The 72,089-nt window shown below is 43.9% G+C and overlaps 1 protein-coding gene across 1 annotated transcript; it reads right to left on the reverse strand.

Annotated features, from left to right (window-relative positions):
• Positions 1 to 9,851: 9,851 nt before the first annotated feature.
• Positions 9,852 to 51,243, reverse strand: BLMH (bleomycin hydrolase). Its single transcript, XM_075263772.1, has 12 exons — positions 51,072 to 51,243; positions 46,479 to 46,676; positions 38,997 to 39,106; positions 33,858 to 33,999; positions 31,911 to 31,999; positions 30,207 to 30,299; positions 23,589 to 23,744; positions 20,916 to 21,074; positions 20,548 to 20,615; positions 19,754 to 19,871; positions 17,265 to 17,334; positions 9,852 to 11,323 (listed from the first exon to the last, which is right to left on the reverse strand). The coding sequence occupies exons 1-12, from the start codon at positions 51,079 to 51,081 to the stop codon at positions 11,175 to 11,177; spliced, it is 1,362 nt and encodes a 453-aa protein (XP_075119873.1). The 5' UTR covers positions 51,082 to 51,243; the 3' UTR covers positions 9,852 to 11,174.
• Positions 51,244 to 72,089: the final 20,846 nt, after the last annotated feature.

Below are 72,089 nucleotides of genomic sequence, written 5' to 3' on the forward strand. Positions count from 1 at the left end.
TGTGTGGATGAGCCTCATTCACTTTGCTGGCACTGTAAAATGCAACATTTTTTTTTGCTGGGGCCTCAGTCTCAAGGCATGCTTTTTCTTAATTTTTTTTTCCCATAAAAAGTGCTGTGGCCAGATATGACAAGTTATTCAATACAATATTATGAATAGACTGATTTTTTTGTTTCTTTAGGCTGAAGCCCCATACAGCGTAAACGCAGAGGCAAAAACCATTGCGTTTTACAGCAAAGTCGAAACCATCCACACATTGCAAAGATTTACAAAACTGTTGCGTTTTTCAAAATCGCAGAATATCAATTATATCTGGCGGCTTCCCTATAGCTAAAATGCATTTTGCAGACGTTTTTTCCTGCAGGGCTTTTCGGCTGCAGCCCTCTACATGGAGCCTTATGCCCGGCTCACACTAGCGTTTGGATTCCGTCCAGAAGTAGTCAGCATGAGGACTCCCTCGGACAAAATACAATCACAACTGCAAGCACTGAACATATACCTCCCAACCGTCCCGATTTCCACGGGACAGTCACGATTTGGATGACATACCCCGCGGTCCCGGTTGGAGGGAGGTATGTCCCGATTTCAACTCAGATCTGCGTCAAGAGGACGCAGATCTGAGTTGAACACATTTGCGGCTGAAGCAAGGAGCTGACACATATGCGGCTGAAGCGAGGAGCTGACCTGTGTCAGCTCCTCGCTTCGCTGCTGCCGCCGGTCTCGCGAGGAGCTGACGCAGGTCAGCTCCTCGCTTCAGCCACATATGTGTCAGCGAGAGAGGCGCGCAGAGAGTGGCGAGGGAGCGGAGGAGAAGGTAAGTGGAATGTGGAGGTGGAACGTGAAACTGGGGGCAGATGAAGGAGAGGACGGCATGACACTGGGGACAGAGATGGAGAGGGCGGCATGACACTGGGGGCAGAGATGGAGAGGGCGGCATGACACTGGGGGCAGATGAAGGAGGGGACGGCATGACACTGGGGGCAGAGATGGAGAGGACGGCATGACACTGGGGGCAGAGATGGAGGGGACATGAATCTGGGGGCAGAGATGTGGGGACATGAATCTGGGGGCAGAGATGGAGAGGACATGAATCTGGGGGCAGAGATGTGGGGACATGAATCTGGGGGCAGAGATGGAGGGGACATGAATCTGGGGGCAGATGAAGGGTGTATATGAAACTGGGGGAGAGATAGAGGGGGCACATATAATTTACGGGTGACTGTAGGAGGATTATACTGTGTGCGGGCACATGAAAAATTAACGAGTGGGCGGAGTCAACACAAAAGTGGGCATGGCTAATTTTTCCACGGCGCGCTACACGCGCCGCACTTTTTGTCCCTCTTTCAGTTCTTCAAAAGTTGGGAGGTATAGGAACACAAGGAACCCATGGACTATAATGGGGTCCGTTTGCTTGCTGCGCACTGCCCGCACAGTGATTTGTGCGGGCAGTGCGTGGCAAGCACACGGACCCCATTATAGTCTATGGGGTCTGTGTGCTTAACTGCACAGTGCTTGCAGTTGCGTTTGCATTCTGTTCAGGGGGGTCCTCATGCAGACTCCTTCCAGATGGAAGCCAATCGCTAATGTGAACCGACCCAGAGCATCTTTTGTACGTGTGTTACTAAGAAAAAAACACCAAACAAGAACCCAAATGCTGGCGACACTAGAGCTATTTATGAAATTTTTTTTCCCACATCCACTACTATTACGTATTATTCCAGTAATATAATACATCGGCACTGCTATGATACTGATATTATTTCTTACAGCAGTGATCTTTGGTTGGATGATTTGACAATATGGGACGGCCATGGAGCACATACGGCATATCATAAGGCCTTTATAGAGAAACAGAACTGCCCCTATAACACCAATTTGGTATTTGCTAAGATTACATATGAGATTTACAGTCATCTATATCTTCAAGCTGAAGTATCGTATGATGCTCATGCAAAATATGTCTCCTTCTCCTTTAATTCTTCAGAAGGAAGGCAATGAGATTTCTTGAGATAATCTGTATTTCCACTTGACATAAAGAGAGCAGTGTGCACAGTCTGTCTCACCTGTGATCTAACAACGACTGACACCCAAATCTAATCATTCCGCTTGGATGTTGGGAAATCCCATGGATGTTAGGAAACTACCTAGAGCATAGCCAATCCGTCGAATTATATACTGAAAGTAACAAGACAGACACATGAGGATACAAGGAGACGCTCTCCTGTCCTGCATTATATTTGTGTCTGTCTGATATGATTTTTGAGGCCACTATGAATCTTCCCTGAACAGGGCCAGTAATCTGAGTATATTAGGCTTGTGCTTTGTAAAGTTGCAGCATGCATAGTTATATTGCCATTGTGCAGTGTGTGCAACATGTAAATCTGTACTCATGGCCACCTGTACAAGCTCATTACAAGAGGGCGCCATCTGGTGGTAAAGATTGGAAGCAGACTGTTTCAGAAAGATGAACAGTTTTTACTACACATACTTAGGGTTTATTGACAAATCGACATTTCATGCTTACCATATGTCCCGCTCTGCCTCTGTGTTTTGCTTCTTAACAAACTTTACCCCGATAACCATCCGCTCTTATAACCGATAAAAGGCTGTAACTGGGATAAGAGCGGGTGGTATCCCGTGCATTAAGGAAGAAATGGAGAGATGTGTGGTCTAAGGTACTGGGGGATATGTGGGATGCAGGTTGTACTGTGTGTGAGGGGAGAGATGGGAGATGCAGGGTGTACTGTGTGTGAGGGGGAAATGTGGGGTTCAGAGTGTACTGTGGAGCACAGGGTGTACTGTGGGGGGATGTGGGGTGCAAGATTGACTGTGGGGGAGAGATGTGGAGTGCACGGTGTACTGTGGGGGTAGAGGTGTTGGGTGCCTGTGTGTACTGTGGGAGGGTGAAATGTGGGGTGCATGGGTGTACTGTGGGGGGAGAGATGTGGGGTGCATGGGTGTACTGTGGAGGGAGAGATGTGGGGTGCATGGGTGTACTGTGGGGGGAGAGATGTGGGGTGCATGGAGTACTGTGGGGGGAGAGATGTGGGGTGCATGGGAGTACTGTGTGTTGGGGAGATGTGGGATGCATGGGTGTACTGTGGGGGGAGAGATGTGGGGTGCATGGGTGTACTGTGGGGGGGATGTGGGGTGCAAGATTGACTGTGGGGGAGAGATGTGGGGTGCACGGTGTACTGTGGGGGTAGAGGTGTTGGGTGCCTGTGTGTACTGTGGGAGGGTGAAATGTGGGGTGCATGGGTGTACTGTGGGGGGAGAGATGTGGGGTGCATGGGAGTACTGTGGGGGGAGAGATGTGGGGTGCATGGGTGTACTGTGGAGGGAGAGATGTGGGGTGCATGGGTGTACTGTGGGGGGAGAGATGTGGGGTGCATGGGTGTACTGTGTGGGGAGAGATGTGGGGTGCATGGGTGTACTGTGGGGGGAGAGATGTGGGGTGCATGGGTGTACTGTGGGGGGAGAGATGTGGGGTGCATGGGAGTACTGTGGGGGGAGAGATGTGGAGTGAATGGGAGTACTGTGTGTTGGGGAGATGTGGGATGCATGGGAGTACTGTGGGGGGAGAGATGTGCGGTGCATGTGTGTACTGTGGGGGTAGAGATGTGGGGTGCATGGGAGTACTGTGGGGGGAGAGATGTGGGGTACATGGGTGTACTGTGGGGGGAGAGATGTGGGGTGCATGGGAGTACTGTGGGGGGAGAGATGTGGGGTGCATGGGTGTACTGTGGGGGGAGAGATGTGGGGTGCATGGGTGTACTGTGGGGGGAGAGGTGTGGGGTGCATGGGAGTACTGTGAAGGGAGAGATGTGGGGTGCATGGGTGTACTGTGGAGGGAGAGATGTGGAGTGCATGGGTGTACTGCGGGGGGAGAGATGTGGAGTGCATGGGTGTACTGTGGAGGGAGAGATGTGGGGTGCATGGATGTACTGTGGGGGGAGAGATGTGGGGTGCATGGGAGTACTGTGTGTTGGGGAGATGTGGGATGCATGGGTGTACTGTGGTGTGCTGTGAGGGGAGAGATGTGGCGTGCAAGGTGTACCCAATGAGAAATGGGTTTGAAAGGGCGGAGTCAATTTAGAAGTGGGTGGAGATAACCCCGCTCACATTTTGTCCCTCTTTCTGTCCTTTAAAAGTTGGGAGCTATGCGTACGGCATCCACATTTTTATGGATCTATTTATTTCAATGTATTCATAAGTCCATTCTTTTTTCCCAGGTCATGGGCAATGTTCTCTGGGAAGAGCTATACAGATTAATTCTTTATATGTGTAATAAACACACAGAAATGTCACAGCACAGGTAAAATATATTTAGGGATATTTCTACTCAGAGATAATACAGAAAGTGATGCCATGGTTAAGGCCCCTTGTAGACGACTGAGGGGCTGCCACTGGCTATGAATGAACGGCAAGGACAGAACACAGATGTCCTCCATATGCTGCCCGTGCACCGGCTGTGCTTCAGTAGTCCCTTTCACAGGCCACAAAACTGGACAGGAATACTGGCCCGCACGGGGCACTGTGGAACACACGGTTGTTTGTATAGCCCGACAGAAGTGAATGGGTCAGTGTGCTATCTGGGAAAAACTTGGATAGCACACTGATCTAGCACACAGTCATCTGCAAGGGGGCTAAGGGATACAGCATCCTGAGATGTGACAGCACAATGGCCCTAACCAAGGTAAGGTAACAGGACATCTAGTTATATTGATGTCATAGTGCAGGTATTACCAAACACTGACATCACAGCACAGTAATAATGACCACAATGTATGAGAAAACTAAAACCAGTGATGTCACAAAAAAGTGAACAAACATAAGAATGTCAAAATACATAATATTAAACCTTGTGATGTCACAAAATACAAAATAAACAGTCCTGAAGTCATAGTGTAGGGTTGTAGTATAGGGTTCTTGGGTCCCTTCTTTTGGAATCTCTGGTCCTCTTAGTAAAGGGGTATACTAACCTTATGGTTAAGCCCCCACATTCGAGCCTCAGCCAAAAAGCACTGTGGGAAAAACCGCATTGGAAGCGCCATGCAGTTTTTCCCACAGCACTTTTCTCAGAAAGTCCGCAGTTTTCCTCTGAGGACTTTCTGCTTCCATTATACCTATAGGGAAAGTGTGAGCGTTTCTGTATGAATAAATGACATGCTGCCATTTCCAAAAATGCAACGGTTTTAGAAACTGCACCATTTCTGCTGCGGGTATTTTTATGCAATGTGTGTATGGGATTTACTAGAATTTAGCGAATCCCATCCACTTTGCAAGGACTTTAAAATGCTGTGACCAAACCATGACGTTTACGACATGTGGGGCCCGATCTATAATGGTATATGTATTGGATCCAAGTATGTCCATTCAAAGTACCAACATTTCCCATTGAGAGCAATGGAGAGGTGGCCGTGCTTTCACGTATATGAGAGTTATGATAAGGGTTGCGCAAGCAGCAGATGTGTTTACTATGAATTATAATCTCTCCTTGTCCTGTTACCAATTACTCACAATTATACTTCTACTCCACAAGTTACATTCAGCAGCAAGGAGTAAGATGTCCGTGTGTTTTCTATTAGGAGAAAAGTAAAAGACCCCCTTGGTAATTTGCAGAATATTTTAGGAGCTCAGTATATATGTAAACTGGAGGACAAGTCTCTGCAAACCAGAAAGTGCATTTAATAAGACACAAATGTTCATTCCCAGGGGTTCTGCTCTCTGACTGTCCCAGTACTGAACCGTATGCAGATGTAAGGCATAGGATTCTGACAAATGCTCCTCTGCTGTTATGGCTGTCTGCAGTAATACTTGTAACACAAACCATGTAACAGACAATCACAGTCATCACCGTAATAATTCAACAGACAATGAGGCCCATGAACAAATGATGCAAAAATTTAGTTATGAAGAATTGGTGCCATATGCAGAGAAGCAGTTTGTGACTTTTTTATTTTGTCATTGTATTTTGGTCACTTTACATAATATGCATAATATCATCTGTAGATGATGGCCTTCTTTAATATAACCAGGACAGCCAGACTCCTTGTGGTTGTAACCCGCACAAGACTGGTGGTTTAGTATAGTCATAGTCACAGCTCAGAGTGTGTTCACACTACCATTATTACAGTCCATTGCTGTCATTGTCATAGGATGAGAGCAACGGACATTAGCAGTAATGGATTAAGCATCCTTTCCCATTCACTATAATGTAAAAACATCAGGGACTCATCCATTGTGTTTGTTTACGTTTGTAATGAAAGGAGAAGTTCTGTATGCGTCAGTCTACATTGGAGACTCTGTCACAGTGTGTGCCTGAAAATCAGCGGAGCAACAAGCCCTGCACCGAGAACTTCTTCCTCCTCTGGTTTAAGTTTAAAGGGATCCTATCATTAAAACTCACTTTTTTGTCCCTAACACGTAGGAATAGCCTTAAGAAAGGCTATTCTTCTCTTACCTTTAGATGTCTTTTCCGCGCCGCCGCTCCCTAGAAATCCCGTTTTCGTCGGTATGCAGATGAGTTCTCTCGCAGCACTGGGAGCGGGCCCAGCACTCAAACAGCACTGGAGGCGTTCCCAATGCTGCGAGAGAACTCTCCAGTGCCGCCTCCATCTTCTTCAGGAACGTCCTCTTCACGCGTCTTCTTCTCGCAGTGGTTTCAATCTTCTAGGCCTTGGGCAGCTGACTGTGCATGCTCACCAGCCGCATGAAAATGGCCGCTTACAATACTGTGTAAGCGACCATTTTCTTGTGGCTGGTGGGCACGCGCAGTTGGCTTTACCCTAGGCCCGAGGCCTAGAAGTTTGAAGCCACTACCGGAAGAAGATGCGAAGAGTGGCCGTTCCTGAAGAAGATGGAGGCGGCACTGGTGAGTTCTCTCGCAGCATTGGGGACGCCCCCCAGTGCTGTTTGAGCGCGGGGGCCCACCCCCAGTGCTGCGAGAGAACTCAATTGCATACTGACGAAAACCGGGATTTCTATGGAACGGCGGCGCGGAGAAGACATCTAAAGGTAGGAGAAGAATAGCCTTTCTTAAGGCTATTCCTTCGTGTTAGGGACAAAAAATTGAGTTTTAATGATAGGATCCCTTTAAAAGGATGGTCAGCTGACAGACTCCATTATAGTCAATGGGGTTTGTCGGACTTCGTGTACTAGCGGTCTGCCTCTCCTTTGTTCAGGACTCCTGACGGACCCGAACAACAGAGGCGATGCTTGTGTTAACCTAGTATAATCTGCTGAACATGCCATACACTTTAATTTCTGGCAGACTCATAGCCAAAAATTTCCATCTTGGCTGATTTTTGCCATCACGAATGGTTGTTCGCTGCAACTTTTTGATAACTATCAACTGAAATTATCAAAATTGTGTAAGGCCAGACTGCTCTGGTTCATAAACAGGGGTCACGAATTAAAGGGACAACCACTCCGATATACATATGTCCTAGCAACCCAAAGATATAGCTAGCCATAAAGTCATCCCTTTTAAATCCTTACACGTTTAAGAGAAAACAATGGTTCTTGGGCAACCATAAAGTCATCATAGAGAGAGGACATCAAGTACTATAAAGACTATCAGAGGACACGTTATATGACCACAAGTTCTCATTTGAACTGAGGTCACTTTCAGATCTGCAAACTTTATTATAGAATATTAAAAGTGTAGATTGTGAATCCTGCTGCATGTTCTCATGTACAATATATCGGTAAGGGTGCATTCACACTGAGTAAACGCTAGCTTATTCTGAACGTAAAACATGTTCAGAATAAGCGGCGTCTAAAGCAGCTCCATTCATTTCTATGGGAGCGGGGATACGAGCGCTCCCCATAGAAATGAATGGGCTGCTTCTTTCACTCCGTGCAGTCCCATTGAAGTACACGCCGGCACTCCCCATTCACTTCAATGGGACTGCACGGAGTGAAAGAAGCAGCCCATTCATTTCTATGGGGAGCGCTCGTATCCCCGCTCCCATAGAAATGAATGGAGCTGCTTTAGACGCCGCTTATTCTGAACGTGTTTTACGTTCAGAATAAGCTAGCGTTTACTCAGTGTGAATGCACCCTAAGACTTTTCTTCCTACAGAGTTGCAAATTATTTGAGATTTTAGTTTCCTAATAGTATCCGGTCATATCTGTCCTACAGATCCACTAGTTAAGCGCAGACTTGCCTGTAATTACAGGAACATATGCTCCCCTGCTTATGTAACAACATTATGGTGGTGTCTGATATCTCGCAGCAGATGTTCCGTCTCAGATTGCATGGTCTGGCCTTAGAGAGTGAGGCCCCATTAGAAGATGATGGACAGTACTACATGTTACTAAGTGGTCACTAAATGTAACATCAGGAATTCAGCAATATGAATAATAACTATACTCAATGAACCTCATGAATGGCCATGTATATTTATATACGGTCTTACATCATTTCCTGATAGATTTAGAATAATGTTCTATGGTAAGGTCTTCGTAAGGGCAACTGCAGGTAGCCAGAATTGTATCATGTACTTACAGGGAGATCCACTGAGATAAGGATTCTGGTTTGATTTACTTCAAGGGGTCTTCCAGGCTTAATTTTCTTTTATGGCCTATCCTAAGGATAATCCACAAATATCTTATCGGCTGGGGGCCAACACCTGGCCCCTGGTCCGATCATCTGCACAGAGCCACTTCTACAGCTCAGCTCCCATTGAAGTCGGTGGAAGGAGAACTGCAGAGAAGGCATCGGACTGATATATACAGTGGATGGAAATTATTGCTTTTGGCCCCATATTATTTAGAGAATGGGCACTAGAGATGAGCGAACACTGTTCCGCTCCGAACAGCACGCTCCCAGAGAAATGAATGGATGTAGCCGACACGCGGGGGGCTAAGCGACCGGCCGCCGGCAAAGTGTACATGCCAGCTGCTTCCATTCATTTCTATGGGAGGGTGCTGTTCGGAACGGCTGATCCGAACAGTGTTCGCTCATCTCTAATGGGCACCAGAAGCGGCTCCATATAGCTGATTGGTCCAGGCAAGTCTTTTAAGCTAAGGCTTCATGTAGCAGGCTGCAGCAAAAAAGCACGGCGGAAATGCTGCCATGTTTTTGGAGATCGCTGCAGTTCCACTGCAGGTATTTTTCTGCAATATGTGGATGGGATTTGAGGAGTTTACGCCACAAGTGGCCCCAGCCTTATAGAGGACCTTTCATGTCCTTGGGCACATGTGGTTTTATATACCGCTAGTAAGCCCACAGTGTGTTGAATTCAGCATACTGTCGGCTTTCCCGTTATGTGCCCCGGATGAAGAACTATCGGTGCTGTTACCAAGAGCTCTTCACTGTCAGAAGGGCGATTCTGATAGTCTAAATGAGAACACCCCTCCTGACAATATCTTGTGTCAGACCTTTTGGGGTCTGTACCCCTTTGCCTTATAGGTTTTGTAGACGGCACTGCTCTAGACTTCTTTTTGGCATAAGATAATTGATAAATGTTAGATCACTAGCGATCTGACTGCTAGACCCTCCTCCGATCTCTAGAATGATCGATATGGATGCATGTTGAACCACTCCTCCATCTGAACTACTTGCAGCAGCCGTGTGGCGGTGATTTTAGTGATTGATAGGGATGCAAGCAGTAAACCCCATTGATCTGAGACTTACTACCTATAGAATGGTAAAGGTTACAAGGTGAGATGAATTTCGCATCTAAAATCCATCAAAACTATCTATCGTTTTCATATAACCGACCAATTATCAGATCGGATATCGATAGCTTTGATTTACGTGTTAGGACTAACATAAGAACTAAATCATAAAAATGTACTAAACAACACAATAGCTGGTCTGGGTTTCATGTTTTTATTAAAAAAAAAAACACCATCTAAAATCAGAGAAAAAGATAAAAAGAGAAAATAAGAATAAAATCTAAAAACTCAACAATTGCTTTCTGTCTGGCTGAACATCAATGATGCCTAAACTTCATCCATATTAGTAACCCAGAACGTACACTTAAATGGACATATTAACTCACAAGTGGCAGCGACCATTACAATACCGCATAATCAACCATAATGTATAAAAGTACATTCTTCCAAATAAAAAGGACAAGGTCATCTCAGGTTACGTTGTCATTTCGGCCCTCGGTAATATTTTCATGAAATACATTAAAAGGGCTGTAAGATCACATGGTATCCTACTTTAACTATTATAGGTGGACAAGTATAGTCCCCTCGTTTAAGTGTTCTATTCCCCTGCAGCGCCTCTGCAGGCTAAGTAAAACATTACAAAGTTCTCAATGAGCTGTATGTGTAATGCATGGATGTTTTGGGGCCTCCAGAGTGAGAGACACTCTTTATAGCTGATTTCTGGCTAATAAATAAGGGCCCTGACAACAAGATGACCCCTTTAAACTGTTGGCTTGTTTTTGTTTTTTTTCAGACTAGTTGCTAAACTCAATGAAACTGTCTCAGCCTTGCACTAAACTTGTGAAGGTTATTTACGGTAATCTGATATAAAGAAGGAGGATTGGATGTGGCACTTTGAAGTTTTATAATAAAAAGCTGCACTAAAACACCAAAAAATGTTCACACAAGACACCATTGTGACTAGAGATGGACAGGACCCGGCAAGTTATCGCTAAAACACAACACCCACATCCACTCAACTTGAAGCTGTCAGATGTTTGCTTCCCATGGTCAACGCTATATTTGTGATCAATTCCTCCATATTACTACACATTCGTCTCAACTATAACCTGGATCTCTGGTTACCAGCTACAAGTCTATGAGCAGCAGGCCAGACCGCCACCTGGTATATAATACTTCTACAACAGGAAAGTAAAAAAGATTCATTTTCAGCACTTCTGCAGTGCGCAGAGTTTGTCACCGAGATATATAGAAGGTATTGATCATAACATAATAATCTGTAGTATCTGCTACAGGAAAGAAAAGAAAACCGAAAAAAAACTATATCGATATCAGTGAATGAGCTAGACATAGAGACGTTCTTCCTGAGCGGTGGGTTTGAGGTACAGAAGACCCCTAGATTTTGATGCCTTTTCTCTTCTTGTTCTTGGTTAAACATGCAATGTTTGGTTGAATGTATTGTTCCAGTGCTAAACCGAGGACATTTTTGTCTTGATGGTGAAGGGCAGGGGGTGAGGACAATGGGAATAAATGAAATTTGTTCTTTTCTATGCCAAAGCACCCATAGGGTCCCAGGCTGGTAGGACTACTGGGTCCTGCTTCAGCACCTCCAAAACTTCTTCAGGTACATGTTTCTTGTCCACAACAACTTCATAGACGTACTCGGAGAACCATTCATCAGTCATGATGAGGTAACCTAAGAAAGGGCAAGACACGTATGGTAATTATTTTATGCTATGCACAGGACGTATGTTATAAACACTGTCATTTGACTCAAATATTACGCTATATATACACCCTAGACCCTGTATTCACATCTCAGGAATATACTGAAATTCTATAACACAGGGATAAGACCAATAAACAACGAAAAGCAATAAACGGAGAGCCCAGCTGGGGTACTGGGGCCTTGATCTTGGAACTTCCATTATGGTCCTTATTCAAACACATGGGATTCTGGAGATCTAAACACTCTTGAGCTTCTAGGCCGGGCAGACTCAAAGCAACTTAACATTAAGTTTTTTTCAGCTACAAAAATAAAATCTTCAAGTTATTCCACAATCAGAGGGGATATGTTCCTCTGATAGGCAGAATGCCGGCCATTGTGCTACGCTGCTTTTGTATACACTTCCTCTCAAATCCCACCCAAATTCCAGCACAATTTCACTACGATGAAATCAAAATGTCTGGAATGTGAAAACTTTCCAGGGACTGTTTCAGCATAACCAAGATTACATCTGATTTGTTGACATTTCTTGTAAGTGACCACATGCACCAGTCGTCTTTTACAATGCAGCCGATGGCCCGTCCCCAGAATGCCCTGCTTTTCAGAAAGTGGTGTGGGCTGCGAAAAAATGGCATTTTGTGACCTTTTTTTTTTGCAACTGGCTTTTAAATAATGTACAAACCCAACATTTGCAACTTTTTACCCCAGAAAACTGTTGTAGAAAATATAATTCTTCCCCTATATCTTTATTTTACACTTTCTTAAATTGGTCCTCAGCAGCGCAGATACAGAAGGAGTCAGTCAGATGCTACATTAGCCAACAGATATCTTGTCTGCCCAAGCATTCATGCATTCGCTGCAGGAAGAAAGCTGCTGAAATCTCCCTCTCTCTTCCGGATTGGAAATTCGATTGCCCGTTTCTTACCTTCTCCAATGTCTGCTGTTGCGGGAGGGTCAGGAGGACCCAATACGAAATACCAAAATTGGAGAGATCAGACGACGTACAGATGTAGCAGAGTTAAAGAGGACCTTTCATATACTCTAGCACTGGTTGATCACAGAAGACAAACAATTAAAAGTCATTGCAAAGTTTTTTTGTTTTTTTTTTGCAATGACTTTTCATTGGTTTTGTTGTCTTCTGTGGTAAGAGATGATACTGCAGCAGTTTAACCAATTGCAGAAGTTTGGGTTAATTCTGCTACATTTGTACATCCAATGTGTATGACCAGCTTTACGTGGCAGGCAATAGCTATCAGACAAGCCATGCAGAGACAATAGGACACTTAAGAGTCCTTTAAAAAATCCTTCTAGAATTGGCACCTGCTCAGGAGCTGAGTGGGCACCATAGCCGCTGGGTCTCCACTGTTTTATAGAGCAGAGACACAGTAGCAATGCCTGAAAACCAACCTGACTGCAGCATTAACCCTTCATATGCCTTGGCCAATAACAGCAACACAAAGGCACCACCGCACTGCTGAACATCGCTGTCATCTGCGCAATATCCAAGGACGGAAATCCATTTCCAGGACAGCTAGGAGCCTATTGAAGGCTCATCTTTACCATACTTCTATTACAAGTCTTCATTAGTACTGTAGTATATTGTATGTATGATCAGACCCCCTTGGTTACAAGTCCCTTAAGGAATGTAAAATTAAAAGTAAAATAAAGAAATTAAATAATAAAACTTACACAAAAACATAAAAAAGTTGTGCGTGTCAAAATTTGGCAACTAAGAGAAATTATTTTTGTAACGGTATTAACATAATAAAATCTATATAAATTTGGCATCACGCTAAATGTACCAACCCACAGAACAGACGTAACATGTCAATTTGGCTGCACAGTGAACGCCGTGTAACCAAACCTATAAATGGCAGGGTTTTTTTTCCCTTTTTTCTTCCTTTTTTTATCCACCCCATTAATTTATCAATCTTTCCAGTATATTATATATAATATTTAAGGATTCCTTTACAAAGTCCAATTTGTGCCTTAAAAAATAAGCCCTATGAATGCAAAAATAAAAAGCCATGGCTTGTTCACAAAAAAAAGAAGCAAAAATAGGGAAGGGGTGGGAAAGGGTTAAAAAGTGCGGAACTCGGTATACGTCGAATGTAAAGTATAATATTACTATACAAGTATACACAGAACATTGTGTATATAATAAGCGTGCATATTGTAACTATTACAGAGCGTTCTTTGTAGTGTAGGACGGCTTCAGAGTATCACCATCGGGCTATTTTGAGGCGGGATTTCCTCTAATGCTCTTATCTTGTGTTTGTGCAAGGGTGCTGCTTGCAAAATATGGTCACCCAACTAATCCAAACTTCCGCATGTTGATAGCCTTCTATTTCCAGGTGGAGATGTCTAGAAAGCATTACGTTTTTCCTTAGTTCCCAGTCCTATTTAGGAGGAAGTCTGTTCCCTTCTCCATTGTTACTGTGTTAGCAATACATTTCAGCCTTGATTAATAAGGTTAGTATCGGCAGAAAACGACGACTGATAAATGGAGGAAAAAACTACTGCGAGATCAGCCTTGGAATAGACATCTGCAAAAAGGGAACTGGTAGAGGTCATATACTAAGCGACCTAAAGGACAAGCGGTTATTACAAAGCAGAGGCCATGTAAGACAAAATGTATGACGAAGCTAGCTGGAACGGGAAGGTTTCCTTAAGGCTAAGGCCCCACAGGGCGGAAACACCTTGCTAAAGTGCTGCGGGAACAACTGCGGCGTGAACGCATTGCGGTTCTTCCCGCAGCGTTTTGAACAGAAAGTTCACAGAGTTTTCCTCCGCAGACTTTCTGTTACAATTATATCTATGGGAAAGCCGCCGGCGTTTCCATAGATATAATTGACATGCTGCGATTTCCAAAACCACAACGGTTTTGGAAATCACAGCGTGTCCGCACTGCGATTTTTTCCACAAAGTGGGCATGGGATTCGCATGAATCCCATCCAATTTGCAAGTACTGCGGCGTTTCCGGCCTGTGGGGCCCCACATTCTGGAAAAGTCAGTAGAGGATTGAGCAGAAGCATAAGTTCTTCTTTTATATTTATTATTATTTCTGTAGCCACTGCTGGGTTTGGCTCAAAAAAAAAAATGCTGCAAAATCTGCAACAGAAAGAGCTGCATTTCTAGAACATGGGCCCTCAGCCTCAAACTGATTTTGGAGTGATCTGAGTAGCAAGGGAGAGAAGAGGCAGGGAGCTCAATAACCAAGGTCCTACCTTCTTCATTCAATTCCAAACACATCTACAGCACTGTGCATACATTTTTGGTGAGCCTGCCAGAACACCAGTTTTTTTGACTTTGGGACCTGTCAACCTATACCCACTGACAAAAAATAACACATTTGTTGGAATAGACTGACGCTTTATGTGTGTGAGGTCAATGATGATATATGTACGAGACTACAATATATAGGTGGGTAATAATATGGAAGCTGCTCGTGCTTGTCAGCAGATCAATCTATCTACAATACTGTAGATCTGTCTGGGCAGCTTGTAGAAATGACCATTCCGCTTCTCTGTCCAGTCATACATCCACTCTGTCAACTGGGCGGAAGGTCTGAGTGCATGTCTAGCAGGCAACGATCTTTCAACAACAGGTACACTACCCAAAAGTAGCCTTTGAAAGCCTGGGGACTGGGGAAGTAGTTTAACAAAATAAGAATTTTACAGCAATCTAACATTGCTATCTGGGTGAATTATATTTTTTGTAAATAAGAGTATGTGTCAGAGGAGGGTCTTGGGTGGTGACTACAGGTGAAAGCAGATGCTCAGGCGCAGACAGGGACATTGAACTGCTCATTTGCATATATATTAAGAACTGATTTTCTCAGACACTAAGAGTCGACTTTGACACTTATTGGTCCTACAACCGCATATGAGGAGTATAGAAGCGATTTAGTGGTGGATGTCTCCCTTTAAATCTTCTACTCAACTTTTCTTAAAGGTGCTATCCAAAAACAAGTCTTTGCTCATACTGATATTTATGGTGCCTGCAGAGAGTTCTTACACAAGCATGTTACACCAGAACACAGTCATCAAAATCACACTGTGTTTAATGCAGCGTGAGGGTTACAGAGAAGCTTTTCTCGTCATACTGCTTAAATATTACTTAGCAGAAGCCATATCTTAGTGTCCAAGATATTGCAAGTGCTGGCAGTGCTACAAAGTATCGTTCAGCTGCACATACGAGTATCCAGTAATAAACTCCAGAATCTCTTCCTTTAATCTCTATGGCTCTTTGCTGCAGCCTGTGCTGCGTCCCTGGACCCCGCTCTACTAATTAATAAAGTTTTAAGCGATTGTAAGGATTTGAGGATTTAGCTCTGATAAGAACATATCCAGCTCTATGTATAAATGTGCAGGCGGGTTCAGTTTCCTCTCCCCAGACACAAGCCGTGTATCCGCGATCTGCTATTCGTTACATAACTATCAGGACACTGTATCCTTGGTTTATAAAAATGCAGCTATCTAGCCAAATGTCCGGGGACCAGAAATGTCAAAGCAGTCAGGTTACATACATACAAACGTTTACATAAGGGACTGGAGGAAAACAGACATATGTTATAGCACACACTTATACTAAATGAACTAGAAGACTATTATTAATTTTTAATTTTTTTTAAGGAGGAAGTTCATTCATTTTATGTGCAGACCTGAAATCATCTTCATTTTTTCCTAGCTGCCAGGACCAAAGAGTTCATAAATCTTTTCTATTTTTATTTTTTTGTTATGGCAGCATTAAGATAGCAGTTTCACTGGCCAGGCATGGACCCTATGCATATGACCAAGTGTATATCCGTTCCCATTAAGTTCCCATGAAATGAAGCAGGATAGAACCTGCTCTATTTTCAATGGAATGGACCCTCCAATGCCCTGTGTGCATGGAGCCTTGGGGTATGTTCACATAACTGAATCTGCAGCTGACTTAGGGTAAGTTCAGACGGGGTTCTTTGGTCCGGAACCTGAGGCGGAGGCTGCCTCAGGTTCCGGACCAAAAACCGGGTAGCCGCGACTGAAAGCCACTGCACTGCATCGGCATCCAGTACTGCACTCCGCTCCGGATTAGGCCCAATGAATGGGCTTAGTCCGGAGGAGGGAGTGTCTTCAGGCCGAATTGTGAGGCGAATTGTCCTGAAGAATGAGCATCTTGTTCCGACTCCCGAAAAAACCCCCTCAGTGGCTCTCATTGATTTCAATAGGAGCCGTCTTTTTGGTCAGGATTTTGAGGTGGATACGGAGCCAAAATCCTGACCAAAAAACACAGTCTGAACTTACCCTTACAGGAATATTCTGTCTGAAATTCAGTTGCAAATTCCGGCCATAATCTGCCTCCCACTGTTTTCAATGGAAAGCAGCCACAGGCGCTTCGATTTTTCAGGAAGCTTGCTCAATCTTGCTGCAGAATCCGCATTGCAAGGCTCAGTCTGATTAGACCCAAAGCCAATGATGAAAACTGAAGTTGTGCTTCAATGTTCCTCTGCAGGATGCACAGGGTCAGAATCTGAAGAGGACTCTAAAGTGTAAGACTGTCTCAAATTCCTGTTCACTATCTGCCATGTGAACGGCCTATTAATAAGCTGATGCAATAGCGTGACAGTCACCAAATTTGTTAAGAGACAATGAAGTTGGCACATCTTAGGATGTCTGTGTGCCAGAACCTGAAACCTACATCATGTAGGTTAATAAGTTTTCAACCTACATTCCTTATAGAAATGCATTTATGTATCTATTGATCATTCTTTTACTTGCCGTTTTATTTTTACCCACCAAATTTTTATGGACCGCTGCTTTAGGTCTGTGTCTACACAGTGCTTGAGGTCTCATAACATACATCACAATGTTCTTCAATCACACGGCTAACCGTCACCATTATGATGTCTTTGAAGTAAAGCCAAACTTACCTTTATTACCACGATCATCTCCCCAGGAGTTTTCCACTCGCCATTTCTCACATTCTCCTTCTTGACCATCCTAGAAAAGTAGATAATGTTGTAAGTTAAGGGGATGATGTGAGATATTGTCAGAATTGCGTACCTGTCTATCTACTATATACACTGGAAATTAGTATTTAGGAGGAGGGTGGAAATCAAAGACTTAGGCCTTATTCACACATCATTCTTTGTAAGCCATGGCCAGGTGAGTCACAAAAACACAATACAGGTGCAAAACTTTTTACTACACTTTACCTCTGTGTAGCCTCCACATCTGGTTTTGACTTACAAGCAGTGTGTGAATAAGCCCTGGGCTTGTGACCGCTGCTGTGGCCAGTGCCACAGTTATGTGTCCATGTTGGGACACAATTGCTGGAATAAGAAGCAGAGGCAGGCAGAACTAGAAGTGAGTGGTAGAGTATCTTCATTTATTATTTTATGCCATTCTAAATCCTTTCCCTAATAATTTACTTGGGCTCTATATCTAATATCTGTCTGGCCCAGTCTTTCTAAAACTGGACATTAAAAAGTCCCACAAGCCTGACTTTCAGGGAAACCAATAACGTACTCCATTATAGTCAGATCCCTCAGGATTGGTTGCGGTCCATCATTAGATGGATCCATTTTATTGTTTAATCCTGTATGAAGTTACGTAGATGTGAACGTGCCCATAGCTAGACAACACCTTTAATGGTTTACATACTGACCATATAGAAGTAAATCCATAAGGTAAAACCAGTCAAGCCTTGTCACCAGCAGCTTCCAAAGAGACTGTTTGTAGACAAGACCCTGGGACCACTTAGTCGCCGTCACACAGGAGCGGCAGCTTATCCAGTGTCTTTGATGCTATTAGGTGAAGTACCGGACTTTAGAAGGCAGTCACAAGATAATCTCCTCCCAGCAGCAAGAACAAAGTTTTAATGTAGCTCAAATGTAACAGCGGATTTCACTTTTCTCAATCCCTTACCGTCCCTATTCTGGTGGCACACATTCCCAGCATGTTTTTCTTTTCTTTGGCCTTATGCTATTTTATTAGCTAATCCAGATAAGAACCGGAGAGGAGGAGGAGGAGGAGGAGGACTGCATTCTGTAACCATCGGGGTGGGAAGAATAACAAGCCAGGAGGTCAGCGGAGAAAATTTGCTTTTAATGAATGTCCTCCCAGGGCTTTTTCTCAGCAGACAACACTCATTAGGTCACTGTCTTCACATAGCATAAGAGGTCTAATTTTCTCCTCTGTCATAACATACACTACAGAGCAACTCAGGAGTGGGGGGAAGTGTACAGAGGGGGACATGTCCGAAAATCAGGGCTGATTAAAGCTTCTCAAGTAAACATAAGAAAGTTAGAAAGAGAAACTAAATGATACACAAGAAAACGGATTAAACAGGGTTGTTCTTGGCTTTTGTATCCAAAATTCTAGTGCGATATAAAACTTTGTATGTTACTACTACTATGCTGCTACTTAAAGACAATGATAAATGCATTGTCTGACATTATTAAATAAATAATACATAAATTAAAAAATTCCACAACTACCAGATTCTGCTGGTCGCTACGTCCTGCTTCCATCTCAACACAATGGCTGCAGAAGTGACCCGACCCACCGCAACCAGTAATTCGGAGAGAGTGGACCAGAAAGAAGACATTATGGTGATGACAGTCTGAGACTTAAAAGGGTTATGCCACAAAACATATTCATCCTCCATCCATATATTTCCCCCCGCTGTGAATGCAGCTGTGGAAAAAGTGGTGGATGCAGATCCCGCCCCCCCCCACTTACTTTAAAGGGGGGCGCCGGAGATAGTCAAGTGCTGTACTTCAACTGTGTTTGACATCCTCAGGAATGGTGGGGGATCTCATCAGTCAGACCCCCACTGATTTATAGTCTATCCTATGTTAGTAGCATAACCCCTTCAAAAAGAAAATATTGGCCAGATAATCCCTTTAATCCACTCAAAGATTGCAGTATAAGAGGGAACATGGTGACCCGATCATACAATATTACACAGTGTACAGGGTCAGAAACAGGCTGATGACAATGAAGCTGACCCTTTGACGGTTGACAAAAAACAGCTGCAGCGTTCCACATGAACAGGACTAAACCAGTCCCTACATTTATCTTCTTTTTAGAGAATTGCTATAGTATGCCCAGCTGAGCATGTAGTGATGTATGTTATGTAGGAATATCTGTCCTGCTATGTAGACACCTATATATGTAATAATGCTACAGTGATCTGATTAAAGCAAAGTTCACACCTACGCCTGGGAAGTCTGATCCGCTTAGCACGCAGATACCCGCGAAAACCTTTGGGACACCATAGACTATAACAGGGTCTGCCAGGTTTCCGCCCTCAGAATGCAGACTTTTCTCTAAGTATATTTTAAGCGGATTAAGGGATGGAAACCCCAAATGGAAACCGGGCTCAGGTGTGAACCTGGCCTTAGTGATGAATCACCTTCTCAGTGACTGCAGTCAGAGCCATGGCGTGTGTCATCATCGAGTCCCCAAAAATAAGTCTCTCTGCCTTGTTCAGGTTCTTCACAGAAACACCAAACACCAACTCATGGTCAAATCTGAAATAAAGGAACAAAGATAACTGAAATATGAGAGCTATGAAAAACACAAAATGTCAAATAAAATGTCTTTAAGATTACAAAGGGTTCACACGGGGCAATTCTGTTGAATTTTTTAGAGTTGTGTTGCTTTTTTCTATCAAGCATCTTGATAGTTTTTTCTTCTATTTCAGCAGTGCTAGCATTTTAGGCTGAGTTCACACGTAGTAAAGTAGAGCGTGATCTGGCACGTATACGGTGTGTCAAGTTCGCGCGCTCAAAAAGATCCCATTGATTTCAATGGGAGTTACGAGCGTATACGCCGCGTAATTTTGCACGTTCTTAAGATGCTTTGATTGAAAAAGCAACAAAACTCTGCCTGGAGGTCTGATGGGTCAATCCCGTTTGGCAAATGCCAGGAGAATGTGTTATATCTTAAAAAAAGCTCTCTCTCCATAAATCAGAATTCTTCATTCCTCCCTATTGTTAATACTCCTAGGACCTGTTAATACTCCTAGCACCTGTATCCAGGGAGAAGGAGGACGGTCAGCCTCACACACAGATTAAGTTACAGCTAACACAGAAGTCTATGGAGAGGGGAAGGGGAGGAGGAGATGAAGGAGAGAAGAGAACTACTTTTTCTTAGGTCAACATTTATCAATCCCACATATTATTTAGGATGATTTATCAAACTTACATGTTCATGTCGTTGATTCCTAATTTTCCTTGGAAGTGTTTTCCGACATCACATCCAAACCACACTGCCTGTTTTAAAATAAGAGAATACTAGGATGAAATAAAAGGCACATCCAGTTCCACATAGTAAATTTAGCAAAGCTCAATAAATACCAAACTGAAGTGACAAATGACCTATCTGGAGACCAAGAATATGACAAGACAGCAAAAAAAAAAAAGGTAAAGGAATACACATCATGGCTGATTGTCAAGGTAAGCTATCAATTTGTCAATTTTAAGGGGTCAACCCCAACAGGATGCAGGTACTTGGTGGAACGCAGCAATCCCTTCAGTTTCCCCATAGTAATACATCATAACTCCTGTACCCACCTCACCATCCTTTATGGAGGCTGCTGCCAGCTTTTTCAGCACATCAATAGACTGGTTATTGTACAGTGTTCTCTTGCCTTCTACCATATTTCCAAGAAACTGCACAGTATACAGCTTTCCAAAAGGGTTTTGTGGTCGAGGATCATTCACAAGACAGATCTGCAGTGACAAAGAAACAGAGAAAGTCCAGATATAAAAAATGGCACAAACTGACCAGAAAGAACAAAACAATGCTCAAAGGAACAGAACACTGATGTTATTTTAATATAATACACTGTCTACCAATAATTATTTGGACAACTGCGGCATTGAGCGGCAATTACAGCCTCAGCCCTCTGGGGCATGCTTTCCATAAGTCCTTGTATGACGGCTAGTGGTATTTTATTCCATTTGGCTTGGAGAAGACAGGCAAGTTCTTGCACTGATTTTGGTCGGCTGCTGCACCCCTTAGTTCGGCAATTCAACTTGTCCCAGAGATGCTCGATAGGGTTCAAGTCTGGGCAGGCCAGTCCAGTCGGTTAATCTGATTGTCACTGTACCAAGCCATGGTAGACCTCGCTACATGACAGCTTGTCATCCTGGAATTACCATTGGTCCGACCCATAGAACCGCCATAATGTAGGAAGCACAATGTTATCTAAAATAGTGCAATAGGTGTCGGTGTTGAGTTTACCAGTTATTGTAAAAATTTGCAACTTTTTACCCATTTAAATGACACACATTGCAGAGCGGGGCTTCACAGTCAAGCAAATTTAATATCTGCATTAGAAAAAAAAAAAAAGGTTTCTGGCACACAGACCACCCAAGAGGCACCAAAATTATTCACACATTAATAAAATTTTGCCAAGACTACAGGGCAGTCTTCATAAACCTGCCCCAACTGCATAAAGCTAGAAGTAGACAGGTCCATCCATTGTGTAGTAGCCATGCTTTAGCACTTCCACTTGGCTCGCATTAAAGCAAAGGGAGCAGAGCTGCAATAACACAACACGGCCACTACACAGTGTACGCAGATGTCTGCTACCAGCTCTGTACACAATTCAGGAACCGTGGATGCCCACTTATGCCATATTGATATCCTATCCAAAGGGAAAAACCATCAATATCTAGAACCCGTTTAAGTTTTATCAAAGGCAATTCGGGTGCAGACACCAGATCACTATGAACAAAACCATGCATATGTTATGTATGCATGTATTATGGAGACTTACACTAGAAATATAAAGGGTATACGGCTTTTCAAAACTGGTACCCAGCTGTAGTTCTCACTTGCCATAGTGGCCATTTTGAGTACTGTAGTCCTATAGATGTGAATGCGACGACCACTGCAGTACTTGCACTGCAGCTTGTGCCACCATGGTAAAAACTGCTGATTTTCAGGGGTCCTGGCTATCGGACCCCCACTGCTCTAAATATGGATAGGACATCAATTATATAAAGATGGGTAACACCTCACACTTAACAGTTCTGGATCACTTAGTAAAAAAAACACTTGCCTGTTAGCACTCAATAGATTATGTTCCAGACAAGTGGCTTGAAAATGAAAAGTGTCTCGCATACTTCGTGACAAAGCAGAATCCCAATATGAGGGCCTGAGTGATGGCTCTGAGAGATATGCTGGAGAACAAACAACATAATGGGAAGGGGATGGGTGGGAGGGCTGCTTTCATAATCTCTGAGCCAGGAAGAACTGATAAAAACAAAGTGAATGCTGGATGTATTCAAGTCAGGATGCTGCATTCTCCGCTGGCTCCAATACATGCAAGAAACACAGCATCAGCTTTTATAAACACCCACAAATAATAGAACATAATACCGCCATTTTACAATTATTTAGACTGCTACACAAGTCACCTACTTAATATGTGCTGGGGTTTTATTGTGGGTTTCTGATTAAAGTTAATGGAACACTAAACAACTATCTATCTATCTATCTATCTATCTGTCTGTCTGTCTGTCTGTCTGTCTGTCTGTCTGTCTGTCTGTCTATCTATCTATCTATCTATCTGTCTGTCTGTCTGTCTGTCTGTCTGTCTGTCTGTCTATCTACACTATGTGATCAAAAGTATCCAGACACCCCCAAAAACATACGTTAGGTGCATTGTGCTGCCACCTACTCCATATCAGCGACATCAGTAGACATTAGACATCGTGAGAGAGCAGAATGGGGCGCTCCGCAGAACTCATGGACTATGAACGTGGTCAGGTGATTGGGCGCCGCACATCACGCAGGTCAATGCCAAACGATGCCTCGCTTGGTGTAAGGAGCGTAAACATTGGACGACTGAACAGTGGAAAAACGTTGTGTGGAGTGATGAATCATGGTACACTAGGTGGCAATCCGATGGCAGGGTGTGGGTATGGCAAATGCCCAGTGAACGTCATCTGCCAACATGTGTAGTGCCAACAGTAAAATTTGGAGGCGGTGGTGTTATGGTGTGTTGTGTATAAATACGATAAAAACTGATGTCCAGCGCGTCCTTGTTAGGTAAAAATATATCTTCCTTTATTGATTAGCAACAATGCTTTAAAATATGACAGTCACAGACATATGGTGGTATAGCAAGGTGTGATAGACCCAGCACTTTAGCTGACGCGTTTCGAGAGCATGTCTCTCTTAGTCATAGCTATTATATTTGTATTACACAGGTATTCCAGTACACAGAAGCTCACCTTGTCTTCTACATTGTAAAGTGGTTTTACATGTTCCCTATAAAACTCCTGGGGTGTCACAGGTCCAATCTTGTGGTAAGTCTTCTCCTTGTCCCTAAATTCCCAGGTGAAGGTTTCAGGTGGGCTCCCTACACATATACTGACCACCCGGTACACCTGAAGAATAAAGAAGAAAATAAGCACACGACATACACGGTATATTCAATAAAATCTGTGAAGCATGACATATCATTTACCAGTTATTTTAGCAGATCAGAACCCATGTAACTTTTTCATTTATTATAAAAGGGGCAATAGTAGAATTAAAGTCGACGTTTCATGTCCTCAGAGATGTGCGGTATTATATACTGCTAGAAAGGTGACGTTGCATCGAATTTAGCGCAGTCAGCTTGGCCGGTTGTTGTTAGTTTGGCTCCAATATCCCTCCCTCCAATACAAGGCTATGCAAGAGTACTGACAGGTGGGGCGTTCCTGGCAGCCCAAAGATAATGCCCGCCCTTCTGACAGTAGAGGGATTTCGGTGCTGAAACTAACAACACCAATATCTCCGGCATCCAGAAGCCTACTGGCAAGGCCAAGAGTGCACTGTCAGACTTTAAAGGTTTTTTGGGGGTTAACAGATATTGATGACCTACCTATACATAAAGTCTCAGATCAGAGGGGGGGTCTGACATCCAGCACCCCCACCAATCAACTGTTCAGAGTGGCCGTCAGCTAACACAGAATGAAGCAGGAAGCAGACAGCTCCATTCTCTGTGTAGTGGCTGGGATAGGTTACTGCATCTCAGCCCCTATCCAAGAAAATGGGAACTGAACTACTATGGGTATTTGTATGGTCAGACTTTTGAGGTGCTCCTGTCTGGTGTGGACTGAATTTCTAGTGCACAGAGGGCAAGAGAGGCATCTTATTTACTAACAGGCACATCTCATGCCAGTGCAGAAGAGATCCAGGTTCCTGGTCTTAAAAAGTCTCCACCAACGGGAATTAGGCCTCTGTGGATCAAAACATGTTGCACTACATAGAGTTCTTCTGAAGATGAGACACAACTAAATCGAGTTTTCACTTTATTCTACTCTGTAGGATGTTTCACCACCGATTCTTATACTGTAAATGAGGCAAGCGGAGCCAAGACTGGTCGCAGTTTAACCATTATTGGGGTGTACAAGGGTGTATTTCTATCTCATGCTGCCCCAGGCAATGACACCTAGCATGCACCAAATTTTGATAATAGAGGCAACAGACCTATTGCAAACTTAAATTAATTGAGACCCCAGAATGGACCCCTAAATAATGACACTCCAGACCAGACCCTTAATTAAAACAGACTTAAGACATATCTCGTAAATGAAATCAGACTCCAAAACCAGACCACCTCCATAAATCAGATGACTAGACCCTGAAAAGAACTAGATGTTAGACCAAACCGCCTATGTGAATGAGACTCCAGACCCCATACATGAATCAGACACTAGACCAGACCACCTTCATTACTCAAATCAAATCAAATAAGCTTTATTGGCACGTCCGATTAGATATTTGGCATTGCCAAAGCTAGTAAAGTGTGTGTGCGGGAGTTAGATACGGATGGGTGAGTGGTGGGTATGGGGAGTGGGGTGGTTTGGGGTGTAACAGTCCGTGGAGTCTCATCTTCCTCTTAGTTGGTGACCGCTAAATGGGGAGGTGGGGTGGGGTGGGTGTATTGGGGTATAACAGTCCGTCAATACTCAGCCAACAGACACCAGACCAGACCTAACTTCATAAATAAATCAGACCCCAAACCAAAGCCCTAAAGACCCCCTAAATTATTCAGATCCCAGGCCATAAATAAACTATTTTACTATACGCCAAGCATTTTCTTCTTTTTTCCTGTGGGAACCTGTGCCTAAATCCACAAAATGAAGTGTTCGACTCCTGGGAGTATATACAGATTGTTGTATCAGGCCCCGTGTGGATTAGTAACTCAAGGGCTACACACATGATGTAATGATCTGTTCAGCAAAGATTTGGGTGTGAATTCCCTGGCTGGCATACTCGAGACCCAGAAAGAGGAAATTAGTGCATTAAACTTTCTATAAACAGACAGAGCACAGAATACACATCCAGATATGGACTAACCTCTGAAGTGTATTGAAGTGCCATAAAAACGGATGCTGGAGGACGGAGATTACAGCACATAAATATTGTGCTAACAAGGGCACACAGCTTGTTATGACATGATGGGAGGGCAGCAAGGGGGCGGTATAACCTCCACCACATCTGTAAGATGGAGCCTTAAATCACTGGTATCAACAAGCACTCCGCGCCCTGCCAACGCTACAGACTATGGGGGTGTATACTATGTATGTAAACAGAGAAAGCGAAAAAGGAAATGGCCAATTGTTACACAATGCATTTGGCAACTGTGCCTACTGATGTGAAGATGTGATATTATTTATATACCAAGCTATAGTTACTAGCTGGTGCTCCGCTGCCATGGTCACTTTCTGTATATACTAGAAAGAGGGTAAAACCCGTTTGGGGGAAAGATATTAGATAGGAAGATAAAGTAATAGTAACACAATGTGGCACGTATAGTAACGCTGTTGCCGACAGTTTATATGGGTTAGTAAAAGACACACACACAAAATGGGGAAGATTTAACAAGGCACAATGCTAAGAAAAGCCGCAGAACTGGTTAGTAAATAAGTCATGTGACAGCTCATTGAAGAAATGGCACGGGGGCTTCATAAATCGGTCAATACTCCATATTTTTCAATGTGTGTATGACAAAGTTTATGTAAATACATTGATACTTCCAGGGGCGAACCTGCCCCTTTCGCCGCCCGAGGCGAACTACAGAAAGCCGCCGCCCCCCCCCCTGCCGGGAGGAGGGGGCGGGGCGGAGCGGAGGGGGCGTGGCAGAGCGGAGGGGGCGTGGTGAAGTGCAGGGGGTGGGGCTTAGCGTCGTTCGCCGGCAGAGAGCAGGCTCGGTGCTAAGCCAGTCCAGGACAGCTTGTCCTGGACTGGCTTAGGTAACCAAAAATGCCGCCCTCCCTGAGGCCCTGGCATAGCGCCGCCTGAAGCGCTCGCTTCAGGTCGCCTCATGGGAGGTGCGGCGCTGGATACTTCTGTCACATTGCTTTAGAAACAGGGGTTGTGTTTTAGAACCTGCACTACTATAAACAAGTGGAGTAGTTTGGCTCCGCCCATGAGGATCCTGAAGGATCTGGCTTATTAAGCTAAAATAGGTGCAAAAATACAGTAATTTTAAAGTAAAATAAGAGCAAAGTGTTCTGATGGGATCTGAAGTATAACAAAATGTGATGTTTTTCTAAATTTTCTTTCTTACAAGTGCACATCAGTATTGTATTGGTACTGGGTAATGTGATCTACAGCATAAATCCTCCCCTTGCCTCATCCACTAAACTGAATAAATCAGCATGTTTGTTATGGGGCGTGGTTACTTGTTGCTCCGCCTTTCTTTGTGCGTTTTCCATTTTAGTAAATAACTGTATTCCTTATAATATACCGATTCTGGAGCATCTTTTTTTATTCTGCTGTGTTGTGGCTTTTCTATGTTATTCCTCTTAGATATTTATGAGTAAATTGACAGCTGGATGTTACTGACTAATGACACTGTCCAATCAGTGCTGACAGTATAAGAGTGTATAGAGACACACCCCTTTGACAATTGGCAATTTATTCATACATTTCTAAGGCCTTTGGAAACAACCCAACCCAGAGGAAAGATGCTCCAGTGTTATCTCATGGGAAATACAAGAAAGCAGTAATACAGACATGTCGGGAGAGGTGACAGGTCTGCTTTAAATAATGATCGAAACGTTGCCAAAAATGTGAACTTTCTTAGAAGCAGAGCAGTGACCTAAATGCCAGAGGAAGTACTGAGGCTATTTTGAAATTAGTAAGATTGCTTGTGATGGGGACAGGGCTCAAAGGTTATCTATATCGGCGTCCTGTGAGACAAGGCCAGCAAAAAATGTCAACTTTAGAAGACTTCATGTGACGTCAATGCAAACGGCTCAGATTATATGCCTATAGATTCTTCTCTTGAAATTGCTATAGTAAGTAGAATTGCCGTAACTAGAGGGGGTGCAGTCGCCCAGAAACCTTAGGGGGCCCATATAAGTACTATAAAAAATACATTATAGCTGATGGGCCAGGTACAGGTTTTGTACTATAGCTCATGAGCTTCACAATATGCCAATGGTAAGTAGAAGAAAGCTTCGGGGTGGAATGAAATAGACAAAAATTGTGAACTATGGTTAAATGTAAAAGGGGTCTCTTATCAGAGACAACGGCCATCTGAGCAATCAGACAATTGCCCCAGGTCCCAATCCTGACACCCCACCAGGAGCAGGGAAACCAAGGCCAGCCAGTCATTTCCACTGCAAGGAACATTGAGCTTGAGCAGATAAGAAGAGGAGTCTGTCTTATTGAGCAAATCTATGTTCTGGTTCATAAAGGAGGGTCCCAAGAAGAAGGAATGTGAACAGCTGTTGTCGTCATAGGACAAATCTGTAATGGTAGCCTGTGCTGCAGAAAAGCATCAACTACTTAGAAAATTGCTGCCAGAAGTTGTAGAAAGATGTAATATTCAGGACAAAAGTCCTACGATTTCACAAACCGGTCACAACAAAGCTAATACTATGATTACATCTGCTTGAGACAAAAGCCAGATGTGTCTATATCCAGCATGACCAAATAAATACATTCACGGATACATCATTATCAGTTTTTCGACAGAACAAATTCCTTCTACTATATTGCTCTCTTGTGGTTGAATAAAAACAAAGACAACAATGTGTTTTTAATATACTATGTATACTGTTACATATTGAAAATTATTCTACTGAATCTGGATTTCTATTGACTTCAATACGATGAGTTTAGCAGTGTAAATAGGGCTTTCGGGGCAACAAAATAAAGTAATAGAGCTTAGACTGCCCTCTAGTGGTTGTAAGTGCTAATTACCTAACATTCAATGCAAATGGAATCAATCACTGAATATTCTAAGGGGGCATTCACACGGAGTAACGCCGGGCGTGTATCACAGCCGTACATGCCGGCGTTACGGCAGACTGCCGAACATTTACCATTCACTTCAATGGGAGCGCTCGTAACAGCGGCATTTACGAGCGCTCCCATTGAAGTGAATGGGAAGTGTTCGGCAGTCTGCTGTAACGCCGGCGTGTACGGCTGTGATACACGCCCGGAGTTACTCCGTGTGAATGCCCCCTATCAGATTCTAGTAATGCAAGGCTGACTTGTCCTGACATCAAGACTAAACCACAGCAAACAGGGGTATAAGGCAGCACATCAGGCTGAATTTGCCAAATTTTTATATAAAATGATATCATTCAAAGCAGCCAAATAATCTCCATAATAAGAAACACAAAAATTTGCTATAATGGTGCAACATAAGCCATAGTTGTCATTTAGTAGATAATGCTAACTGTGATCTAAGTCAGTGGTCCCCAACCTTTTTACCACTAGGGACCAGTTTCAGCAAGACAATTTTTATATGGCCCGGTGGGGGCGGGGAAGGGGTGTAGATGGGGGCAGGGAAGGGGTGTGGTTTGGGCCAGGTTAAGCATGGGGGTTAAAAAAAATGGGGGTTTTGCCGTGGAGACCACAAAACACTCACGGGTGGACACTTTGCAAACTCATTCAAATTGATGGGTTTAAAAAGTGACTGCCGGTTTCCGTCTCCTATCCAGTTTCTCGGGCAGAAGACGGAAACCTGAAAGCAGAGACCGGGCGAAGGTGTGAACCCGCCCTCATGCCACTGGTTCCATACTTTTATCCTCAGTTGTGAATAAAAAGTATGGTTATGTACATTACAGCTTAGTAACTCCATGTGCCTCATAGTAATAGCAGTTAACCCCATCATGTCGCTCACATTAACCCCTGTGTGCTTTACATAAGGGTTACCGATATGTGAGATATATGGAGGTAATAATTATCTTCATCATTGAGGTCCTTTATTAGTTCCTGCATATGTCTCACATATTAGTAACCATTATGTGAAGCACACAGGGGTTAATGTGAGGGACATGATGGGGTTAATTGCTATTAATGTGAAGCACATGGAGTTACTAAAACTAGTTTAATAACTCCAAATTCCTGACATTAATAGAATAATTAATACCCCCTCTGTGGGTACCTGGTGGTTTTTCTCTTTCACTTTGCTCTACGGAGCTCTTCTCCTCCTCCTGGGGGAGACTTTGCAGGATGCAGACGGCAGGAGCTGAGCTGTAGCAGCAGCAAGGCTTCACACGGCCCTGCACCCATTGCTGAGCTGGAGACTGGAGGAGGCGGGGCTATAACCTCTCATACAGCAGCTCACAGAGCCTTTCCCCAGAGTCTGCTTGCATGGCTGCTGCGCAGATAGAAGTAACTACAAAGCCCAGCGGCCGCTGCACAGCACAGCAATTGCCTGGTTTGTCCCCCCCCTAATGCCGGCCCTGTGGACCGCTGCAACATGCCCCGCGGCCCGGTACTGGTCTGTGGACCGGCGGTTGGGGACCCCTGATCTAAGTGACAAACGGGTTCAGGACTTTATAAATAATATTAGATCATAAATGTGTGAAATGTACAGACTTTTTCAGTTTTCGTACCTCCTCTATCATTGTGTCCAAGGCCGCAGAGACTTCTTCTTTAGTGCAGCCACTGGATACCATATTTCTCAGCCTTAGACAATATTCCCTCATCTGCAAAAATAGAAATCACATATTATATTTCCATATATATGGCATGAAACTGTATTTTATTTTTAAAAAGGGTTTTCTGGACTAAAAAATATTGATAACCTAACCTAAGAATAGGTCATCAATATCAGATTGGTATGGGTTCAATAAACACCCAGCACCCTTACCTATTAGTTGTTCTCAGCAAGTGACACACAAAGTATGCAGCAGGAAATGAACAGCGCCATTACTATGTAGTGGATGAACGGAGTCACTGCAGCTTAGCTTCTCTTCACGTTATTTAGTGCTGTGCTGCAGTAACCTGGACTGGCCACTACACAGGGAACGGAGCTATCTGCTTCCTCACTCATTTTCTATGTATTTGCTCCTGAGAACAACTGACAGCGGTGTCAGGTGTCATACTGCCACCGATCTGATATTAATAACCCATTCTTAGGACTTAGGTTAATTCCTTTAGCCAGAAAAAAACACTTTAATATTTACATATGAATTAATGAACAATTGATGATACCATTACAGTTAATTGAAAGGTGTTTTTCTATGACACCATGACTACTAACTGGACACTGTCAGAGAGTGTATGGACAGGCAGAAAAGTAACATACTTATAATATATTCACACTTCGGTCAGTTTTGAGATAAGAGAATGTAGAATTGTTATTTTCTGGGTTATACTTGAATTCCCTATGACTATACGGTATTTATGTGATGGCAGACAGCCATCTCTCCTGATCAACCCATACACATGACCGGTCAGCACCATCGAAAGACATGTTTGTTAAATATAAAGGGGGGACAAGCCTCCACGAGCATCAGAACCTGAGCACTTGCTCATGTGCAAACCACTGGTTCTCAGTTGCAATGCGCACCCCTGAGACTACATGGTGCACCCCTGAGACTACATGGTGCACCCCCTGCACTAGATGATAAAACCACTGAGATTTGGAGACCATTTGGCTGGTGTATATTTAATGTATAAGAGTGGCTTAAAGCAGACACGCTAGGAGAACTGACAAGTCCTTCTTAGGGAGCGTTCACACTACCGTCGGTGTCCGACATGTAGTGTCCGCTCCTAGTGTCCGCTCAAAATCTGTCACGGACACTAGGAGCGGACACTAGATGTGTCCGTGACACCTGTCATTCACTTGAATGGGCATCGGGTGCGTTCTTTTGCACTCCGTGCCCGTCCTTCCCTGTCCGCAAGAGAAGATGTCCGACTTCTCAAGCGGACAGAGGAACCCTGCATGCAGGGTTTTTCTGTCCGCTTGAGAAGTCGGACATGTTCTCTTGCGGACAGGGAAGGACGGGCACAGAGTGCAAAAGAACGCACCCGATGCCCATTCAAGTGAATGACAGGTGTCACGGACACATCTAGTGTCCGCTCCTAGTGTCCGTGACAGATTTTGAGCGGACAGTAGGAGCGGACACTACATGTCGGACACCGACGGTAGTGTGAACGCTCCCTTAGGGTCCTATAGTATACAGAGCAACGCAAAAATTTGTGGGACCAGAATGAAAGAACTGACAGCCCTGGTATGTATAGTCCTTAGTAGGTTTCACTATATACTGCAAACCTATAGGAGACCAGGGATAAAAAGAAATCCATATATTTACCTTGTGATTCAATATGTCGTTCATTCTACGAGTTGCTTCTGACGTGTGGGATTCTGGGAAACATTTCTTTGGGATAACACCATATTTTTCTACAGGAATGAAAAGGAACACAATATAAATAAAACAACAGACCTAAACATGATAGATTTTTTTTTACTGTTGTTAGATATTACACAGGTACATTCTTTTTCCATGATCGGACTGCTTATTTGGTTTGCTAAGGGGCCGTTCACACTAGCACCCGCTGTGTTTCCGAGCTAATCCCCAGATAAACTGCATAGGGGATGGCTTGCTGGCAGTCAGTTTTTAAAGCAAATTGCTGGTGTCTGTATGCAGCCTCTCCGCGGGGAAACCGTTTTTTTGCAAGGGCACAAAGTCCTGCATGTTCTCATGTTGATGACCCGGATTGGACGACTACTCTTTTGGTGCACTGCTGCCATCTACTGGCTACCGTCATCTGCTGCCTTCTGATTCTTCTGACCTTCGCCTCAACGCAGAAAACCTTCTGGTAAATCATTCCAGATTGTGGGCTGCTGTGACTAGTGGTGCACTGTGCGTCCAGCAATCTCTGACCCGTACTGTCCTGCCCAACGGTAGCTTTCAAGTCCATCCCGCCATCAGGGGCTCTGGTGAACATCTCTAGAGGGTCGGGTTTGGTGCGGCTCGGAGTGCACAGGATGCTCAGCGCAGTTTTGTACCACTTGATCCGACATGTCGGGTTTTTCTGTCCGCTTGAAAAGTCGGACATCTTTACATGCCGACAGTGAAGGAAGGGCACGTAGTGCAAAAGAACGCACCCGATGCCCATTTAAATAAATGACAGGTGTCACGGACACAGCTAGTGTCCGCTCCTAATGTCTGTGCCAGATTTTGAGCGGACACTAGGAGCGGACACTACCTGTCGGACACAAACGGTAGTGTGAACGCTCCCTTAGCTTAAATAAGTGTGCATGCATTTTTAAGGGAGAGTTAACTGCTGCCAGCCCCCAAGGTCTGATCATTTTTTCCCCTGATATCATCTGTTTGGGGGAGAGTCACGAGGCCACCATAAACATAACAGTCCTTCTGCAACTGGCAGGTCTGGACTTTTCTCCTAGGTGTCCTAATCTTTACCAGTATTCACCAGTGGGATCAGTTTCAGAGCAGGATTATGTGAAGAATAATGGTGCACTCCTTTCCTGCTCCACACTTCACCAAAAAGACGCAACAACCGCATACTGTTTTTCCTTATTTTTTTGTCAAGATGCACCAAAATAGCGTTGAAAGGTGGTATAAGTGTATAAGTGTAACTTTCTCAGTCTAAAGATAAACCAGATTTATCATCCAGCATCAGTCACTGTGATAAAACTGGTGTATTTTCTGACTACCTGTCTAAATTTGCACAATCTGGGGTGGGGGACCTATGATGTAATTGTGTTCTCATTATTATTTTTTAGCTAACATTTTACATGGCCAGAGTCTGCGCCCCTTCCCTCTGAACGTCTACTGTCCACCAGATACATAAAGTGGAGGACATGCAATGTATGGAAGACATTATCATCTTCCTTAGGAAAACCCAGAACTCTTGTCGCTGCCTGGACTCCTTGGACTCTTTACTTTGTTGTACCCATTTTTTCCCCTTTTACTTCTCCTTCATGTTTTGGTTCATATGATGTTATGTTGGTTGACCTATAGATCTATTATATTATCTATCGCTATGACTGCTCTGTATTCTTGCTTTATATTGTCTGATTCAGCCATGGAGTCCACGGCTTGAGACTCTCTGCTGGTTAGGCCCATTCATCTGGGCCATGTCAGCAGTGGGAAGCCATGTTGGAATACCAATGCACTGCATCAGCATCTGGTTGTGGCCGACCGTGGGTGAAAATGCTGGTTCTGGAAAATGAAGAGGAATCCCTCTTCATTTTCTGCCATGTGAACATAGCCTTCGTTTAAGTAAATCCTTACCAATCAAGTTAACAAGCATGTCCCACTGGCCTCCATCATTACTGGGGTTAGAGAGCAGAAACTGCATAAGTCTTCCATCGACTGGCTCATTCTGGCGTGCCGTTTCGACAAAAGCATTTAGGAAATAATTGCAGCGCTCCACCTGTGAGGGTACAGATTATAATGTTAACCTTAGAGGATTCTCAGAGTACACATATATGTAGCACATCATGTTCACTCCAGTTTTCATGACTTTCAGATGGGCATAGGTTCAACACCCAGCTCAGCGTATAGAAAAATAAATGGGAATTGACCTGTACACAGAGAACAGATATATATGCTTCCGGCTCTATTCTCCATATAATGACTGGTGAGAGATGATACTGACAACCTTAAAGGGGTATTCCCATGACACTTGTTCACCAACCTGCAGGCTGTTGTGCTCTCTTCACTTCCTGCTTTTCTCGGCACATTGGTGGGCGGGGTTTCACTTGCACGGGATTAGTTGTAAATGAATTACCACAGTGTGAAGCTGATGTAGCAGAGCTGGATTTGAGTCAGTTTGCATTACATACAGAGGTAAGGGACTCCCTATCTTAGCCCTTATCAGCCAAGTTCAATTAAACTGACCTCTATAGTGTGTAGTGCATGCTATGTAATGTGCTTATCAAAGAGGGATTGAGCTGTCCATATTACCTACTGTCAATTGTATGACTTGTCGATATCAAGCATAGACCCTTATCACAATATGTTTGGCACTGACCTAGCTCCGCAGATGGAACAATGTATCTACTACTATAAGTAATTGTGCATATAATAGGGCTCCTCTTATTTTAGAGGTGTTTTCCAAGATTTTACTATTAATGTCCTATTGTTAGGATAGCAAACCTATAAAGAACCTCAGCGACAAAACAACAATCTCGCACAACGACGCATATCAGAACCTACCACTAAGAGAGATTATAATAAAAATAAATAGGTAAATATACATTAATTAATATCCAATTCATATTTAATTCATGACATAGAAAAACACATGGATGAAGTAGACAGTCAACTAAAAGCACACAACTCAGGAGGGGCTAAGGGTCCGTACAGATATCACTATATACAAATGAGAGACACAAGGGCACTAGAAATATCTCATGCATTTCTAGGTCATGAATTAATATATATTATTATTGGTATATTTGCTTAATATAATGATAGGCCATCTATCAGATTAGTATGATCCAACTTCCAGCGCCCTTACTGATCAGCTCTTCAAAGGGCTTCTTTATTACTAGGCACATAGCCATACATACTAATGTATGCATAGTGGTTGTGCCTGGTATTACACATAGCTCTGTCCTATTTATTTGCATTAAAGGGTATGTCCAACTTATATTTTAAAGATTATTGATACTGGTGCCAATCAAATTTTAAAAAAATAAATAACATTAGTCACCTCTGCCCAGTCCTAAATTTCCATCGATGGCAGCTACGGTCTTATAGGCCCCTCGGCAGTGAGGTCCAATTTGTGTCAGATGACCAGTACTGCAAATCACAGGCCTCAGCAGTGACCTCTTCAAAAACCTCAAGTCGGACAACCCCTTTAAGCTTCAGAACCATGAACAGCCGCTACACAACCTATGGCATTGTGACTGGCAAATAATTAAGAGGTCACAGCCCTCACCCCAGACCCTTAATTAGACCCTAATCAGTCTATACACCATCATACTGTAAGGATAGGTCATCAGTGTTAAAATCCTGGAAAGCCCCTTTAAGTAAGACACTCATTATGATACCTGGTCAGTAACTAGGTATTTTACTACTTCAGTTTGATCTCTGATAAACCTCTAAGGAACCTTTAAGGTTTTTCTTTTAACACAACACTGGGGACAATTAGTAGTCGGGTCATCGTCCAACAGTCCAGGAACTGCGTCTGCAACTATGGACCTTTTAGAGACTGGGTTATAGTACAGAAGTTGCATAATAAGGATGTATGGTATCTCAGCAAGTCAGAGCTGCAGACTAAGCAACTACAATTGAAATATCCTGAGCAGATCAAAGATCAAATGTGTATTAGGGATAGCATAGAGAAGTGAATGCAATGTGTTCTGAGAATATAAGTGACTATTCAATACTATAAAAGTATATAAAAACCTGAAAGAGAAACAGAAATTCTCTAATTCCTATAAGTCTTAAAAGGGAGTCTGTCACCAGGATAAAGCAGATTAAACCAGCAGCACAATTAGGGGGAGTTCACACGGAGTAACGTGCCGCGTGATGTGGCACGTATACGGCGTGTGAGACTTTGAGCGCCGTATACGCTCCCATTGATTTCAATGGGAGCCGGGATCGTATACGCGGCATTATTTTGCCAGTCCACACATTGTGGATGTTCCTGCAGTGTGTCAGCTGCTGTGGATTGTCCTCATCAGTGAGGTTTATAAGGTCAGCTCCAGCAGTAAGACTTTGGACAGAGCTGGGCTGCAGGGCCAGCTGGAAGGTCACACTGTGAGAGCTGTGTCTTGTACCATTCAATTTTGCAATTGAATCTGCTATTATAGGTGAGGTAACCTATTTATGTGTTTAGTCAGAGCCTAGGCGGGCAGGTATTTATTTTGTATTGTTTTTTTTCTTTTTTTTGGTTGCTGCACTGTTTCTTGTGGCGTAAAAATAAAACTCTACCTTTTTTGGACTAAAAATCTGGACTTGTGTGTCCTTGCCACCCCACCTAGCAACCTCAGACCCTGACAATCGGAAGTTCATGACAGCTACAGCTGAAACCTTCTGCACAATCCACTTCTGACTTTGGCTCAAAAAACTGCAACAAAAAAAGCTGCATTTCCGCAACGTGGGGGCCTCAGCCTAAAGAAGTTTTGCAGGATTATAAAAACATGGCTGCTTTCTTGCTAAAAACAAGCTCATACCAGTCCATGGGTTGTGTCAGGAATTGCAGTTTGACTACATTAAAGAAGTTATGCCCTGCAGAGTATGTATCCCTTGTCCATAGCACATAGAATAAATTGCTGATGGGTGGGGGTCTGACCTCTGAAACCCCTGCTGATCCTGAAATCAGGGGTATTTTACCTATGTTGTTATCATAGCAGTGGACATAGAATGTGTCCCGTCGTTCCGTTCACTTCAATGGGAGCGCCGAAGATAACCTAGTACCATACTTTGCTATTTCCAGTGCTCCCATTGAAGTCATTATGAAAAAATGAAAAAGAAGACAGCACCGAGCTGTATATGGTGAAATATTGTTGGATAGGGTTATCTGTCCCTGATATATCCATTGTAGTCTCAGGCCTTACTATAACTCCTAGGCAGCATGCCCGCTGCCTTGGGGTCATGTTTGACGCAGACCTTTCCTTCACCCCTCATATTGAATCACTCGCACGTTCATGTCACCTCCACCTCAAAAACATCTCCAGAATATGCCTTTTCCTTACCAGAGATACACTAAAGACACTTATTGTCTCTCTGATTCATTCTCGCTTTGACTACTGTAACTCCTTACTAATCGGTCTTCCCCTCACTAAACTCTCCCCTCTACAATCTATTCTGAATGCAGCGGCCAGGCTGAACTATCAGGCTAGACACTACAGATGCCTCTGGTATGTGCCAGTCGCTACATTGGCTGCCTATTCATTATAGAATAAAATATAAAGTTATCACTCTCATCCACAAGGCTCTCCATAATGCCGCACCTCCATACATTTCCTCCCTCATCTCTGTCTACCGCCCAACCCGTGTACTCCGTTCACTCAATGACCTAACACTTACATCCTCTATTATCAGAACCTCCCTCGCTCGTATACAAGACTTCTCCCGAGCTGCACCACTTCTCTGGAATGCTCTACCCCGGACAATCAGATTAACTCCCAATTTCTACAGTTTCAAACGCAAACTAAAGACGCATCTTTTCAGACAAGCCTATCACAATTTCTAACGTAAACCCTTAACCCTCCTCTGTTGCAGCTCCCACATTTCCCCACATGATATGATGTCATCTCATGCTAACTTTATAGGTCCAAGCTCCATCCACATGTTAAAGGACACGACTGTCGACGGCTCATACAGTTTTATGTTTGTGTAATGACAGTCACCTCTGTTACAAAAGTGTCTGACCTCTGTATAAGCAATGCCGCCCCTGCTACCTCTTGTGTCACCCCCTCTACCTCATAGATTGTAAGCTCTTGCGAGCAGGGCCCTCAGTCCCATTGTGTGAAATGACTTTCTTTGTAATGTATCTTTCTGTCTGTATTTGAACCCTACAAATTGTACAGCGCTGCGGAATATGTTGGCGCTATATAAATAAAATGTATTATTATATTATTATTATGATTAAGGTGAAAATAGTTTGCTAAACTCTTACCTGGTGGAGTTGTGAAGAATTCACAACTACCATATGCGCCTGGGAACCACTTGTAGGGGGTTCCTCCCTATGTGTGATAAAGCAGCTGGATCCTGTTCACCAATGGTGTGGACAAAACATGTAAGGACCGGGATAAAGGAACGCGCTTCACAAGATTGCGAGACAACCTTCTTTATTAAAGTTCAGCACAACGCGTTGTGCTGAACTTTAATAAAGAAGGTTGTCTCGCAATCTTGTGAAGCGCGGTCCTTTATCCCGGTCCTTACATATTGAAGTCATTATAGCAGGGATATACATTCTCTGTGAACTTCTACAGTCAAAATGGGAGCAAAACACCCCAGTTGTCAGGCTCAGCAGGGATCTCAATGGTCCGATCATCACCTTTCAGCTATTTATAACCTGGCCTATTGACAGGAGATAAATTTGCAGCAAAACCGCTTTAAAAGATAGAGATAGCTTTGCTGTAATGAAACACATCCTGGTGACTGGTGTGGTGCTGCAGCCATGTTACTCTAAGGGCCCCTTCACACGGCGTAAGCGCACCGCTCATTTAGACCCGTACACGCGAGCGCTTCAAAACACATCCCATTCACTTCAATGGGAGCGCGAATAAAGCCGGCTTCACGCGCGCTCCCATTGAAGTGAATGGGATGTGTTTTGAAGCGCTCGTGCGTACGGGTCTAAATGAGCGGCGCGCTTACGCCGTGTGAAGGGGCCCTAATACTAAACAAAACCTTGTTATATATAATAATATATATAAATAAATAAATAATTTTTTATATATATAGATAACGTACCTTATCCCAGAAAAACAGGTAGGACTGACTGAACTCAAATTCTTCAAGATTAAATTTCTTTATAAAAGGTAATCTCATCACATTCAGACAAGAGAATATCCAGCACCTTCCTGGGAGAACACACAAAGAGATAATATTCTGTTACGTTATGGGGAATATTAACCAGTGTGGTTTAAAGATACAGACATGTACCATCGTAATTATTCCGACCAGAAATTTATCTCGGAACCTTAAAACTTGCAAAACTTTTTTGATGTGACCACTGAAAACTGTATTGAAGAGTGGTCTTCTTAAAAGGAGATGTCCGGTATGTATAACATATGTGAAAGTGATTATCTGTCACAGGAGAACTGGTGTAAGTAAGGGGTGGTCTCCTCAAGGACTGCCAGCAGGTGATGTCACCAGATTGACTGTCAGCACAGGCTATTACTCAGATCTACTAACACAATGAAACATCTCTAAGGTCCGGTTCACATCTGTGCATGGGTTTCCATTCAGGGAATTCGCTTGGGGACCCCCCCACGAATGGAAACCTAATCCGCGTAAAAAAACAGTTACGTCCAGAAACTCGTGGAGCCCATAGACTATAATGGGGTCCGTGTGGTTCCGCATGAAAAATGTGGAGAGAAAAGAGCTGCTTGCAGGACTTTTCTCTCCGCACTTTTCAAGCGGCAAGGGGAACAGAATGGCTCAACCGCAGATGTGAACTGGGCCTAAAACACCCCCTCTCTGAGAAGACCAACCTCTTAATAACACCACTTCCTGTGGATTTCAGCTCCACCATAAATTAGGTAGGCTGCCCACCTTCATAGATAGGACTACCTTCCTAGAAGAACACTATACATGGTTTTATGAGATAAATGTTGTTTCTATCCATATGTATATTTCCAAATATTATAAAATTAGAGCATATCGGTAGGATATGGCACAGGATCGGGACAATTGGTTCACACTATTACTGGATCTCCGTCAGTCAAATCCATTGGGGAACCAGAACAACGGAGAGGCGGACTGCAAAATCACATGGAGCACAGACTATAATGGGGTTTGTTGGGTGTCCGTTGTTTTGAAACTGAAAGCAGCAGGACAAAAAGTCCTCCGTACAGGAATTTTTTCTCCAACAATTTTCAGCGGATGTGAACTTAGCCTGATCAGTGTGGGTCAGACCTCAAGAATCCTCCTAGCTAATCCTAATAACAAGAACTGAGGTCAGTTTCAATGGGGTTGCCCATCAATGCAACTTCTGTGAATAAGGGATAAGGTGTACTGGTGGGCAAATCTGCAGTAGTGTCAAAGTGCAGGGGAAAACGGTTACAGGGTTTAACTACTGGACTTAACTGCAGCCCCTTTATTCCAATGATACTAGAGGTATACCATCACATACCTAAGGAGGATTCCCCAATCTTATACGTTGGAGGAAGACTGTGATACATGTCCAAGCGGTATACATCTTTCACTATATTCCTCTGTATATTATAGTGTAGCCTACTATATTGTTCCATACAGCAATTTTTAAAGTGTATGTTGATGCATACTGGCCTGATGTATGCCAAAGGAGGGCTTTTTGGCCTATAGAGAGTGAAATGGACCCTATGAATATATTGGGGGGAGATTTTTTAAGACTGACATATTCAATGCCAGTCTTCACATCTCCTGCATCCTATTAATATTATAAATGTGAAAGTTTGTGGGTTTGTGAGTTTTGGATGTTCGGATGTTTGTTCCTCAATCACGCAAAACCCGCTCGACCGATTTGGCTGAAATTTTCCACAAACATAGTTAATACACCCGATTGCGCAATAGGCTACTTTTCGTCACAATAGCGCACATACGTTTGTGCCAGGACCCCCACAAAACCCAAACTCACACCACCATCTCTGCAATCTCACACACTTTGGACCATAGCAAGCCACAAAATTCCTATTGCCCTCTACAGCCTCGCCCCTAACCCCACACAATCTCATATACATATACTTTACTACTTTGCCCCTCACCTTAACGATACTCCAGGAGGCGCTCTTTAACGCTCCAGAGCAGCCATGTTTGCCGACCCCCACCGCTCTGACAATCTGCGACACCGCCCACCCATGTCAATACCCCTAGGCGGTCTAATAAATGCAAAAAAAAAAAAAAAAAAGTAAAAAAAAAAATAAAAACAAATAAAAAGGATTAAAAATTCAAATCACCCCCCTTTCCCTAGAACACATATAAAAGTAGTTAAAAACTGTGAACCACATACATGTTATGTATCCCCACGTCCGAAATCGCCCGCTCTACAAAGCTATACAAATATTTTTCCTGTTCGGTAAACGCCGTAGCGGGAAAAATGGTCAAAAGTGCCAAACCGCCGTTTTTTCACTGTTTTGATTCTGATAAAAATTTGAATAAAAAGTGATCAAAGCAATAACATTTCCCGAAAATGGTAGAACTACAAAGTACACCCGGTCCCGCAAAAAAAGACGCCCTATGCATCCCCGTACACGGACGTATAAAAAAGTTACGGCTGTCGGAATATGGCGACTTTTCAAAAAAAAAAAAAATTTTTAACATAGTTTTGGATTTTTTAAAGGGGTCGAAATGTAAATAAAACCATATAAATTTTGTATCCCCGGAATCGTAATGAAACACAGAATACAGGGGACATGTCATTTTGGTTGCACAGTGAACGTCGTAAAACCAAAGCCCGTAAGAAAGTCGCAGAAATGCATTTTTTCTTCAAATCCACCCCATTCTGAATTTTTTCCCTGCTTCCCAGTACATTATATAGAATAAATAATGGTGGCATCATGAAGAAAAATTTGTCCCAGAAAAATTAAGACCTCATATGACTCTGGGAGCACAGAAATAAAAAAGTTATGGGGTTCAGAAGGAGGGGAGTCAAAAACGAAAAACCAAAATCAAAAAATGCCATCGGCGGGAAAGGGTTAATTTCAAATACTTCTGTCCCAAAGTCACTATGTAAAGTTTCTCACAACACCGTATAGCAGCTCAAATACAAAGTAACTTCAACACAAAAGTCTCACGTATTCTCTGAATTACAGCAAAAACAAGATACAAAGTTACATTTCATATCCCATTCCTTATACACACTACGAAAACCTTACCCATGCCTGTATATACCCACTTCTACAATCACCGCAGACGAAGTCGCGGGTACCAGCTAGTATGAAAATAAACCCAAATACTGACTAGATAATTTAGAACAAAATATTGGGTGTTCTATGCTGTATCGTCATAGAATCTGAAATTCTGCCACTTTTGCCAGCAACATGTGTAGGAGACACACCTATGAACAAGAAAAGAAAACTTCAGACTATTTGTGTTGTGCATCATCTCCATGTTATGCAACAGTTCCAGTTCCGAAGAATACGTAGGTATAACAAATTTATATATATATATATATATACAGTCCTATGAAAAAGTTTGGGCACCCCTATTAATCTTAATCATTTTTAGTTCTAAATATTTTGGTGTTTATAACAGCCATTTCAGTTTGATATATCTAATAACTGATGGACACAGTAATATTTCAGGATTGAAATGAGGTTTATTGTACTAACAGAAAATGTGCAATATGCATTAAACCAAAATTTGACCGGTGCAAAAGTATGGGCACCTCAACAGAAAAGTGACATTAATATTTAGTAGATCCTCCTTTTGCAAAGATAACAGCCTCTAGTCGCTTCCTGTAGCTTTTAATCAGTTCCTGGATCCTGGATAAAGGTATTTTGGACAAACAATTCAAGTTCAGTTAAGTTACCGTATTTTTCGGACTATAAGACGCACCGGACCATAAGACGCACTAGGTTTTAGAGGAGGAAAATAGGGAAAAAAAAATTTTAAGGAAAAAAAATTGGTGAAATATTTAATAACCTAATAATATAATATTTCACCAATGTAAATAGAACCGGGGGCTTTCGGACACAGGGATACCAAATGTGTATGTGTTTCACAGTAATGTTTTTGTTTTATATGTATTGTAGGGCTATGGGGGTGATTTGAACATATGTATCTATCTAATCTATCCTATCTATCTAATCTATCCTATCTATCTATCTCCTATCTATCTATCTATCTGTCTGTCTGTCTGTCTGTCTGTCTGTCTGTCTATCTATCTATTCTATCTAATCTCATCCATGGATGGAAAGAGACACCCTGCAGTGAAGCTATGTAAGAAGAGAAAAAGGGGCGGGCCAGACGGGTGAAGGAGGTGTGGTTTTCTAAGCAAACTTGAAAACACACCTCTTTCACCTGTCTGGCTCGTCCCTCCTTCACTGCCTCTCAGATGTCGCTTCTGCAATGATGCCACACAGGCAGGGAAATAGGGGCGGGCCAGACGGGTGAAGGAGGCGTGGTTTCAAGCTTGCCGAGAAAACCACGCCTCCTCCTCCCGTTTGGCCCGCCCCTCCTTCCCTGTCTGTGTGGTTTCATTGCCGGAGCCAGATCTGAGAGGCAGTGAAGGAGGGACGAGCCAGACGGGAGAAGGAGGCGTGGTTTTCTCGGCAAGCTTGAAACCACGCTTCCTTCACCTGTCTGGCCCGCCCCTACTTCCCTGCCTCTCAGATCTCGCTCCTGCAAACACGCGACACAGACAGGGAAGGAGGGGCAGAGCAGGCAGGCACCGTGCTGCTCTTCTTTTCATTCGGACAGACGGGACACAGACGCTGCACACGCTGCATTCGGACTATAAGACGCACACACATTTTCCTCCCATATTGGGAGGAAAAAAAGTGCGTCTTATAGTCCGAAAAATACGGTAGATGGTCGCCGAGCATGGACAGCCCGCTTCAAATCATCCCACAGATGTTCAATGATATTCAGGTCTGGGGACTGGGATGGCCATTACAGAACATTGTAATTGTTCCTCTGCATGAATGCCTGAGGATTTGGAGCGGTGTTTTGGATCATTGTCTTGCTGAAATATCCATCCCCGGCGTAACTTCAACTTCGTCACTGATTCTTGAACATTATTCTCAAGAATCTGCTGATACTGAGTGGAATCCATGCGACTCTCAACTTTAACAAGATTCCCGATGCCGGCATTGGCCACACAGCCCCAAAGCATGATGGAACCTCCACCAAATTTTACAGTGGGTAGCATGTGTTTTTCTTGGAATGCTGTTTCTTTTTGGACGCCATGCATAACGCCTTTTTTTTATAACCAAACAACTCAATTTTTGTTTCCAAAATGAAGCTGCCTTGTCCAAATGTGCTTTTTCATACCTCAGGCAACTCTATTTGTGGCGTACGTGCAGAAACGGCTTCTTTCTCATCACTCTCCCATACAGCTTCTATTTGTGCAAAGTGCGCTGTATAGTTGACCGATGCACAGTGACACCATCTGCAGCAAGATGATGCTGCAGCTCTTTGGAGGTGGTCTGTGGATTGTCCTTGACTGTTCTCACCATTCTTCTTCTCTGCCTTTCTGATATTTTTCTTGGCCTGCCACTTCTGGGCTTAACAAGAACTGTCCCTGTGGTCTTCCATTTCCTTACTATGTTCCTCACAGTGGAAACTGACAGGTTAAATCTCTGAGACAACTTTTTGTATCCTTCCCCTGAACAACTATGTTGAACAATCTTTGTTTTCAGATCATTTGAGAGTTGTTTTGAGTAGCCCATGATGCCACTCTTCAGAGGAGATTCAAATAGGAGATCAACTTGCAATTGGCCACCTTAAATACCTTTTCTTATGATTGGATACATCTGGCTATGAAGTTCAAAGCTCACTGAGGTTACAAAACCAATTTTGTGCTTCAGTAAGTCAGTAAAAAGTAGTTAGGGGAATTCAAATCAATAAAATGATAAGGGTGCCCATACTTTTGCACCGGTCAAATTTTGGTTTAATGCATATTGCACATTTTCTGTTAGTACAATAAACCTCATTTCAATCCTGAAATATTACTGTATCCATCAGTTATTAGATATATCAAACTGAAATGGCTGTTGCAAACACCAAAATATTTAGAACAAAAAATGATTAAGATTAATAGGGGTGCCCAAACTTTTTCATAGGACTGTATATATATATATATATATATATATATATATATATATATATATACACACACACTATATATATATATATATATATATATATATATATATATATATATGATACTTCCATTTAAAAGCAATGGCTACTGAACTACTGAAAAACAGATCAATAACAAATGCACTAAAAGCATTGTACAGTATACAGCTTGCATGTAAATAATTTCATGACAGCTACAAAAAGTCTGCATGTAGCTCCGAGGGACACTAAATCTAAAAATAAACAAGACAAAATATTCCTTAAGGGGGCATTCACACTGAGTAACGCCGAGCGTGTATCACAGCCATACACGCCAGCGCTAAGGCAGACTGCCGAACACTTCCCATTCACTTCAATGGGAGCGCTCGTAAACGCCGCTGTTACGAGCGCTCCCATTGAAGTGAATGGGAAGTGTTTGGCAGTCTGCTGTAGCGCCGGCGTGTACGGCTGTAATACACGCCCGGCGTTACTCAGTGTGAATGCCCCCTTACAGCAGATTTTTTTTGCCAACTCCTATAACAGTCGTGTAGAAATCTGGCAAATTTGAGAAAACGTGAGTCCGTCATCTATAAATCCTTCCAATTTCAGATGGATGCTGAAACTGCTAGACCTTATTAAAGAAAGCTTAGATTATGGCATATTTGCAGACACAGCAGTGTAGGGAGAAGGAGGTTTCTGCTACAGCAAGCCTCCCCTCAGCCAGAGATTAGCTTGACCCAAAATGGGTGCCTCCTGTGCCAAAAGTCTCAGAAAAAAAAGGTTTTGTTTCTAAATTAATATTCATTATATTCATTATGAGATGAGAGAGGATTCAAAGAAAATACGTATTTCATTGTTTGTTTTTCAATTTGCACATTTTAAGGATTTAATTAACATTATCTTCTGGTGTATATTATAGTAAATCAGGAATATCTGCATAGACCAAGCCGCCACATGTCCACTTTTTGGGAAAATGGTAAGCAGAAAAAGTTCAAAATTTTGGTGAAAAGCAACCTTGCCGTAAAATTTGTGACTTTTATTATACATTATATGAAAGAAATTCGTGTATAATCTATGATACTTAAAAAATACATTGATGAAATTTATTTCCGATAAGGACAAAAGACCGTCAAGAGCGAGCATTTGCTCTGAATCTTCTTGTGACACATGATATACGCACATGTATATTGGCGCAGGCAAGAATATCTCCAACATATATGAATTTCAGATTGGCTATCACAATCCAGACCTAACCAGTCTAGGGCCGGGCTCACATCTGCTTTAGGGTCACCAAAGCAAATCCCATAAAATTAATTTCTTAGCATATTTTCTCCAGTAAAATGAAGGACACCATGATGGAAACCTGACTGTTCTTATTATACTGGGCCCATCATGTGGCAATCTCTTCACTCCTGTCATCTGAAGACTTGCAGATGTGAACCCCGCCATCCATTAATAGAGATGTCATACCTGAGTTTTTCTGGTTGGTGACTGGTTTGCCCTCGGCAGGAATGGTGTGCTGGAAGACATGTACGCTGTCCTGGACTGTCTGCCTTTGTAAGCACACCTCCAGCGGATCACTACATGACGCCACATTCTGAGCCAGCACAAAGCGGGGCTCAGCCTTCAGCTTTTTCCTGAAAGCGGCTGTTTTATCCAAGCTCAGACCTGCAAACACACAAGATACAGAAAAATGCAATAAACACAGATAAATGCAACAAACAGTTTGTAGAAAATACAACATCCAGGAATTTATATAAGCAGATATCACAAGAATCCATCCTATCAAAATTGTCCATGCAGAGTCATTTAGAGCCTTTAAGCGGACAGTATCGCCTTTTTTATAGCTAATTAAAAATCTACACTGAAAGCATGAACGCCATCTTGCCCAAGTGTTGAATGACATCCATGGAAATTAACTTTATTGGAGGCAACGAAGACCTGTTGACTTCTATGGGAGAGTGTGGGCAAGCTCTGTGACCTGGGCAGGTCATTGTATAGGGAGGGGAAGAAGTGACCTGTCTGTCACCTATGGCCATTAGTGGATACTGGTTTTCCAGTGTAAAAAAAAACAAACCCCAAAAACACCATAACCAAGGAGATTTTACAGAGGTAATGGCTACTACATTTCCTTCAATGCTTAAGCTATATTCACACAACAGTGAATAACTCAGCATTACATTCAGTGTCAGTGATTGGGAGTTATTCATATGACCTCTATTTTGATGGTCTGTTGTAAAGAGCTGTCATAATATAGGCCATGTTCTATTTTGTCCGTTTTCACAGATCTCCCATACACTGAAACGTATCCATATTCACACGACAGTGAAAAACAGAAGTGTGATGGCCATTTTGGCAACATCTGTAAGGGCTCGTTCACACGTGGGCAAAAGGGCGGATTTTGACAGCGGATTTCGCTTTAAAATCCGCCCCTTTACAATGGTGGTCTATGTAGACCGCCGGGCTTCTTTTTTCCGCTAGCGGCGGGCTGTTGCTAGCGGAGAAAAGAAGCGACATGACCTTTCTTCAGGCGGAAGCCGCGGTGCGCTGGACCGCGGCTTCCGCCTAGCGGCAGCACCCTCCTGTGTCGGCTCATTCATTTGAGCTGACATAGGAGGGGAAAGCCATGACCGCGATGGTCACGGCAGGCGGGTTTTGACCAGAGAGAGGCTCGCCGTGTCTCTCTCTGTGTCAAAACCCACGCGGTCGGTGCACATGTGAACTGACCCTAACACATCTGTTTTGACAACACATTTAATTCGATGAGTCAATTCCCATGACTGTTTTTTGACGTTTTTCATGTTAAATGTCTATATGGAAATAGACAACACGTTACAAGCAGTGCTTTTTTTTTTAGTATTTTTTTTTCCACACTGCCTATTTCTGTCATAAATTATAATTAATTCATAGGGACATGAAGGCCGCGGCTCGCTACATGGGCCTTAGCTTTAGGTATGTGCACACAGCTGAATCTGGAACTGAATTTGAGGCAGATGGAAAAATTCAATCTGGATGGCACAGAATTTGCAAATTCCCTGGCGGATTCCATGGCATATTTTGCTGCATAATTTGACAAGCAGAAAATTCAGCTTCAAATTCCAGAAACTGAATTTTTCAACTTGGACAAATTACGCCAACTGAGCATACTTTAACAGTGTTGGTGCCAAACAAGGCATGGTGGCTCAGTGGTTAGCACTGTAGCCTTGCAGCGCTAGAGTACTGGGTTTGGATCCTGCCGTGGGCAACATCTGGACTTTATATGTTCTCCCCGTGTTTGTGCAGGTTTCTGCCCATACTCCAAAGACATACTGATAGGGGGAAAAAAATGTTGCTGCCAAACAAGAATTCTCACAAAACCTCTGGATTGATGCCATAGGTCTACACGTGCCAAAAAAAATTCACTGAACAAACTGAGTTACAAGAAGTAATAGATATACTGTATGTAGCTGGCTCCTTTTTTATGTAGATTGTGAGCCCCATATAGGGATCACAATGTTCTTTTTTTTCTCTTATCAGTATGTCTTTGTAGAATGGGAAGAAATCCACATAAACACAGGGAGAACATACAAACTCCTTGCAGATGTTGTTCCTGGCAGGATTCGAACTCAAAACCCCATCACTGAAAGGCTGCAATGCTAACCACTGAGCCACGATTTTGCCCTGCTGTTTCCGCCTTAAAAGGAAATGGATGTTATAGAGCAGGAGCAGACTGATATGTACCGGTAGGTTAGTGGAAGAAGATTCAGTATGACCTGTCTTTTATCCTTTATAATGTCCAGGAGGCGGAGCTAAGAGTGACTGACAGCTGTCACTGTATGTACAGTCATAGAGTTATCAATCACTGATTGGTTCGCTTCTAGGACTTTACAACACAAAAGAACAGAGAAGTCTATTAACAAATAACAGATTATACTGCTTAGCCTGCTCCGTTCCATCTGTTCTGTGACATGACGCCTACAGGCTGCATTGCATTGTTCATGGTAACAGGTTTCATTTAAGCTCCAGAGTTTTGGATATATTTCAGCTTGTAACTTCCTTGTTCCTTCTAGTAATAATCCATCATGGGGAGGAGGCAGAATGACCTAAGGCTCTGTTCATATACACGCCAACTACTTCTTACAAAATGGATTCAAGTCCATGGAGCACCATACTGTAGACCTAGCAATATACGATACTCGTTTGGTTATGGCCTGACCTTTACTTGCACTACATGTACCATACTGGTCTCTCCTTGCACTACATGTACCATACTGGTCTCTCCTTGCACTACATATACCATACTGGTCTCTCCTTGCACTACATATACCATACTGGTCTCTCCTTGCACTACATATACCATACTGGTCTCTCCTTGCACTACATATACCATACTGGTCTCTCCTTGCACTACATATACCATACTGGTCTCTCCTTGCACTACATATACCATACTGGTCTCTCCTTGCACTACATATACCATACTGGTCTCTCCTTGCACTACATATACCATACTGGTCTCTCCTTGCACTACATATACCATACTGGTCTCTCCTTGCACTACATGTACCATACTGGTCTCTCCTTGCACTACATATACCATACTGGTGTCTCCTTGCACTACATGTACCATACTGGTCTCTCCTTGCACTGCATGTACCATACTGGTCTCTCCTTGCACTACATGTACCATACGGTCTCTCCTTGCATTACATATATCATACAAACCTCTCCTTATGCCACATGTGTTATAATGACCTCTTTTTGCACCAAATCTACTGTACTGACCTCCCCTTGCACCACATGTACCGTACTGACCTCTCCTTGTTAGAGTCGACACATGTAGCTCCTGGGTCCCCACCTATAATCTATCACTTATAGTACTGCCTCCTCATAATGGCAAGAAACACCTTATGGGTCCCCTAAGGCTCATAGCCCTGGGTGTGATTACACCCTCTGCAGCCCCTCAAGTTACATCCAGTCTCCTTATAATACATGTGCTGTACTGACCACAACCTGTGGCACGATGAACTGTTCCCCCGAACTCCATGTTACTGATAATAGAGGAATAAATGATCCCAAGTGTCCAGCACACATTTCTGTGTATGTAAGGCCTTGTTTTATATGCGTTATATACATGACTATACACCCGGTTTTAGATTTCTGGTACATACACAACTATACACCCTGGCTAAGATTTCTGGTATATTATGTAACTACATACACTGCCTTATATTTACAGTACATACGTGACTATACACCCTGCCTTAGATTTCTGTTATATATATGTGACTATACACCTTGCCTTAGATTTATGGTACATAGGTGACTATACCCCCTGCCTGGTACATAGGTGACTATATACCTTGCCTGGTACATAGGTGACTATACCCCCAACCTTAGATTTCTGGTACATAGGTGACTATACACCCTGCCTGGTACATAGGTGACTATATACACTCTCGTAGATTTCTGTTATCTAGGTGACTATACACCCTGCCTTAGATTTATGGCACATAGGTGACTATATACTATGTCGTAGATTCCTGTTATATATGTGACTGGGAGAATATAGGGCATGTGGCTGTAGCTATGTCGGCTTGGTAATGGACATTATGGCTTCCACAACACTGCAGGACCACTGACATACTGGCACTGCAGCGCATTGGATTCTAGAGATGAATGTTTTGTATTCTTTTCTATGTGAATAGTTTTTTTTATTTGCTCCATTTGCTGTCAGTATTTTCCACAGGCTCCCAGTGTAAGTGATACACTTCACTGCCATCTCTGCTGTAGCTGCACAGCTATGAGGCAGACGAGGTGTGCTGGGACTTGTGGTGCCACAACACATGACAGGTCCTCCTATGGTCAATAATGACACTCAGTCTGCTGCTCACAGCCAGCAAAACCACGCCCATAAACAGCACCACCTACACGAAACTCCGCCCTATAAACCAATGCCCCGCCCATGACTCAGCAATAGCGTCCACGGCCCGAAACAAAAAAAAAAACTGCACCCCCTCTAGTCCGATGTCGTGGACAGTTCCAAAGCTGCGTTTTTACATGGCCTGTCTCCCCCTGTGGTACCTGTGCTCATGGTATCTTCCTGTGCTTTATAAGAGCGGCGCAGTACAAAGATCCTTCTCAATAGAGCCGGCAAGTCTGGTTGAGTCCCCTCGGCTTCCGGGGCTGGCGCAGGAAGTGGCCGACACTTGGAGTGTGTAGAATGAATCAGGCTCTATGGGGAGGGGTCTGGAGGAGGTTTTGAGAGGGGTTGTGCTTTCGGCACGTGACAGTGTACGCTAAGTGAAAGGGAAAGTGAATACATTTGTGTGTGAGATACGAGGTGGGCGCTAGAGGGCGCTGTGTTCTCTCAGTCTGTTATGGAGACCGAATCCTTGTCAGTAGATATTGGTGTGATCCGTCAGTGATCTGTCAGACTCCTAACAGGCACACTTCCCAAATCTGTAATACTGGGGCCTGAGCTATAGGTGCCCACGGGGACTTCACCATCGTTACTGAATATTGGCCACCCCTCCACAGTGACACCCCTATCCCCTATAGATGGTAGCCATTAGTCTCCTGGCATGTCACCAGAGATGACTGGGCTTCACTAATGTTATGAATGGAGTCACGTTGCGACCCTTAGACTGCCCTGACTGAGTTTGCAAATAAATAGACCTCTGCTCCAGGGGTCACAATGTGACTGCACTCACTGACATTAGTTACAGGGCATTGATTTTGCAATGAAGTCTACTGTGTATTGTGTAGCCTTAACCTCCTTTTACCAAGAGGGCCCTCGAACGTAAAAAACAAAAAACCCCAAAACATACTCACCTGTTCCCGATGCTTCGGTGTCTCGCGCCGCAGTATGGTCCTGCTGCTCCAGGGTCTTGTTTTGGCGGAAGGGACGCAGTACATTACTCGCATATGTCACCCGAGACATCCCGTGTCCTTTTCTTAGGCAACTGATTGTGTTGAACTTCCGCCAAAACAAGACCTCGGAGTAGCAGGAGCAGACAGAGGTGGGAGACACTGGAGTCGGGATAGTACTTTTGGGTTTTTTCACCTTCCCTGGCTTTCTTGCCAAAATTTGGTTATCCTGGACAACCCCTTTAAGGCTGAGGCCCCATATTAGTGAAAAGATGCTTTTTTCTTTTTTTGTTGCAATTTTGCTGCATTTTTTTGACCCAAACCTAGTATTGGCTACTGAAGGAATGAGAAATATATCGGAAGCTCTTATACTCCTCCCTTCTGCTCTATTCAGCCTTGGCTTTAGCTCCATAAAAAACACAGGAAGATCTGCAACAGAAAAGCAGCTTTAACACAATGTGTGGCCTTAGTCTATGGTCCCAAATGGATGACCTATCTGCAGGACAGTCAGAAAAAATCCAGGCAGGCACTATTCATTAATATACTATGGGATTCATCTCATGTATGCCAAAGAATCGTAATCGGAATTAATGGTGCTATATAAATAAATAAATAATAATAAAAAAGTAATCAACCTAAAAATAAGTGTGTATATGACCATTAGTACACTATTGAAACATGTACAACTAGAGAAAAGCCATATAGATACCATCACATTATCAAGGTGTCTACTCTGTCTTAGGCTTTATTCGCATGTCCACATTATGTATACAGTACATACAGTAAATCTTCCGTATTTTTTGCAATCCTCATATAGAGCCATTCATTCCATGTGTTTACGCAGACATCAAGGTTTAAAGAACAAAGCACATCCTTTTTTTTAACCGATGCCTCACATCAATGAAAGTATGTATGTGGAAAAAAATCAGATGACATCCATGAATCATCTGTTTTTCACAGACACATATGAAATATTACAAAAAAAATTTTTTTTAAATTATGTTTTTCACAATCATGAGAAGCGGATCAACCATGGACAGCGCACCATCTGTGAAAAGCAGGGTGGGGTTCTGTCCATGAAAAACACGGACCACAGATGAGGATGTGTGAAGAAGTCCTTAATCCAATAAATGCGGAATAAATATTTAATGTTCATGAAGTAAATAAAGCAAACTCGCCCCTAAGGAGATCCATGTGAGGCAATATATCTATGGGGGTTTTGCACCCTGTCTGATCATTTATTGATCGATGATCAATTTATTGTTGATTTATTGTTGTTAAATTGCACATTTATGATATCTCTTGCTCTTTTTTTGTTTATTATTAGGTCAACACTGATCATACATAATTCACTATTAGATTAGGGACAGTGTTAGGCTCCATGCAGATGACTGTGGCATGGTTCAGTGTTCTGTCCGTGTTTTTCCCAGGTTGCACACTAATCCATTCATTTCTGTCGGTCCACGACGGTGTGTGGTCCGATAGTCTGGGCTGCAAAACTCAGGACAGGTCCTTTACGTGTATGGTTTTTTGACTGTGCTGCCACAATGTATGGCGCCGCCGAAGCACAGCTGGCAGCTAGCACACGGTCGTATACAACAGTGTTTGTGTGCACTATGTACTTTGGCACATTCTATTCATTTTGGATATGTGAATATTTTCTATGTATTGTTATATGTAACAAGGAAACCCAAGTTTACTTTATTTACTTTTCAGTCCTGGACATTGAATGTATATTCCACATTTATTTGATTAATAGGGTTTTCCAGGATAACTATTTTTTTTGCAAGGCGGCCGGGGAATTACAAAAAAAAAACAAAACAACAACCCATACTCACCTGTCTCCAACTGCAATCCGGTTCTGCTGCTCCAGGCTGCTCTTATTTCAGCGGAAGTCCCTGCCACACGTGACCTCTGAGGCCAATCAGGGAACTAAGGAAAGGAACTGGTTACAGATAATCCTCGACATCCCCTTTAAGGCTGGTCTTACACAACCGTAGTTTAAGACCGCAAATGTTCCGCAATTGTAGGTTTTAAATTGCAGACCCACTGTATTCGATGCGGCCTCTTACACCACCGTAGATTTTGTCCATGGTGTGGCGTGCCGTAACTGTGGTCCGGACAGTATACCGCATGTCCGTAATGGCCGTGTTTTTACGGCACGGACTGTCCCATACAAGTCTATGGGCGCGTGCAGTTATGCGAATATACACTGAACATACATCAGTGTATATCTGCAATTGCGGATGCCAACATGTGTGATTTGTGGTGAGTTTTGTTTTTTGTGGATCCGCATAATACTGATACACACGGAACGTTGCGGATGCACTTTGCAGTTGGGCGCGGATGTCTGCAGAATGAGTTTTTAGAGGGAAAGTTGTGTTGCGAATCCGCTAAATTGTGGACCGCAAAAACCACTACGGTCGTGTAAGACCAGCCTAAGGCAGGATGGACACTCTAATAGGTGATGGTGTCCATATGGGTTATCCCTGGTTTTAAATGTTTTTAATAGTGTACTAGTTAAGGTTGTTACTTACACAGTAAGTAAGCGGCCATTTTTTTTTTGTGGCCGTGTGCATGCGCAGTTGGCTCGGCCCGAGGCCTACAAGTTTGACGCCTGTGCCGGAAGAAGACGTGTGAAGAGGACGTTCCTGAAGAAGATAGAGGCGGCGCTGGAGAGCTCTCTGGCATTATTGGGGACGCCCCCAGTGCTGTTTGAGCCCTGGGGCCCGCCCCCAGTGCTGCGAGAGAACAAATTTGCACACCAACGAAAACCGGGATTTCTACTCAACGGCGGCGCGGAGAAGACATCTAAAGGTAGAAGAAGAATAGCCTTTCTTAAGGCTATTCCTATGTGGTAGGCAGAAAAAATTGTGTTTTAAAGATAGGATCCCTTTAATCTTGCTGCAGTTTCTGACACTGAATCATTGCGGCAACCGTGGCACAAGGTCTCATGATTGTATATAAGGCTACTCAGCATGTAAAGCTTTATCACAAAGTCGAGGCATTGCAAAAATAAACACAAAAACATAAAAACTCAAGTCTGTTTTATTTTTCAGCAATCAGCTAGTAATTAGAGATGAGCGAACACTAAAATGTTACCCCATTATAGTCTATGGGGAACAGATACTCGTTAAGGGGGAAACCCAAATCCGTGTCTGGAGGGTCACCAAGTCCACTATGACACCCCAGGAAATGATGCCAACACCTCTGGAATGACACTGGGACAGCAGGGGAAGCATGTCTGGGGGCATCTAACACACCAAAGACCCTCTATTACCCCAACATCACAGCCTAACAACTACACACTTTACACACTCAATACCACCTCTCTGACAGTAGGAAAACACCTTGAAACATGTGTATTTGGCACTTGCAGTGAGGAGAGCTTGTCACCAGCAGTGAATTTGGCCCTTGTAGTAAGTTGAGGTTGGCACCAACATTTGTTTTGAAAATCAGGGTGGATTGAGCCTCTAACCAGCAGAGTTTGGGCAAATTCATGGTGGAGGGAGCCTCTAAAAACCCCAGTTTGGACCAATTCATGGTGGAGGGAGCCTCTAACCAGCCCAGTTTGGGCAAATTCATGGTGGAGGGAGCCTCTAAAAAACCCAGTTTGGACCAATTCATGGTGGAGGGAGCCTCTAACCAGCCCAGTTTGGGCAAATTCATGGTGGAGGGAGCCTCTAACCAGCCCAGTTTGGACCAATTAATGGTGGAGGGAGCCTCTAACCAGCCCAGTTTGGACCAATTAATGGTGGAGGGAGCCTCTAACCACCCCAGTTTGGACCAATTCATGGTGGAGGGAGCCTCTAAACAGCCCAGTTTGGGCAAATTCATGGTGGAGGGAGCCTCTAAAAAACCCAGTTTGGACCAATTCATGGTGGAGGGAGCCTCTAACCAGCCCAGTTTGGACCAATTAATGGTGGAGGGAGCCTCTAAACAGCCAAGTTTGGACCAATTCATGGTGGAGGGAGCCTCTAAAAACCCCAGTTTGGACCAATTCATGGTGGAGGGAGCCTCTAACCAGCCCAGTTTGGGCAAATTCATGGTGGAGGGAGCCTCTAAACAGCCCAGTTTGGGCAAATTCATGGTGGAGGGAGCCTCTAACCAGCCCAGTTTGGACCAATTCATGGTGGAGGGAGCCTCTAACCAGCCCAGTTTGGACCAATTAATGGTGGAGGGAGCCTCTAACCAGCCCAGTTTGGACCAATTAATGGTGGAGGGAGCCTCTAACCACCCCAGTTTGGACCAATTCATGGTGGAGGGAGCCTCTAACCAGCCCAGTTTGGACCAATTCATGGTGGAGGGAGCCTCTAAAAAACCCAGTTTGGACCAATTCATGGTGGAGGGAGCCTCTAAACAGCCCAGTTTGGGCAAATTCATGGTGGAGGGAGCCTCTAACCAGCCCAGTTTGGGCAAATTCATGGTGGAGGGAGCCTCTAACCAGCCCAGTTTGGACCAATTCATGGTGGAGGGAGCCTCTAACCAGCCCAGTTTGGACCAATTCATGGTGGAGGGAGCCTCTAAACAGCCAAGTTTGGACCAATTCATGGTGGAGGGAGCCTCTAAACAGCCAAGTTTGGACCAATTCATGGTGAAGGGAGCCTCTAAAAACCCGTTTGGACCAATTCATGGTGGAGGGAGCCTCTAACCAGCCCAGTTTGGGCAAATTCATGGTGGAGGGAGCCTCTAAACAGCCCAGTTTGGGCAAATTCATGGTGGAGGGAGCCTCTAAAAAACCCAGTTTGGACCAATTCATGGTGGAGGGAGCCTCTAAACAGCCAAGTTTGGACCAATTCATGGTGGAGGGAGCCTCTAAACAGCCAAGTTTGGACCAATTCATGGTGAAGGGAGCCTCTAAAAACCCGTTTGGACCAATTCATGGTGGAGGGAGCCTCTAACCAGCCCAGTTTGGGCAAATTCATGGTGGAGGGAGCCTCTAAACAGCCCAGTTTGGGCAAATTCATGGTGGAGGGAGCCTCTAACCAGCCCAGTTTGGACCAATTAATGGTGGAGGGAGCCTCTAACCAGCCCAGTTTGGACCAATTAATGGTGGAGGGAGCCTCTAACCAGCCCAGTTTGGACCAATTAATGGTGGAGGGAGCCTCTAACCACCCCAGTTTGGACCAATTCATGGTGGAGGGAGCCTCTAACCAGCCCAGTTTGGACCAATTCATGGTGGAGGGAGCCTCTAAAAAACCCAGTTTGGACCAATTCATGGTGGAGGGAGCCTCTAAACAGCCCAGTTTGGGCAAATTCATGGTGGAGGGAGCCTCTAACCAGCCCAGTTTGGACCAATTAATGGTGGAGGGAGCCTCTAACCAGCCCAGTTTGGACCAATTAATGGTGGAGGGAGCCTCTAACCACCCCAGTTTGGACCAATTCATGGTGGAGGGAGCCTCTAAACAGCCAAGTTTGGACCAATTCATGGTGGAGGGAGCCTCTAAAAACCCCAGTTTGGACCAATTCATGGTGGAGGGAGCCTCTAACCAGCCCAGTTTGGGCAAATTCATGGTGGAGGGAGCCTCTAAACAGCCCAGTTTGGGCAAATTCATGGTGGAGGGAGCCTCTAAAAAACCCAGTTTGGACCAATTCATGGTGGAGGGAGCCTCTAAACAGCCAAGTTTGGACCAATTCATGGTGGAGGGAGCCTCTAAACAGCCAAGTTTGGACCAATTCATGGTGAAGGGAGCCTCTAAAAACCCGTTTGGACCAATTCATGGTGGAGGGAGCCTCTAACCAGCCCAGTTTGGGCAAATTCATGGTGGAGGGAGCCTCTAAACAGCCCAGTTTGGGCAAATTCATGGTGGAGGGAGCCTCTAACCACCCCAGTTTGGACCAATTCATGGTGGAGGGAGCCTCTAAACAGCCAAGTTTGGACCAATTCATGGTGGAGGGAGCCTCTAAAAACCCCAGTTTGGACCAATTCATGGTGGAGGGAGCCTCTAACCAGCCCAGTTTGGGCAAATTCATGGTGGAGGGAGCCTCTAAACAGCCCAGTTTGGGCAAATTCATGGTGGAGGGAGCCTCTAAAAAACCCAGTTTGGACCAATTCATGGTGGAGGGAGCCTCTAAACAGCCAAGTTTGGACCAATTCATGGTGGAGGGAGCCTCTAAACAGCCAAGTTTGGACCAATTCATGGTGAAGGGAGCCTCTAAAAACCCGTTTGGACCAATTCATGGTGGAGGGAGCCTCTAACCAGCCCAGTTTGGGCAAATTCATGGTGGAGGGAGCCTCTAAACAGCCCAGTTTGGGCAAATTCATGGTGGAGGGAGCCTCTAACCAGCCCAGTTTGGACCAATTAATGGTGGAGGGAGCCTCTAACCAGCCCAGTTTGGACCAATTAATGGTGGAGGGAGCCTCTAACCAGCCCAGTTTGGACCAATTAATGGTGGAGGGAGCCTCTAACCACCCCAGTTTGGACCAATTCATGGTGGAGGGAGCCTCTAACCAGCCCAGTTTGGGCAAATTCATGGTGGAGGGAGCCTCTAACCAGCCCAGTTTGGACCAATTAATGGTGGAGGGAGCCTCTAACTAGCCCAGTTTGGACCAATTAATGGTGGAGGGAGCCTCTAACCACCCCAGTTTGGACCAATTCATGGTGGAGGGAGCCTCTAAACAGCCAAGTTTGGACCAATTCATGGTGGAGGGAGCCTCTAAAAACCCCAGTTTGGACCAATTCATGGTGGAGGGAGCCTCTAACCAGCCCAGTTTGGGCAAATTCATGGTGGAGGGAGCCTCTAAACAGCCCAGTTTGGGCAAATTCATGGTGGAGGGAGCCTCTAACCAGCCCAGTTTGGACCAATTAATGGTGGAGGGAGCCTCTAACCAGCCCAGTTTGGACCAATTAATGGTGGAGGGAGCCTCTAACCACCCCAGTTTGGACCAATTCATGGTGGAGGGAGCCTCTAACCAGCCCAGTTTGGACCAATTCATGGTGGAGGGAGCCTCTAAAAAACCCAGTTTGGACCAATTCATGGTGGAGGGAGCCTCTAAACAGCCCAGTTTGGGCAAATTCATGGTGGAGGGAGCCTCTAAACAGCCCAGTTTGGGCAAATTCATGGTGGAGGGAGCCTCTAACCAGCCCAGTTTGGACCAATTAATGGTGGAGGGAGCCTCTAACCAGCCCAGTTTGGACCAATTAATGGTGGAGGGAGCCTCTAACCACCCCAGTTTGGACCAATTCATGGTGGAGGGAGCCTCTAAAAACCCCAGTTTGGACCAATTCATGGTGGAGGGAGCCTCTAACCAGCCCAGTTTGGACCAATTAATGGTGGAGGGAGCCTCTAACCAGCCAAGTTTGGACCAATTCATGGTGAAGGGAGCCTCTAAAAACCCGTTTGGACCAATTCATGGTGGAGGGAGCCTCTAACCAGCCCAGTTTGGGCAAATTCATGGTGGAGGGAGCCTCTAAACAGCCCAGTTTGGGCAAATTCATGGTGGAGGGAGCCTCTAAAAAACCCAGTTTGGACCAATTCATGGTGGAGGGAGCCTCTAAACAGCCAAGTTTGGACCAATTCATGGTGGAGGGAGCCTCTAAACAGCCAAGTTTGGACCAATTCATGGTGAAGGGAGCCTCTAAAAACCCGTTTGGACCAATTCATGGTGGAGGGAGCCTCTAACCAGCCCAGTTTGGGCAAATTCATGGTGGAGGGAGCCTCTAAACAGCCCAGTTTGGGCAAATTCATGGTGGAGGGAGCCTCTAACCAGCCCAGTTTGGACCAATTAATGGTGGAGGGAGCCTCTAAAAAACCCAGTTTGGACCAATTCATGGTGGAGGGAGCCTCTAACCAGCCCAGTTTGGGCAAATTCATGGTGGAGGGAGCCTCTAAACAGCCCAGTTTGGGCAAATTCATGGTGGAGGGAGCCTCTAACCAGCCCAGTTTGGACCAATTAATGGTGGAGGGAGCCTCTAAAAAACCCAGTTTGGACCAATTCATGGTGGAGGGAGCCTCTAAACAGCCCAGTTTGGGCAAATTCATGGTGGAGGGAGCCTCTAAACAGCCCAGTTTGGACCAATTCATGGTGGAGGGAGCCTCTAAACAGCCCAGTTTGGGCAAATTCATGGTGGAAGGAGCCTCTAACCAGCAGAGTTGTGGGAAAGCAGGGTGGAGGGAGCCTCTAACCAGCAGAGTTGGTGGAAATCAGGGTGGAGGGAGCCTCTAACCAGCAGAGTTGGGGGAAATCATGTTGGAGGGAGCCTAGTATTAGCAGAATTGTGCAACGCTTATGGTGGATGAGTATGAGGATGCGGAGGAATTGGAGAGGTTGAGTACAGACATGGAGTTTCATGTTGGGGTGCTTTACACAGGTGGGCACAAAAATGACGGCTCTACCCAGTGGTGGTTCATTTTTATCAAAGTGAGCCGGTCGGCACTCTCAGCTGACAGACGGGTGCGCTTGTCAGTGATGATGCCACCGGCTGCACTGAACACCCTCTCAGATAGGACGCTGGCGGCAGGACAGGACAGCACCTCCAAGGCATATAGGGCAAGTTCAAGCCACAGGTCCAACTTCGACACCCAATACGTGTAGGGCGCAGAGGGGTCGGAGAGGACAGGGCTGTGGTCGGAAAGGTATTCCCGCAACATGCGCCTATACTTCTCACGCCTGGTGACACTAGGACCCTCCGTGGCGGCACTTTGGCGAGGGGGTGCCATCAAGGTGTCCCAGACCTTAGACAGTGTGCCCCTCGTTTGTGTGGACCGGTGAGAACTTGGTTGCCTACTGGAGGAACTGCCCTCCCTGCCGCCAACGTCACATGCTGGAAACATCTCCATCATATTCTGCACCAATTGCCTGTGGCAAGCATTGATGCGATTGGCCCTCCCCTCTACCGGAATAAAAGACGAGATGTTGTTTTTATACCGGGGGTCAAGGATAGCAAAGATCCAGTACTGGTTGTCCTCCATGATTTTGACAATACGCTTGTCGGTTGTAAAGCACCCCAACATGAACTCAGCCATGTCTGCCACAGTGTTAGTTGGCATGACTCCTCTGGCCCCACCGGAAAGTTCAATCTCCATTTCCTCCTCATCCTCCATGTCTACCCATCCGCGCTGCAACAATGGGACGATTCGAAGTTGCCCGGAAGCCTCCTGTATCACCATCACATCATCGGACAACTCTTCTTCCTCCTCCTCCTCCTCCTCCTCCTCCATTAAACGCAGTGAAGCGGACAGATGTGTGGACCTACTCTCCAGCTGTGACGGATCGGATGCTATCCCTAACTCCTCTGTGTGATCTGAGTTATCCCTGATGTCAATCAGGGATTCTCTCAGAACACACAAGAGCGGGATTGTAAGGCTCACCATCGCATCCTCAGAGCTCACCCTCCTTGTGGACTCCTCAAAGACCCGTAGGATGTCACAAAGGTCTCTCATCCATGGCCACTCATGGATGTGAAACTGAGGCAGCTGACTTTGTGGCACCCTAGGGTTTTGTAGCTGGTATTCCATCAAAGGTCTCTGCTGCTCAACCACTCTATTCAACATCTGAAACGTTGAGTTCCAGCGTGTGGGGACGTCGCACAAAAGCCGGTGTTGTGGCACATGCAGGCGTTGCTGGAGAGATTTTAAGCTAGCAGCGGCTACTGTCGACTTGCGAAAGTGGGCGCACATGCGCCGCACTTTCACCAGTAGCTCTGGAACATTGGGGTAGCTCTTTAGGAAACGTTGCACCACTAGGTTGAAGACGTGGGCCAGGCATGGAACATGTTGGAGTCCGGCAAGCTCCAGAGCTGCTACCAGGTTCCGGCCGTTATCACAAACGACCATGCCTGGGCCCAGGTGCAGCGGCTCAAACCATATTGCCGTCTCATCGAGGAGGGCATCCCTCACCTCGGAGGCAGTGTGCTGTCTGTCCCCCAAGCTGATCAGCTTCAGCACAGCCTGCTGACGTCTACCAACGCCAGTGCTGCAACGTTTCCAACTCGTAGCTGGGGTCAATCTAACAGCGGAGGAGGAGGCGGTGGCGGAGGAGGAGGCGGTGGCGGAGGAGGAGGCGGTAGAGGAGGAGGAGGAGGGGGGTGTTCTTCTCGTGTCCCTGCCAGGAATGTTAGGCGGGGAGACGAGGTACACCGGGCCAGTTTGGGAAGCAGTCCCAGCCTCAACTACATTCACCCAGTGTGCCGTCAGTGAAATGTAGCGTCCCTGTCCGCATGCACTTGTCCACGCGTCGGTGGTCAAGTGGACCTTTGTGCAAAGCGCGGAACTAAGGGCCCGCCTGATGTTGAGTGACACGTGCTGGTGCAAGGCGGGGACGGCACACCGGGAGAAGTAGTGACGGCTAGGGACGGCATAGCGAGGTGCCGCAGTTGCCATCAGGTCCAGGAAGGCGGGAGTTTCAACAAGCCGGAACGCCAACATCTCCTGGGCCAGCAGTTTAGCGATGTTGGCGTTCAAGGCTTGCGCGTGTGGGTGGTTAGCAGTGTATTTCTGCCGCCGCTCCAATGTCTGAGAGATGGTGGGTTGTTGTAAAGAAACGCCTGATGGTGCCTTTGATGGTGCAGGAGAAGGAGATAAGACAGGACCAGGGGAGGATGAGGTAGAAGTCAACAAAGTGGCGGAGGCAGATGAAGTGGTGTCCTGGCTCGTCCTCTGGAGTGCATCGCCAGCACAGTCAGCAGTGGCAGTGGCAGAGGCAGAGGCAGTGGCAGAGGCAGTGGCAGTGGCGTGAACGGCAGGCGGCCTTTGTCCTGCCGTTGCTGCCTGCCACTGATTCCAGTGCTTGGATTCCAAATGACGGCGCATTGAAGTGGTGGACAGGTTGCTCTTCTCAGAGCCCCTAATCAATTTCGAGAGGCAAATTGTGCAGACAACACTATATCTGTCCTCGGCGCATTCCTTGAAAAAACTCCACACCTTCGAGAAACGTGCCCTCGAGGTGGGAGTTTTTCGGGGCTGGGTACGAACTGGAACATCTTGGGAGATTCCGGGTGTGGCCTGGCTTCGCCTAAGCTGCTGACCTCTGCCTCTGCCTCTAGCTACCCTTTTTGGTGCTGCACCTGCCTCAACATCCACACTACTTTCCCCGCTTGACATCCCCCCTGTCCAGGTCGGGTCAGTGTCCTCATCATCCACCACTTCCTCTTCCAACTCCTGTCTCATCTCCTCCTCCCGCACAATGCGCCGGTCAACTGGATGCCCTGACGGCAACTGCGTCACATCATCGTCGATGAGGGTGGGTTGCTGGTCATCCACCACCAAATCGAACGGAGATGGAGGAGACTCTAGTGTTTGAGCATCTGGACACAGATGCTCCTCTGTTAGGTTCGTGGAATCGTGACGTGGAGAGGCAGGTTGAGGGACAATGAAAGGAGCGGAGAACAGCTCTGGGGAGCAGGGACAGTTTGGGTTATTGTTCTGTAAAGCTTCGGAATTTTGGGAGGAAGGAAGACAAGACTGTTGGGTAATAGGAGGAGAGGAGGCAGAGTCTGACTGGCTGCTGGACAATGTGCTGTAAGCGTTCTCTGACAGCCATTGCAAGACCTGTTCCTGGTTCTCGGGCCTACTAAGGTTTGTACCCTGCAGTTTAGTTAATGTGGCAAGCAACCCTGGCACTGTGGAGTGGCGCAATGCTTGCTGCCCCACAGGAGTAGGCACGGGACGCCCTGTGGCTTCACTGCTACCTTGCTCCCCAGAACCATTCCCCCGACCTCGCCCACGGCCTCGTCCACGTCCCTTTCCGGGAGCCTTGCGCATTTTGAATTCCTAGTTAGAAATTGGCACTGTATACCAGTAGTAAAAATTGTGGGTGCACGTAACCCCAATATATTCTTTGAATTCCCAGTCAGACACTGGCACTATATGGCAGTAGCAAGAAATGAGGGTATTTGTATTCCCAATATACTCTTTGAATTCCCAGTCAGACAATGGCACTGTATACCAGTAGTAAAAATTGTGGGTGCACGTAACCCCAATATATTCTTTGAATTACCAGTCAGAAACTGGCACTATATGGCAGTAGCAAGAAATGAGGGTATTTATAACCCCAATATATTCTTTGAATTCCCAGTCAGACAATGGCACTGTATACCAGTAGTAAAAATTGTGGGTGCACGTAACCCCAATATATTCTTTGAATTACCAGTCAGAAACTGGCACTATATGGCAGTAGCAAGAAATGAGGGTATTTGTATTCCCAATATACTCTTTGAATTCCCAGTCAGACAATGGCACTGTATACCAGTAGTAAAAATTGTGGGTGCACGTAACCCCAATATATTCTTTGAATTACCAGTCAGAAACTGGCACTATATGGCAGTAGCAAGAAATGAGGGTATTTATAACCCCAATATATTCTTTGAATTCCCAGTCAGACAATGGCACTGTATACCAGTAGTAAAAATTGTGGGTGCACGTAACCCCAATATATTCTTTGAATTACCAGTCAGAAACTGGCACTATATGGCAGTAGCAAGAAATGAGGGTATTTGTATTCCCAATATACTCTTTGAATTCCCAGTCAGACAATGGCACTGTATACCAGTAGTAAAAATTGTGGGTGCACGTAACCCCAATATATTCTTTGAATTACCAGTCAGAAACTGGCACTATATGGCAGTAGCAAGAAATGAGGGTATTTATAACCCCAATATATTCTTTGAATTCCCAGTCAGACAATGGCACTGTATACCAGTAGTAAAAATTGTGGGTGCACGTAACCCCAATATATTCTTTGAATTACCAGTCAGAAACTGGCACTATATGGCAGTAGCAAGAAATGAGGGTATTTGTATTCCCAATATACTCTTTGAATTCCCAGTCAGACAATGGCACTGTATACCAGTAGTAAAAATTGTGGGTGCACGTAACCCCAATATATTCTTTGAATTACCAGTCAGAAACTGGCACTATATGGCAGTAGCAAGAAATGAGGGTATTTGTATTCCCAATATACTCTTTGAATTCCCAGTCAGACAATGGCACTGTATACCAGTAGTAAAAATTGTGGGTGCACGTAACCCCAATATATTCTTTGAATTACCAGTCAGAAACTGGCACTATATGGCAGTAGCAAGAAATGAGGGTATTTGTATTCCCAATATACTCTTTGAATTCCCAGTCAGACAATGGCACTGTATACCAGTAGTAAAAATTGTGGGTGCACGTAACCCCAATATATTCTTTTAATTACCAGTCAGAAACTGGCACTATATGGCAGTAGCAAGAAATGAGGGTATTTGTATTCCCAATATACTCTTTGAATTCCCAGTCAGACAATGGCACTGTATACCAGTAGTAAAAATTGTGGGTGCACGTAACCCCAATATATTCTTTGAATTACCAGTCAGAAACTGGCACTATATGGCAGTAGCAAGAAATGAGGGTATTTGTATTCCCAATATACTCTTTGAATTCCCAGTCAGACAATGGCACTGTATACCAGTAGTAAAAATTGTGGGTGCACGTAACCCCAATATATTCTTTGAATTACCAGTCAGAAACTGGCACTATATGGCAGTAGCAAGAAATGAGGGTATTTATAACCCCAATATATTCTTTGAATTCCCAGTCAGACAATGGCACTGTATACCAGTAGTAAAAATTGTGGGTGCACGTAACCCCAATATATTCTTTGAATTCCCAGTCAGAAACTGGCACTATATGGCAGTAGCAAGAAATGAGGGTATTTGTATTCCCAATATACTCTTTGAATTCCCAGTCAGACAATGGCACTGTATACCAGTAGTAAAAATTGTGGGTGCACGTAACCCCAATATATTCTTTGAATTACCAGTCAGAAACTGGCACTATATGGCAGTAGCAAGAAATGAGGGTATTTATAACCCCAATATATTCTTTGAATTCCCAGTCAGACAATGGCACTGTATACCAGTAGTAAAAATTGTGGGTGCACGTAACCCCAATATATTCTTTGAATTCCCAGTCAGAAACTGGCACTATATGGCAGTAGCAAGAAATGAGGGTATTTGTATTCCCAATATACTCTTTGAATTCCCAGTCAGACAATGGCACTGTATACCAGTAGTAAAAATTGTGGGTGCACGTAACCCCAATATATTCTTTGAATTACCAGTCAGAAACTGGCACTATATGGCAGTAGCAAGAAATGAGGGTATTTGTATTCCCAATATACTCTTTGAATTCCCAGTCAGACAATGGCACTGTATACCAGTAGTAAAAATTGTGGGTGCACGTAACCCCAATATATTCTTTGAATTCCCAGTCAGACACTGGCACTATATGGCAGTAGCAAGAAATGAGGGTATTTGTATTCCCAATATATTCTTTGAATTCCCAGTCAGACAATGGCACTGTATACCAGTAGTAAAAATTGTGGGTGCACGTAACCCCAATATATTCTTTGAATTACCAGTCAGACACTGGCACTATATGGCAGTAGCAAGAAATGAGGGTATTTGTATTCCCAATATATTCTTTGAATTCCCAGTCAGACAATGGCACTGTATACCAGTAGTAAAAATTGTGGGTGCACGTAACCCTAATATATTCTTTGAATTCCCAGTCAGACACTGGCACTATATGGCAGTAGCAAGAAATGAGGGTATTTGTATTCCCAATATATTCTTTGAATTCCCAGTCAGACAATGGCACTGTATACCAGTAGTAAAAATTGTGGGTGCACGTAACCCCAATATATTCTTTGAATTACCAGTCAGAAACTGGCACTATATGGCAGTAGCAAGAAATGAGGGTATTTATAACCCCAATATATTCTTTGAATTCCCAGTCAGACAATGGCACTGTATACCAGTAGTAAAAATTGTGGGTGCACGTAACCCCAATATATTCTTTGAATTACCAGTCAGACACTGGCACTATATGGCAGTAGCAAGAAATGAGGGTATTTGTATTCCCAATATATTCTTTGAATTCCCAGTCAGACAATGGCACTGTATACCAGTAGTAAAAATTGTGGGTGCACGTAACCCCAATATATTCTTTGAATTCCCAGTCAGACACTGGCACTATATGGCAGTAGCAAGAAATGAGGGTATTTGTATTCCCAATATATTCTTTGAATTCCCAGTCAGACAATGGCACTGTATACCAATAGTAAAAATTGTGGGTGCACGTAACCCCAATATATTCTTTGAATTCCCAGTCAGACACTGGCACTATATGGCAGTAGCAAGAAATGAGGGTATTTGTATTCCCAATATATTCTTTGAATTCCCAGTCAGACAATGGCACTGTATACCAGTAGTAAAAATTGTGGGTGCACGTAACCCCAATATATTCTTTGAATTACCAGTCAGAAACTGGCACTATATGGCAGTAGCAAGAAATGAGGGTATTTGTATTCCCAATAGATTCTTTGAATTCCCAGTCAGACAATGGCACTGTATACCAGTAGTAAAAATTGTGGGTGTATATAGCCCCAATTCTATTGCTAGGGGACTTGCAGGGTATTTCTGGGGTGAAGGTGGGGGGGCACACCGTTGGAACGGGTATCGGGGTATATATCGGGTATACGGGAATACACTGACAGTGTATTCCATTCAGGATCCTGGGAAAGCTGGGTTGCGGCGATTGAGCCCGTCAGTGCCACGTTACACTGACAAGCTTCTCCCTGGAATTTAGCTCTTACAAGAGCTGTTGGTTGTCTTCTCCTTCCTATCCTAGCCTGTCCCTGCCTACCCAGAATCTAAGCCCTAGCTAGCTGGACGGAAACCTCCGTCCTCGGTGAATTGCAAGCTCAGAATGACGCGAACCTGGGCGGCGCTGTTCTTTTAAATTAGAGGTCACATGTTTTCGGCAGCCAATGGGTTTTGCCTACTTTTTTCAACGTCACCGGTGTCGTAGTTCCTGTTCCTGGGGAATCGAGTAATGGCGCACTTTACCACGCGGTGTTCGATTCGATTCGAACATGCCGAACAGCCTAATATCCGATCGAACATGAGTTCGATAGAACACTGTTCGCTCATCTCTACTAGTAATGTATCTGTGAGCTATCCAATTTTTTCAGCAAAGTAGTTTATGTTAAAGGACCCTTATTCCTTCTAAAAATTATGAATTGACATCTAGGTGTTACCATTCCTCTTGTCGAAGGGACGTGCTCCTACAGAGTTAGATAGAATCATCAGATTGCATATTGTAACAGTGTGCAGGGACAAACCCCCATCTGGTAACACCCAGCTGAGCAATTTACTCAGAAATTTCTAGAACGAATAACAGAACAACACAATATAGTTATAAGAAGCAATGCTCTATAAAGCAGACACACCAGGAGACATCTTGTTGACATGTTAAACATTTTTGCAAATATGAATAATTACAATTTTTGCAGAGTTTTAATAAAGATTTTTCCTATCTATCTTAGTGGTGACAGTCTGATGTCTGTATCCTTTGCCGATAGAACCATGAATGCATTTCTATGGTTTGAAACCCAGCCAGGATTTGCATATTGTGGCCAGGTTATCTTCTCAAAGTTCTCATACATGTGGTGCCCCATCCAGGTATTCTGTCCACAATAAAGAAATCCTAGCTGAGTTTCATATCATAGGAAGTTCCTGCATTCATGGTCGTACCCAATGACAATTGATCAAAACTGCAGACTGTCACATCTACATTCGGGCCATTCTGTTCCCCTATCCGCATGAAATATGGAAAGAAAGTACCGCAAGCAGCACATTTCTCTCCGCATTTTTCATGCGGAAACTGAGCAGAAACCACACAGACGCCATAATAGTCTATGAGGTCCGCGGGTTTCCTTAAGTAACCGTTTTTTACGTGGATAGGTTTCCGTTCGAGGGATCCCCAAGCGGACTCCCCAAATGGAAACCCAAATGCAGATGTGAACCGGGCCTAAGAGGGTTAGAGAAAATCCCATGAAGTCAATAATGATGGATTAGATAGAGTTACATCTACAGTACATATGTCATTTTATTACCTTTCTGTCCATTGTTGTGATCCTATAAGAATAAGCGAAGTATGAAAATTAACCTGATCTGCATCTTTTTTAGTATTGAAGGACAATGGACCTGGAGTCAACACAGACTGAGGTGTTCGATGGGAGAAACAGGGATGCTGAATCAAACTATCCTAAAGGAAGTTGATCTGTCACTGAAGAATGGCAAGGAATACTAGTAAACTTAATTGTACAGAATTATCCTTTATATCTATCTATCTATCTATCTATCTATCTATCTATCTATCTATCTGCATATATATATATATATATATATATATATATATATATATATATATATATATAAACTTTTACATTATGCTCACTACTAAGATTTTTTTTTTTGCTTCCTTTTAGGGGTTCTGATATTTTTGAACATTCACAGGTTTCTTCATTTAAGATGTTCCTGTAGCTGTGATAATAAATATATGAGTATATAAGCTTTTTATATTTTTCGTGTTTTTATGTAATTTTTACAGCACATCAGATTTACACAAATATTGTTTCAGACATACAGTACATTTTTAATAGTAACCTTGGCTCTTAAAATGAAATGACTATAGTTAGTCAAAAAAGTAAGAACATAATTATAATTCCTATAATTATAAGATCCTCCCCCAAATTAGGCCTTGTGTTTGAGATAAGATATTTACAGAGATAGCAGTGTTTAACTTAACTTTCTACTCCTTGATATCTTATCTCATAAGACAACAAAAGTAATTGTAAACCTATTGAAAGAGTTGAGTTAACACTCGCTGCCACATTGATGTTTACCTCTGCAGCATTTGTATATCATGTTATGTCTAGTTCTAACTTTCCTCTTGTTGTAGCTATGTCTGGGTTAGTTAAGGGCCTCTTTTGTATAATTGAATCTGCATTCAGAATAGATAGACATCCAGGCCATGAATTGGTTCCAGAGTGTTAATTCAATTGCAAACTCAGCCATTGTCTTCTACCTTGTGGTGCATTATAATACAGTAAGGAGAGCTTTGTAATGACCTCCAGGGAAAGGTAGGCCTACATGGTCCTAGCACCAGCCAGTGCAATGGTATTGTGTGCACTGCTAAACAAGTTCCTGAAGCTGGCTGGCATTAGGGTATTATGACGGTGGCAGCGTACGGTGAAGAAAAGTAAGTGAAGGTGGGTATTATTTATTAAGTTAATTCATATAGGTAATGGCCAGCGCAGGGTACCCCTTGTATTCATTGGTACCATAGCAGCCATAGGACTTAAGCCCTGTTTTCCATCTATTTACCAGTGTCTATTTATCAAAGTATTTATATATAGTATATTAGTATACAGTATATATATATTTATTTATTTGAGCAATATATTTTTATTGCCTTGGACATGAATTGTAATAAGTTTGAATATATTGAAGCATACGAGTTTATAAAACTACAAAGACTCCCCTTACACTTGGTTACAGATGGTTTCAACTGGATAAGATGGACTGTACCACTTCATAATGATCTTCACACTGATGACATCACAGGCCTTTGTGGCTACAAGGGAGGGGGCTATTTAAACATACCCCCTACCTTGATTTGAATTGGAAATACCAGTTGGAAGGAGTCTTGGCTGTACGTCAGGTTTTTTCTTACTATTTCCATTTTCTTTAGTCTTTCCCCATGTAATGATAGATTTTCTGTGTTTCCCATTTCCCTAGATAGTTTGTGCACCGCTACTAGTTTCCAATGTAAAAGGGAATACCAAAACCCATAGTTTGTCGACTTTTTAGGTGTTTATTGCATACTGCTTGCCGCAGAGGAGTATTTTGGGAGTAGGACAGATCTGGTCATGGACTATCCACTCTTCTTACCGGGTTACGTAAGTCAAAACTTTATATCTCATATTTATAGGGGGCCGGTGGGGAGAAACTTTATTATTATTTTTTTTTAATAAGCAATTCATTCATAGGATAGTTTATAACCATGTCTACACTGTAAAATATACGGGTTGTATGAAGATCCAGTTATGTGCTGGGGTCATTTATAATTGTTATATTGATAATAAAAGTTTCCAGTGTTACATTATAGTAGACTAATATGGATGGGAGATAGGTTTTTGTGAAGTGGGGACCTAGGAACACCTTATATCAGTTATTTCCCATGATGCATCTTACCCCATTGCCATTTTTTCCCAATTTGCCCTGTAGTGGAAGGAGCTTACTTGGAGCACGAGTGTGTGCATCTGACACCTGTACAGTATAAGGTCTATGGTTGGCCTCATGCACCGTGTTTTCTATGTTATCTTCAGTTATATTTTCTAATATGTTTAAAATTTTTCTAAATAAATAAAACCACATATCTGAAATTTCAAGTGAATTGCCTGAGTTGCAACACCAAGCCACTGCAAAACTATACATAATATTAGTGGTGATGCCGCAGTCCTTGTCTCGGTGCAAAATCACAGCTCACCCTTTCAATTGGGTTGCAGAATCTGGAATGTGTTATTAAATGAACAAATGTCCATGTGTATCCATCTACTAATAGTATAACAGCACATAGCAGTAAGCAGATAATTACACTGGTAGAACATTGTGGTCTGATATGCATGATATGTATCTTATGTATGGCGGGCAGTAAGGCCATGGGTTGTAGTTTATGTACACATGGGAAAGGCATGAAAATACAACTGACTGGCAGTGGGTATTACACCAAAAATTGTCTAGGGGGAAGGGAAACAGGTTAAAACCAAGCAAGAGGGGAAGAATTCAGGAGCAAGAGGAATAGAGCACAAGGTGGGAACAAAAGCATATGAATACCAAGGTAGAAACCAATGTTTGGGGAGAAGTGGGGGAGGAAGTTGCGCATAAAAACCCAGGGAAAATCCAGAAGACTACAGCCCCTATTAGCAAAATAAAGTACCTGGCAAGAGGTGAAGAGGCGCATATATACAGTAAATACACAAAGGTGTGATCTTACGAACAAAGGAAACAAAGGTCACAGCTTCAATTCACAAGAAATTTGCATTTACATGAGAGCTAAAAGTTGATTATCTTGGCAGCAAGATTGGGGGTTGGCACAAAAAGCTCTGTTTACCCTGTCACTATCCGCCCCTACAACAGCATGTAAGAGATTTAAAGGAGAGATTTGGTGCTGGCAGACTGCCTGTTATTTTCATACATTATGGATTATAGATTTTTAGCAGTAACTGAGCAAAAAATAGGATTATATGGACCAATAACATCAAATATAGATTTTTCTACCCTTCAGAAAAGCTTAAAAACCGCATCAAGACACTATCCAGCTGTGGCCAGCCAGACTTACTAGATATATGTGTCCCAAAAACACAAATAATACATCCAATAATAAAATAAAGACATTTAACAC

The sequence above is a fragment of the Leptodactylus fuscus genome, chromosome 2, assembly GCF_031893055.1.
Source record: "Leptodactylus fuscus isolate aLepFus1 chromosome 2, aLepFus1.hap2, whole genome shotgun sequence".
Classification (NCBI taxonomy): Eukaryota; Metazoa; Chordata; class Amphibia; order Anura; family Leptodactylidae; genus Leptodactylus; species Leptodactylus fuscus.

Bases quoted from the DNA above. Each gene is read 5' to 3' on its own strand.
- BLMH (XM_075263772.1), bottom strand. The intron at 39,107-46,478 runs GTATGACATCTC...GTGTTCTCCCAG, and splicing joins CACCAACCAGAAAAACTCAG to GAAGGTGCTGGATATTCTCT. The intron at 19,872-20,547 runs GTAAGTTTGATA...CCTTTATTTCAG, and splicing joins GGAATCAACGACATGAACAT to ATTTGACCATGAGTTGGTGT.